Genomic DNA, 72,089 nt, shown 5'->3' on the forward strand with positions numbered 1-72,089 from the left:
TTGGTTTACTCAACGTTGAAGGATACACTGTTCCAAAATATTGTGCATCTAATCTTTGTTTCCATGGAAACCTGATCTGCAAATAAATAAAAAAAAAATCTTCTTGACAATAGTATGTCAGAAACTGAAGAAGAAAGGGAGACAGCTAGAATAGCAACTGAACTCCTAGCAGCTGACAATACTCTGCTGCAAAATGACCCGGATATAATACTCATCCCGGTCAACATAAGAAAATCTATAACCTTAAAACTTATAGAAAATGGACTGACATCAAGAGGTGGTACAGTCATATTCGTAATTGAGGCACACGAATATCGGCAGACAGAGGTATTCTATTCATGGATAAACTTTCCAGCAGCAAACGCTGTAACAAAGGACTTCCACTATTACAAAATAGAGGAACCTCCTAATGAGTACACTCCTTTCGAGGAGGTGGAAATACCACTCAAATTCCAAGAGCACCTGCTCTTGTTTAATGGCGCCCTAAAACATAATAATCACATCACCAGGCTCGGTCCACTAGGTAGACCAGGAGCAACGTGGCCGGTCCTAGCCGGATACACACCACATCCAGACATTGAAGAAATGCCTGCACCAGATCTTTTAGCACAGCTAAAACAATTAATAAAAATACATAGACAATTAGTCCAATATGTAATGCGGACTTCAACAGTCCAACCAGCAATTAAAATTCCACAGCTGACCACTCATCAGCGGAACACAAATAAAATTACACCTCAGAACATACAGTCCTGTCTAGGTAAAGTACCCGCAAAACGGGAACAAATTCCTTTCTGGCTAGCACAAAAAATCACTCAAATAGAGGCGGTGTTTCCAGATACCACCCCTGTTGAGAAACATAGGATTCTGACTATCTGTCTTCCAATGGGAATCGCACCACATGTGGAGGACTGTGAAACTTGGGGTACAGTCTTTGCTTCCATTTACACAAAAACACAGGTGTTCTATCCATGTCAGTAATACCAGATGTGCTAAAACAAATTCAAGATGAATACGGTCCAGAACCCGCTTTAACTCTCGGTATGAAACTACTGAAAGATTTTAAGCAGGTCTCGGCAATAGTATTAGCCAACATAAAGGGAGAAGCAGCAAATGTGGCGATTCGCCAGAGGTTAAAAGAGACAAATATAGCAGACCAACCATCTGAAATTGCCAGAATCATAGAAAAATCCTATGAAGAACTAAGAAGAGATAGTTTGGGTGGAATACCAGTGAAACCCCAACTAGTTGAAAGTCCTGAAAAGGTATTTATTAAAAATAATTTAAACACTCAAAAAAAGAGCTGGGATGGAAATAAACAATCCAATCCTAAGGAAAAAAGATTCCAGTCCAGAGGAAGGTCTCCTCGGCGGAGAGAAAGATCTCCTGATCAAGGATGCAAGTCTCCCCAAAGGGAGCCCTCTGTGAAAAAATACAACCTTAGAAATAGGGATAATATAAAAAAACCTGATAGATATCAAGATATTGATACACGTCCCTCTCAATCTTTTCAGACTTCCTCGCAGAAATCGGAAAGAAGAGGACGATCAGAACACAGGGAAGAGCACGTCAAGTCCAAAGACAAAGAACCTGCTCATCTGAATAAAAAATTACAATTTCCAAAAAAGAAGGTAGCCAGTATTAAAGTAATCAACAATGCCGAGAATACTGAGGACACAGCTGAAAAACGGAGAATGGGCTCAGACAATGCTAGACAGCGCAGCAGAAGTGAGCATAGCTCGCAAAGTCCTTATGAATCATCTGGAGACAGTGGACACGAATGAATACATTCAGGTGGAAACTGCAGATACCAGAGTTAGCAAACCTCATAAAATATATGAAATAACATTGCGTATAGAAGGGGATAAGACTAGAAAAATAAGGGGTCTATTTTGGGATAATCTCTCCAAGGGCTATGCCATCCTTCTAGCTGAACGAGACTGGCCTCCAGAGTTTGTCAGGGAGTGCCCACATGGCGAAGAAATAATTATGCCTACAGACACCTTAACTCATGTTGCAAAACATTTGCGGTACAAAACTCGCATAGTGCTGCACTAATGAATAACATAGTGCGCAAAAAAATACAAAACCATATTAGACATTTCTAATGGATTCTTTTGTCAAAATATAGCACCAGAGAGCAGATATTTGACGGCGTTCTCAATAAATGGCACGCAAAAAAATTTCTGTCGTTTGCCCCAGGGGTTCAAGAACAGCCCAGGATTATTCTCAGCGAAAGTAACAGAATTACTACAAACATATGATGACGAGGCGTTATCTTATGTCGACGACATCTATCTAACAGATGATGACTTGGATACTCATTTGAAGAGAGTGAACACCATAATACTTGGGTTCGCAGCAGAGGGTTACAAATTCAACTTTAAAAAGTCAAGAATTGCCCATCTAACAGTCCTGTTTTTAGGATATGAACTATCAAGTGAAGGCAAAAGCCTGGCTGACAATTTCCTAGAGAAATGTGCTGTAATCCAAGCACCTAGAACACTGAAAAACTGACAATCAATTCTAGGCTTCCTAAATTTCGGAAGAACTTACATTATAAATTATGCAGAGAGAATTAAACCTCTCTATGATCTAATAAAACCAGATTTTAAAAGAATCAATTGGACTCAAAAACACAATTTTAAAACAAAATTACAAACACGTGACAACACACGCAACCTTGTGATTCGAGTCATCCCAGGAAGATGCGGATTCACATACCTGACCTCTAATGAGGGAGAGAAGGTACCAATAGCATACAAATCACATTTGTACGCAAAAGCTGAAATGAAATTTAGCCCAACGGAAAAAATTCTGACCGCGGTACAGACTGCTGTAGCAAAGGAGCGGGTCCTAGCACAGGGTAAACTAATAATCATCGTGACACCTATACCAGCCCTAGAGGCGGTAACAAAGGCAAGCATTCCGAATGCTAAAGCACTCCACCCGAGGTGGATACAGTGGGCTAACTCTCTTGCTGCAACAGACGTGGTATACGAATTTGATCCCAATTTAAAAACACAAGAATTTCTCCAATATGAATTCGAATGTCCTCCGCCGACCGAAATTCTGCCTCTAGAACATTACGGCTGCATAATATATACAGACGGATCAGCACAACCCGCAGTGGGGGGTAAGCAAGCCTACAGTGCTGCGTGCGCGATTGTTAGAGGTCGCTGGCACGAAGGAAAATTTAAACCAGTGGTCACTAAAACGCAATCTCTGGGAGACTGTACAGCTCAAAGAGCAGAACTACTGGCATTCAAGATGGCGCTTGAAAATGCCGATCGAGAATTCCCCACACTTATTGTGTGCGATTCGTATTGCTGCGTCCAATCTTACAATGAATACTTGCAGATCTGGGTTCAGAATGGTTTTAAAGATGCAAAAGGTGGCACAATCAAACATAAAATGCTTTGGGAACAAGTAGTTCTTTTGCAAAAGGAACTACAAAAGACTCACGTGATACATACACTGAGTCATCAGCGTGATGGCGTTCACGTTGCAGGGAATTCATTGGCTGACGAAGCAGCGAAGGCAGCAGTGCAAACGGCTTCCGTAGCTGCTATCACCCGGTCAAAAACAAAAATAGACAGCGAAATATTACAGGCTGTCAGCGCTACAGTAAAAGATGCGATAGAAACACTCCCGAAAGGCTTTCCAGTAAAGTACTCATACATAACTGATGCAAATAATGTTCAGTTTGCTCGAATCCCTGGAGTGGGGGATAGGGCAATTCCAAACATGGAACATAGGTTAGGACTCATTATAGCGGCACACGAAGGACTCGCTTCTGTACATGCTGGCGTTTCAGCCACAGTGTCATTATTAAAACAGAGATACTGGTGGCCACAAATGAGAAGACAAACAAGGAACTATGTTCTAGAATGTGAAATATGTCAAAGAATGAAAGTATCAACAGTGAAACGACCAGCACAGACACACCTTCTAATCTCAGATAAACCATTAGCCTGTGTTTACCTGGACCACTGCGGTCCCTTACAAAGGGACGGCAACTATAAATATATCATGGTCGCAGTGGATTCATGCACGAGATTCATATGGATGTGGCCCCAGCGATCGGCTGACGCCAGAACTGTTATAAGAGATTTGCGAGTCTTTATCGGCACATACGCAATTGGCATGCTGCATTCCGATCAAGGTCCTGCTTTTAGCTCTCGAGCTTATAGGGAGGCCATGACCGGCATGGGCATTGCATTGCGGTATTCTTGTCCATTTCATCCTGAGGGAAACGGAATCGTAGAAAGAAAAAAACGTGACATAAAGCAATCTATAACAGCAAAGGTATTAGGTTCGGGAGCTGGGTGGGTCAAACATTTAATAAGTGTCCAACGTAGTCTAAATAACCTGCCAAGGAATTCTCTGAAAGGGTTCAGTCCGTACGAACTATTGTTCGGGACTAGAATGATGATCCAAGATCTTGATAGTCAGACTTCAGTGGTTAAAGACAAAAGCTTTGATATCAAAGATCGTTTGGCTATTTTGCAGGTCTTAAATGAAACAAGAAAAGACCTGAGCAACATAAAGTTGAAACAACAGCCAACAACCACTGAAGAGAAACCACCTGTCCCAGCAAGGCCTGTCTGGATTCCAAAAGTCGGGGATCTAGTCAGGGAGAAGATCGCGGTAAAGAAGGAATTTGGGCCTTCTTACAGAAAAGCAGTTCCTGTCTTGTCTATCAACGGGACAAGATCAGTAGTACTACCGCCCCTTGCTGGTAAAAAGGAGAACCGAGTCATATCCATCGACCTGGTAAAACTACAATCATGTGGCCGATAACAAACAGTAGGCCAAGTGGACTCCCAAGAAGTAGCAGAACACCAATGTTTGCTACGAATACAGAGGTTCAAACTGAAAGACTGATCACATTTGGAAAATCTACAGTGAAACAACAAGGACTATGCAACGAAGCAATGGAACTTGAACCTCTTAAAACCCAAATCAAAGCTTTTCATCAAGAAACAACAACCTATGATGATGTAACTACAGACTTTGCTACTGAAACAAAGCAAAATCCAAAAACAATTGGAACAATTGACAGAACAGCATCCGGCTACTTCATCAACTTCGATGATTCATCTGAAGATCTGAGTGAACCTAAGAAACAGCCATCAACAAAAACTTTTAAAGATAAAGCTAAGGAACTTTTTCAACAGCTGAAAGAAACCTATCTGATTTCTCCATGGATTGAATTTTGGGTGGCCTTAGGTGCATTTATCCTCATTCTTTGGCTCATCATGGTACTATGCTTGGGACATTTCATTGAAGGAAAATATGCTAAAATGGACACAGCAAGCCAGAAAATCAACTTGGTCCTTAAACCACACACATCTTCACACATCAAGAAAAGAGAACTTTCTTCAGTGAACTTCACAGCCAATCCTATACCAGGCGGTGTAGCATGGGACAAAACTGATTATGAAATCTATGGTCCAGTTGAAATCCTGAAGTATCCACACCAATTCAAGATCTCATTGAGTGACTTTGTAAAACCAAGCACATTTGCTGATGATTGGGACTTTGAAAGTATTAATGATATGATGTCTGATCTTGTGATGTCTGCTAAATTCACAGAACATGATTATTTGCAGGGTTCGTCTAATTATGATCAGATGTTCTGCTACAACCACTATGGTAACCATTATCTACATAAATCTGCACAACCTAGAAATGTTTTAAATTATAACCAATGGGAACATTGTGCTACTCCTCCAAAAGATAGCTCGAAAACATTTTATGATAAATATTCATACTTTTCAGGGTTTAACACAAGTAATGCAGAAACATTTTATTTCAAATTGTCAAATAAGACAGGTATGAAGACCATGCTTACAAACACAAAATTGATATATTCCGATTCATTTTTTGAGCAAATGAATACATTTGGGTTTGATTTCTGGAACAATAATATTGAAGCAAAAACTGTTTGGGGTACAAGAGATTGGCAAGTACAAGGTATAGAATCATTGTTTAGAGCCTGCATGATCCCAGAACAAATTATATTTTTGAACGACACTATTCAACAAACTACCTGTCTTGGCTTAGCCAAAATCAAAGATTTGAACAAACCGTCTATTCCAAAGCCAACAGTGAACAGTAATAGCTCTATAGATGTTGAGATAGACATAAACCATATATTAAACCAAAACAGAACACATCCTGAATGGAAAAAATGGTTGATCTGGCCCACAGATACAAATAACTGTCAAGACAGATTCCTGGACAAAGTACAGGGGTTCACATTGACTAGGCCAGACCCTAGATATTCCCAAAGACAACATCCAGGGATAGTAACCACCTACAGCGTGGGAAAACTCTGCCTTCAATGGCTACAAACGTCCACACTGGCTGAAATTAAGCAACACCTAACTTTACTTACAGAAGGTGCTGACTTGCGTGATTTCATTATGGGACCACGCAAACAGCGTCAAAAACGTTTCATAGCGGCCTCTATATATGCAGCTTATAACGAAGCCTGGAAAGTAACTCAAATTGAGACAGCAGAAAAAATATGGGAGATTGACCGTATTAATTTGGAAAAATCACTTTCTGTGGTAGACAATGGGTTAATGACTCTGTCCTCCAGAATATATTCTCTGGACAGCATTGTGTCTTCAGCAATCGATATCATATCGCAAGACTTACTGATGTTACAACACGGTCAGTCCCAATTGCGTTCTATTGTACAGCTTGGCTGGAAGTTGCAAAATCTGCGTTCTGGCTATGTGCCTTGGCGTTTAATCAACACAACGTCATTATTTAATATCTTTAACCTTACTGATAAACAAATCAGTTTGGCACAGAAGGGTGCTGACTACACAATTCTGAGCATTGAAAAACTTGAGAGATTACCATTGACAATGTCAGAACGACCTGTCATTGAATGGATAATACATGGAATAATAAATATTCCGATAACTACTTTCCAGTTTCAATTCTGCCAAAAATATATACAGGCAGGCCAGTATGAAAGGTTGGGTAAAGGGTACATTAAGTCAATATGGAACTTGCCCTATACACACGAATGTGTCAGTAATAAAGGCCAGAAAGTGTTTCTCAGTGGCAATAATTGTGCAAGATCACTAAGCGGTACACTTCTGTGTCAGGGTATTAGCTTGCATGGAGCCTGTGAAGGGACTTCAAATAACCTTTCATGTTACCAGCTAGGCACACCTGCAACACGAATAGAACCATTCTTTAGGAGACTCTCGAACGGGAGTTACATTCTAATAGTAGATCGCAGATGTTGTAGTTTGCTGCCCGGAAAACCTTATCTCATAACCGTGACTAGGAAGGTCATGTGCTGTGAACGAGTATTGTTCCCTAACGATTCTCCAGACAGGGAGGCAAGGTTATGGCCTGATTTGAAAATTGCTTCTATTCGATTTGATACTTTAAGCAGAATGAAGACTGTGCTCCTACAGACGCCGACCAGGCTAACGTCATCAAAAGAAACGTATGATCTCCAAGTTGCAAGGACAACGGCAGAGATTCATTCATTGTTATCAACTAATTCCCCCATACATTTCGCAGAAATACTGAACGAAATCTTAAATATTTCTGATACCAGTGGTGTCTTATGTGTATTTAAGACAGTGTTTTCAGGAGCTTTAACACCATTCAAAGCCATCCTGGGTATTTTTCCAGACTTTGTCCATTCAATTTTTGGCGGACTTCCTCTCCTTTTGGGACTAGTGGCAGGCTTCCTATTTTTGATCCTGTTATTTCGCTATGGCAAACCATGTCACAGACAAAACACCTGCGACAAGGGAAGAAATGATCCTAGCCATTGGCTACCGGGACCGCATAACTAACGTCCTTGGACTAGCACGGCTTCGGGACCTGAACATGACTTGGTTTCTTTCATTTAGACCAATGTGGCAAAGTTGTGTTATGCCTGTATTAAGGTGCTTGCTATGCGGCGAAGAATGCGTGTTGGACACCTGTCTGGCACTACAATCGGATGTGCCAATGGACGCAGATACCTTGTTGGGTCCGGTAACGGCTCATGCATTGTGCTGTCCCCAGCGGCTACCAATCCTGATGACGGCATTCGTGGAGACTTCACCACTACGATTGAGGGGTAGTGAAGTACAAGATGAAAGCAGCATCGGTCAGGTACGACCTTCAGTCAGCTATGCTGATCAAAACATCAATGGAGGCAATCATGCTCAGGCTCATGAATGCATGGTAACAACTTTTTCCGAGTTAGGGGAACTTACGCAAGAAGCTGTTGACAGTTTTTTCAACAGCCTAAATGATATGATGTTTTCACCAGAGCAGCAGGAATAACTTTGAGCAGACAAGCACTCGGAGTTCCCTACATCCTGAATTTGGCCTTCAACTTTTTAAAAAAAGCGATATGAAAACATTTTCTCATCAGTTTGTTCAGACTGCAAGAACCTTTTTCCCCAATTCCAAAATATTTACGATTTTTGGGGACACTTATCTTCTGCTTAAAGTAGACATTATTCTTAGAGAACTGAATTTCTATTTTAGGTAGTCACGAGACATTAGCTATCCTCTAGCGCTCTCATACAAAACTTTATGATTGTGATGAAATGGTCTCGCACTTTTTTTTCTGTATTAAGAGCCATTTCATGTGTGGTTTTTGCATTTATTCATGCTGAATTTAAAAATATGCGTTATATGTTTAGCATTATTAGACTGCTTGTGCATATAGTACACGTGATAGTACATGTGATTGTGTTTCGTATATTTCATAATTCCAATTTTCAGAATACAGATGAATGTATTTTGGGGTGGTACGGTATACACAAACTCTACTGATTTCACTATGCCTAGATTTGTAAATATGGACATAGTCTACGTGGAGTGGGTGTGATGTATTCCTATAGGTACTGTATCGATTCCCCTATTCCTGACCCTGGTTTGGTTAATAATTAACTAGCAGCCATCCAACGGTGCAAAAACCGTTATCTGATTAAGCCACACCACGGCACAGAAGCGCGTTAACTGATTAGGTCATAACGCATGCCATCTAATTAGACAAGCGATATTCCTCCAGCCCCTGATAAGGCATACGGAGTTCTCAAAACAAATCCAACCTACAGCGACCTGGGAAATTCCCATAACCATTGTTTTGATTTCACCGAGAACTTCAGTAAAGAATGTGCGAACGAACCAGTTCATATGACATCCTTATTGACGTATATATGTCCATCCTTACGTCAATCTCGGCACCTTTCAGGTATAAATATTACCGACATTGCCTTAAGCAAACACATGCGGTGGTGACGAGATTGGAGCAGCGAGACGTGCCGAGGAGCCCAGCAGAGAGCGAAGCCCACAGGCGCTGCCCCTCCTTCCTGACGCCCTGAGAACGAGACGCTGCCTTTCTCCTGCTGAGAAATCCAGCTCTGGCGCTTCCAAGCAGCCCTCGCAGGCAGCTGGAATATCAAGACCTGGGATAAGAGATACCAGCCCTCCACCATTCTAGATCTCAGGTACAGAACTGAATAACCCTTTGTAGAGAATTCTCGAGTCAGTCCCTTGGCAAAACAAACTTAACTTAAACTGCTACTTATCTACTCCCGCCCACGTATTAGGCTTAGGTCAGGTACACTGGGGTAGGCGTGGTTAGAAGCACCAGTTGAGTACGATTAGTCAAATGTATATATGTATGTATCTATTTTATCCATTTTAAAGTATCATATGGCTCAGAAACCATATCAATGCTTTTACAGTATTATTTTATAATTCTGTCTCTACTGTATGCACTTTACTTAACTATAAGTATTGCAATAATAGCGATTCATTTCTCTTGTATGAGAAAAGAGACTGATCAATAAACACCATTCTTTATTGAACACGCCCGTCTCTTCCTTTTCTCTACAATCTGGTGAAACTAAGAATGCACTGAACTGACTGAGTAAAATAAGTTGTCTTTTGTTTTCACACGACTCTAGAGATACACTCTTGATTAGAGGAGAGCAAAGTTGTCATGTTCTATGGTTGTCAGAAACTAAATCCCTTCTTGTATATCCGGGGAGGTTAAAATCCTCCTTGCCTATTTGAGAAAGTTTCTAGTGAACTCTGCGCTAGCTGGCAAACACAAAACTTTAAGTCTAATATCGTCGGTAGAAGACCTAGTTAACCTCTGCCCTAGGTCTATACTATTGAAGATATTATTCCAATGCGCAGAGCCTATTGGGATAATAGGAACTACACTACACATTTGTTTGTGTAGTTGTCTCTAATTCACTAAGTTTTTCTGAGATGATTTTTAATCGGTGAACTAGCGGTAGTATTAAAGATGTGACCAGGTGTTCGAATTTCTCAACCAACTCTTTTGTTGGGGCAGGCTGTATTATTGATTCAATAGCGATATTTGATTCACTAGGGATGGGCTTTTCTAGGGTGTTCTTAGAAAACCTACTTATATGGACCGCTCTCTTTCTTACTTTAGCCCTTCTATCTTGAAAGATTTCTGTCTCCCTCTTCCTTTTCCTGAGGTCAGGTCGATTTTTGGTATTTACAATTGTGGTAGTGATGTTTTGTGGTGTTTGCGATTGGAGTAATTGGAGCGAAGGCTCCTCGGGTAATACCTCATTGCCCACTAAATCTATGATAGAGATAGGTGAGGTAATTTTGTCACGTAGCTGTAATGGAATGCTAATGTCTGCCAGGGTTTCCCTTGCGACGGGAAAGTATTGAGGGGAGTGATATTCTTGAAAATTTCTACAGGATCCAAAAGATCGTTAATCAGGGAAGGGAAAAGGACCGTCGAGTGCAAGGAGGGAAGACCCGTAATATTAATTTCCTTTAGAGAAGCTTGTGATAGGAGTTCAGATGGAGGGATACGTGGTAGCGATACAAAAGATGGCAAAAGATAAGAATGCTGGGAAATATTAATAGTATCCAGTGAATTAATAGTGGAAGGGGGGGGTAATGACCCAGCAGGTAGCGATAAGCGTCTTTCCGTATGTTTGATCGCTGTTGTCACAGCTCCTATAGTCCTCTGTAGCATGCGATCAATGGCGGTAAGAGTTTGGAGATTATTTTTAGCCGGTTTAACTGCTTTAACGGGAGGCATGATGAATGGGGTAAGATGAAATATCCCAGATAGTCTTAGACAGCTCACCTCTCAGTTACACAGGACGGGTTGGCTGGTCTCGGTCCCTGGGTGCAAAATCCCGAGGCCAAGGGGGGTGGCCCAGCCCAGCCTCCTTCGGCCCCCGAACGGCCACAAAACGGCCACAAAACGGCCCGCCCTTAGCCCGGGCTTCGTCTGGCACTCTCGCGCAGCGAGCGACTAACGCTGTTATATTACGATTCCACGGCGACCAGGGGGCGGGGCTAACAGGGGGCGCCAACCAGGTGGAAGAGGTCAGGCAGGGACTCCTGGTAGAGCGAGTCCCTGCAGCGCAGCACACCTGTGATGACAACGAAGCCTCTCCGCCCCAGCACACTCCAGGACACAAGGCAGGTTCTCCCAGCGGCGTCTCAGACCGTGCAGCGGCACCCGCGGAGCGGGTGCGGCCAGTCATAGCAGCGGGACTCAAGTAGGTGCCAAACAAAGTCTTACAGTGGTCTCCTTGGGCAATTAGAAAGGCTCCCGCTTGCACCAGGGAGAAAAGTCGTTTTTAAAGGTGTGTGTGCCGTCCAGGGGGCGTGGCTAACAGGGGGCGCCAACCAGGTGGAAGAGGTCAAGCAGGGACTCCTGGTAGAGCGAGTCCCTGCAGCGCAGCACACCTGTGATGACAACGAAGCCTCTCCGCCCCAGCACACTCCAGGACACAAGGCAGGTTCTCCCAGCGGCGTCTCAGACCGCGCAGCGGCACCCGGGGAGCGGGTGCGGCCAGTCGTAGCAGCGGGACTCAAGTAGGTGCCAAACAAAGTCTTACAGTGGTCTCCTTGGGCAATTAGAAAGGCTCCCGCTTGCACCAGGGAGAAAAGTCGTTTTTAAAGGTGTGTGTGCCGTCCAGGGGGCGGGGCTAACAGGGGGCGCCAACCAGGTGGAAGAGGTCAGGCAGGGACTCCTGGTAGAGCGAGTCCCTGCAGTGCAGCACACCTGTGATGACAACGAAGCCTCGCCGCCCCAGCACACTCCCGGACACAAGGCAGGTTCTCCCAGCGGCGTCTCAGACCGCGCAGCGGCACCCGCGGAGCGGGTGCGGCCAGTCGTAACAGCGGGACTCAAGTAGGTGCCAAACAAAGTCTTACAGTGGTCTCCTTGGGCAATTAGAAAGGCTCCCGCTTGCACCAGGGAGAAAAGTCGTTTTTAAAGGTGTGTGTGCCGTCCAGGGGGCGGGGCTAACAGGGGGCGCCAACCAGGTGGAAGAGGTCAGGCAGGGACTCCTGGTAGAGCGAGTCCCTGCAGCGCAGCACACCTGTGATGACAACGAAGCCTCTCCGCCCCAGCACACTCCAGGACACAAGGCAGGTTCTCCCAGCGGCGTCTCAGACCGCGCAGCGGCACCCGCGCAGCGGGTGCGGCCAGTCGTAACAGCGGGACTCAAGTAGGTGCCAAACAAAGTCTTACAGTGGTCTCCTTGGGCAATTAGAAAGGCTCCCAGGCGCACAAATACAAATTCCTGACTGACTCTCTTGGAGTGAAAATTGCAAAAAACTCTGTCCATCACCACCCCCTTTTTGAAATTATGACTCTCTTGGAGGCACAAGCAACCTCCCTGGAATTCGGATTCCCAGACAAAACTCAAGAGAGACAACTTGCGAAAATCCGCGAAGAAATCAAGTAAATTGCATTGGCGCTCTTCCATCGCTTGAGTCTATGGATGGGGAGACAAGAATGGGGGGCTGCTGCACAGGCTGGCCTCCTAGCCCTTGGCTAATCGCATAGTCCCCGAGATCCACGACCCTACTGGAACTATCCAGTGTACGCCCCTTGCAATCGCACAAAGGTTTGCTGATTATTATGCTGGCCTGTACTCCTTCTCTAGGCCTGAGGCCTCCCTTTCAGATTTGCTCGGCCACAAGAGAGTCCGTCTTCTGTTTTTAACACAATCCGAGGTGGCTGACTTAGACCTCCCCTTTACCCCAGAAGAAGTACACGCTGGGATCTCATCACTGGCTGCCCACAGAAGACCGGGCCCTGATGGCCTTCCCCAGGAATATTACACTGTATACCGGGCTCTTCTGGTCCTCCACCTCTCTGCGCTATTTCAGCATGCCGTGGACACTGGATCCTTTCCCCTCGAAACAGTTATATCAACGATTGTGGTAATCCCCAAAACCCAGCCGCCCTCATCAACCTGTACAGAATAGTGTCTGATTTCCCTAATTAACACTGAGCTCAAGATATATGCCATGATTCTTGCTCAACGCCTACGCCTTCTCTTAAATAAACAGACCCACCTGGCTCAATGCAGCTTCATGCCGGCAACAAGTACCAGACACTGTTTGCATGGCCTACTTTTGGCCCTTGCAAACCGCCAAAGGCTTAACCCTTATCTTGCACTCCTCCTAGTCGACGTTGAAAAAGCCTTCAATACGGTCGACTGGCTTTACCTGCAAGATGTGCTCAGAATAATGGGTCTGGGTCAGCACTTCTGCGACGCAATCCGGGTTCTGTACTCCCACCCCAGAGCATAAGTACTCATCAACCGGCTCTCTCAGAGGCCTTTCCGATTTGAAGATGTACAAGACAATGCTGCCCCCTCTCAACTCTCCTTTTTGCTCTGGCGATGGAGCCCCCAGCGTGTCTCATTTGTGCAGACGGCCAGGTCCACGGATGGGAATGGGGAAGCCATCATATTGATAAGAATTTGTTGTACGTGGATGATGTCCTGCTCTTCTTGGTGGAGCCAGCCCACTCAGGTCCTAAATGTCTCCAGATCCTTCAAGCCTTTGAGATCTCATCCCTCCAGCTTAACCCAGAAAAGTCGACTCAGGACCCCCTCTACCTCTCCAGGGATTGCTTTGATTGGCAATCAACCATCCCTATTAGGCGACAATCATTTAAATATCTGGGAATATGGGTAGCGCTGCTCCCCAAGCTGGAATCGGCACAAAACATCAACCCCCTTGTTAAAAAAGCCAAAGATGATCTCTGTCGCTAGCAAAATCTACCACTTGACTCACTCGGGAAAGTCGCGCTGTTCAAGATGAAGATCCTACCCCGCTTCTTATATATCATCCAAAACACCCTCTTCCAATTCCCGCTGAGTTGGTTCAAAGAAATGGATAGCATGGCTACCAGGTCTCTATGGGGAGGTGGGAGACCATGCATAGCCCGATGTCCAATACCTGCTTTCGATGGGGGAATGGGTATGACCAACCTCTACCTGTATTACTTAGTCACTTGACTACTCGTCATCAATGACTGGTTCACAGTAGATTGGTCTGGTCCGGCTTATAAAACTGAGCTAGGAGACATGGACTTCTCCCGCATCCAAGCCATCCTATATGGCTGTCCAATACCAAAAACACTCCCGAAGGTGACCTGGGGGGTGCTGCTAGCCTGCCGATAGGCCCTTCGACACACAGTCTGGGACAAAAAACTGATGCACCAGACGCCTTTCTGGCAGGGTACATGGCTGGGTGGGATGGCAGCGCTGGAGAGCTACAGGGGTTGGGATCGCATTGGTATATCACAACTGGGTGACATTTGGATGAGTGACCACATCAGGACATTCTAAGACTTACAAGAGCGCTACGCTCTCTACACCTCGCAGTTCTATAAATATCTCCAGCTGCGACACGCCCTTTCCACCCACATTTCCACAGGCACCGCGCTCCCCGAGTTTATCCCACCAGAGGCGCAAATCATGATGGCAGACTTGGGTAAAGGTGGTGTATCACGGATATACCACACCCTAACTAACAATGGCCCCACATCACTCGACCCGCTCCGACACAAATGGGAGCAATGGCTGGGCCCCTTAGAGGATGAAGATTGGCGGGATGCACTTATAGCCCCCAAGACCATTACTACTTCCGCAAAACTCCAGCTAATTCAACTATATTACCTGCATACCGCCTATCTCACCCCTGAGCATCTCCATAAGGCAGGCCTGCACTTCTCTCAAGAGTGTACATGCTGTGGGAAAATACCAGCAGACTTATTTCACATGATTTGGTCCTGTCCCAGAATTACTGCATACTGGGGTAAAATAGAATCAGTACTCATAAATGTACTAGGGTGGTAAGTGCCCCACAACCCACTACACCTTATTTCGGGAGTCATGGAGGACCTAGATGGGGCCCGGGCAGACAAACTATTACTGGGAACGGGTACTATAGTGGCCAAACGCGACATCGCAGCGATTTGGTCTCAGCCCAATCCTCCGAGAATAGCCACATGGCGTTATGTTATGTTATGTTATATTTATTTTTGTATAGCGCAACGGCTACTCAAAAAGAGTGTCCCGGCGCTTTAGGTAAGGAGAACTAACATCACAATAACATAACACAATAAAATAAGGAGCAGAAAAAAAACACAAAGAGAAAAAAGCAACTGGACGGCCTACTGGATGAACAACCAGGTTTTGAGGCCTCTCCTAAAGGCAAGAAGACTGGTGGCTCCCCGAAGTGTGAGCGGAAGTGAGTTCCACATCTGTGGCGCCAGTAATCCGAAGGAGCGACCTCCCAGGCGAGCTCTCCTCACTCGCGGGACAGCCGCCAGGAATAGAGATTCTGACCTCAAAGAGCGAGCCGGATGGTAAAAGGCAAGTCTCTTTTGGAGGTACTTTGCTCCCACCGCATGGAGAGCCTTGTAGGCCAGAGTCATTGCCTTGAAGGTAATCCGTTTGCGGATGGGAAGCCAGTGCAGCGTCTGCAACAGACCCGCAGCGCTGGCTCGTCTATTTAGACCAAAAATGGCCCTAGCAGCAGCGTTCTGCGCAACTTGGAGCCGCTGTAGTAAATACTCCGGTAAGCCCAGGTAAAGAACGTTCGAGTAATCTAACCTAGAGCCGATCAGAGCCTGCACAGTCAGCCTCCTATGCTCCTCCGACAACAGGGGTAAAAACCTCCACAGCATCTTTAGGAGGCCGAAACATGTGCCAGTTACACCGAGGATCTGGGCTTTCAGCGTTAGCCCCTTGTCCATCTTAACCCCCAAGTTCTTAGCCATTTGGGAAGCGCAAGACGGGGGGAACATATCGATGGGCCACCAGGCCTGCCAGACTGGCTCCGTATCGCACCCAAAGAAGAGTACCTCGGACTTATCGGAATTGCACTTGAGGCTGTTCAGTTGGAACCATTTAAAAACAGCCCCAAGGCAATCCCGGATACTCTCCCCATCAAAATCTCCACCTCTCTTACAGGAGAAGAGGAGCTGGGTGTCGTCAGCATAGGATACGATCTGGGCCCCAAATGACTCCACCAACGCCGCCAGGGGGGTCATAAAGATGTTAAAAAGGGTCGGGCTCAATATAGAGCCCTGAGGAACCCCGACTCCCAAAGGCGGCATCACGGCTGAGTCTGGGAGGCCCAGACCGTTTGCCGGCGGCCAGCTAGAAAGGAAGAAAACCAGCTGAGCACCGTCCCTCGTAGGCCGATCTCATAGAGTCTTGCGAGAAGGCCATCATGGGGGACGGTGTCGAAAGCCGCCGACAAGTCCAACATCACCAGCATGGATTTGCCCCCGGTATCCAAAACCCCTTTAATGGTTTCAGAAACCTCAAGGAGCGCGGTCTCAGTGCTGAGATTTGGACGGAAGCCAGACTGGGTGGCATGCAGGATCTCGTGTGTCTCCAAAAAATTGGAGAGCACCGTCTGAACGTGCTTCTCCAAAATTTTTGCGAGAGCCGGCAGCAAAGAAATAGGCCTATAGTTGACTGGGGCCTTCGGATCGAGACCAGGCTTTTTAAGCAAAGGGATGACCATTGCCTGCTTCCAGGCCGGCGGAACCACTCCCTGGCTCAATGAGAGATTCAGGAGAGGGTTCGTCAATGGATTAATCACTTCCGCGATTTTCCCCAAAAATTTGGCCGGGCACGGGTCCACAGGTGACCCAGATTTAAGATTGCCCATAAGCACTAAGGAAGCAGGGGCTGACATAGATGGAAACACAGCCAACGTCGCCCCATGCAAGGCCAGAGGGAGCAAATCAACCTCAGGTGTGAACGGCCCCGCAGGTGCTCCTGATGGAAAGGAGTCCTGTATAAGTTTGATCTTGCTTGTAAAAAAACAAGCGAGATCCGAGGCCCAGGATTCAGAGGGCGTCTCTTCAGATGTAATAGACCGAGGGGAGATGAATTCTCTCACTATGGTGAAAATCTCCTTGCAGGAGTTAGAGGCAGCTTCTATCCTCCCTGCAAGATTGGCTTTTTTCCCAAGGCGAATGTCCCGGTGATAGGCCTTAACCGCCGTCTTGTAGGTCTGCCTATCCACAGCATCGTATTGTACCCGCCAGGCTCTTTCGGCTACCTTACACTGCTGCCGCATAGCCCACAGTGCTGCGGTAAACCAGGGGGCCGAGACCCGTTTCGATGTCGGGCGGGGGGTCAAAACCGGGGCAAGATCGTTAAGCCTGTCGAAAAGCCATGATTGCAAGGACTCCAAATCCCTCTCCAGATCGCCTGAGAGGGAGCAGGGATGATCCAGGGCGGCCTGAGCCAACATCGCAGGGGTCACTCGATGGTACGCTCTGAACACTCGACCCCGCTGCTGTGGCGCAGAGATGGACAATCTATCCATGGAAAACATCCTAAACCACGATGATTGAACCACGACTCACCTGAACAACGAGGAGAGAATAACGAAGACTGATGAACAACGTCGGCCAGAACAACGAAAGGCTGAACAACGAAGAATAACATGTCCTGAATAACGTCACTCCTCATAATTAAGGGAAGATTAGGGGGGGTGTGGGGGGTCTCCCCCCAAAAAAGGATAAATTAAAAATAAATAAATAATGGTATACGTTGTCAAAGCATAATAAGATAGAACATTTAGAACAGTTTGTTTTAAAAAATTGGTTCACGCAAGAAGTATTGCAAGCACAATAGTGCCATCTAATGGCCAAACACGAGATGTTAAATTTCGTGGTTTAGGAAGTCGTGCTTAAAAAGGTAGTGGTTAAAAATAGATCGTGGTTAGGCTTTCGTGGTTAAGGCAGTCGTGGTTTAGGCAGTAGTTGTTTAGACATACAACCCTATCCATGCCTCTGATCACAAATTTGCAGATGATCTGACCACAGCACCTCAAGAGTGGATGTGGAAAATACCTGGTCAAGAGTATGCCCCTTGTCATGCGTAGGCCCCTGCAGATAAGGGATAAGGCCCAGCGGGGCCATAGCCTCAAATAACTTAGTAGCGGCCGGGTCAGACAGATCGTCCATCCTAAAGTTAAAGTCCCCAGCTACTATACAGTGTTCTGCTTTCAGGGCTAGTCCCAACAAAACCGAGTCGAGGTCTTCAAAAAACGTTCCAGGTGGACCAGGTGGTCGATATACTAATAACCCCTTCACTGATTGGTGCGGAGATAGAGTGATCGAAAAAGCGAGGGATTCCGAGCCGCGGATGTCATCCACAGGCAGGATAGTACATACCGTGCCTTTCTTCACCACCAATGCCACCCCGCCGCCCCTTCCCTTAGCTCTATCCTTCCTGAAGATGTTATAATCAGGCGGAATTGCCATAGCGTTGAGGGTTGGACTGGTGTGTTGCTCAGGAGAAACCTTTGTTTACAGCCAGAGGTTGCCCAAAGAAGCATGAAAGGATATGGGGCAAATGGTTGCAACAACTAGATTGATAAAACCTCAATGTCTGTGCATTCTATGGGGTCGCATTAGACAAGTGAATGTTCGTAGTTTCCATGCATGTATATAAACTGACCACATGGTCAGGTTATTCGAAGTCAACTATAATGATGACCTGTGCTGCAATGTACATTTTCCCTTTTGTTTTGTGAATTTTCAAAAATCAATAAAATTGATTATCAAAAAAAAATAAAACATCTTTACTTACCTCTTACCTGGATGGGCTTGATTTCGCACTGTGAAGGCAATGTGATTCTTCGTTTGTTGTGTTCAGGCAGTGACGTCGCCAGCAAGCCCCGACCCATCTGGTTGGGCATCTACTTCATCAAACTTCATATGGATATGTATATATATATATATATATATATATATTTGCTTCCAAAAGACGCGGCACTCAGGGGAAGTTGTATTATTCAAATAATTTTATTGAATCAAGCTCAACCGACGCGTTTCAGCCTCCACGGCTTTGATCACGGAAGGTGAGTCCCTTCTTTGTTGCACATATTTATATGCCCACATGATCTTACAACATTGCATTGTGGGTGTTGTAGTGCACAAATTTAGAAGATGTTCTTATCAATTGGTTAAAAAAGGAAAATATATGATGTTTGTACACAGTGTGACATGTCAATTAAAGAACGTTTGGATATAGTATCCAATTAGATAATCCAAAATTGTTTCAGCATAAAGTAATGGTATCGTACACTACTTGATTACGCATTGGCATATTAATATTCTCTATAGTGTGTGAGGAAACATCAAAAAAAGTTCTAGCGAATCTGATGTTAGCGAAAATGAACAGAGTGGCAGAACTCCATCGGGACCAAAAGCCAATTTTTTAGAGGAGATGAAATGGATCTATGTAGATCAAACATTATCCAGAACAAGAGGCCGCGGAAAGAACGTGAACCCAGGCTGAGGAAGAGGAAAGAATGCCTCGCCAGCACCAGAAAAACCAGACGCGGTAAAAGAAAGAAGACAATATCCACTGCGCAACCGCAAATAGGTAAAAACAACCATATAGTGAATCTGTCCAGCTATATTCTGACACCGGAGGACGAAACACTCTTTAATAAGGGACTATCATTTTGTCCTGAAAGCCACGCGGATCGCACTCAGGTAAAAATAGACCTCTACAAATACATACGCAAACTAAAGCTTGCAAAAATCCATGCCAAAAACAATAAAATGAACACTAAACCAGAAGAATTGTTCGAAGAAATACATGATGAATTGGAACCCACAATCAGTATCGAACAAGTACATGACTTAAAAACAATCTTTGACCTCTTATATGATCAAGAAGACAGTGACATGACAGAAGGAGAAATATTAACTGAACTTGCCATCGAAACGGATGCAACAGTAAAAAGTGGGCTAAAAAAGAAGTCACGTTATTGCCCAGTCCTACATCCAGGCAACCGTTTCGACCAATTTAGCGAAGCAGTTCTTGAGGAGCTGGAGAAGCTACCGAATTGTAGACAGGCCAACAAAAGGGAAAATTTGAGTAAAAAAGAACGTGAAGCCATTCAGAACTTGAAAGAAAATAACAAAATAATAATCAAACCCGCAGACAAGGGTGGCAACACAGTAATAATGGACACCCAAGACTATTTTGCTGAGGCCTACAGACAATTAAATGAGACCACCAATTATAGCAGATTAACTAACAATCCAATTTACAAAATGATGTTGGATTTACAAACCAAGTTAACTCAATGGCGAAATGAAAATCTCATTAATGATGATGAACTAAAATTTCTTACCAATGATTTCCCAGTTATCCCAACTATTTATTTTCTACCAAAGATTCACAAAACCTTATTCCATTCCCCTGGTAGACCTATTGTTTCTTCCTGCAACTCCTTATATGAGAACCTGTCAGAATCTGTGGATTCATTCCTTGCCCCCATTGCCAAAAGCCTAAGCTCCTACATCAGGGATACTGGTAATTTTTTACGGGTCCTGGGTGGCGTGGTGTGTAACAAACAATACTTGATGATAACGATAGATGCGGTTTTGCTCTACACCTCAATACGTCATGAGATAGGCTTGAAAGCTTGCCAGTACTTCCTCAACCAAAGGAAGGTATCAGAGATGAAACATACGCAGATGCTACTAACTATGATCAAGATGTGCCTGACTAACAACATTTTCTATTTTAATAAAGAACTGTTCAAACAACTATGTGGCACAGCCATGGGCATCTCATTCTCAGTTAATTATGCGAACATCACCATGGGGTGGTGGGAAAAGACTGTGGCCTGGGATGCAGAAAATTTTGAAGACCTGGAAAGAATTATTTTATGGGTTCGTTTTATAGACGACTTGTTCATAATATGGAATGGAAGTGGAAAACAATTTCAAGAGTATTACACCAAGCTAGCAAACCACCAACTTGGATTATCTTTCACATATGAATCAAGTCGTACGAAACTTCCTTTCCTTGACACACTAGTGTATATAGAGGATGACATGATACACTCTACACTCTATAGGAAGAAAACATCGACAAACAGCATCCTACACGGGACCAGTTTCCACCCTAAGCCCCTGTTGAACAGCATTCCTTTTGGAGAACTCATGCGTATGAAACGAAACTGCTCCCAACCGGAAGATGCAGAAAAGAAAATGCAAGAAACCATTCAAAGATTTAAGGAAAGAGGATACCAAGACCATACATTATTGAAAAATAAGAAAAAAATTGATTGCATACCTAGGATTGAAACTTTGATTCCTAAAACGAAAGTGGAAAAATAGAAGGCCCAATCATTTCCAAGATTTGTAACAACATACAACAAAGAGAGTGGTGCTATCATGAGCAAAATGCGGAAACACTGGCATCTGATTTCCAAAGACCCAGATATAGGAGAATTAATTGGGTCTAAACCTACAACAACATACAGGAAAACAAGATCAATGAGAGACATACTGGTCTGGTAAGCAGCCATTTTGAGGTAAACGAACAGGCTAACTGGCTAGAGGAACAACGAAAGGGCTTCACTAAGTGTAACTCCTGCAAGGCTTGTAAAATTGGTAAAAATACGAAATCAATTTTGGAACCCAATGGCAATACAATACAAGTGAAGCAGAAGATAACATGTACAACACAGTATGTTGTGTATGTTATAGAATGTAAATGTGGCCAGAAATACATTGGCAGTACAATCTGCCCCCTAAAGAAACGCATTCTAGAGCATATTCGAGCAGTAAAAAATAAAGACATTGCCTATGCTACTGCCAAACATATGATTGCATGCCAGAATGGTGATTGGCGGGCCATGCAATACTATGGGATCGATACCATCTTGCCCAAAGAACGTGGTGGAAACCGGAAAGGGAGCTACGCCAATTAGAATCCCAATATATAATTCGTTTAAAAACAAAGATGCCGAAAGGGATGAACTTTGATGAGGAACTTGCCGTTTACCTTGAATAGATAATGAACTTACCCTCTTTAAAAAATGGAAAAAAATGGATCCTAATCATCTAAAATGAGAAGTTTGTTCTGTTCCGATAAAGCCATAACAAATGTTTACAATCCCCCTCTTTCTCTTTCTTCTTCTTCTTCTTCTTTTTCTTCTTCTTCTTCTTCTTTTTCTTTTTCTTTTTTTCTTTTTCTCTTACTTTTCTTTCCTTTTGTTTCTCTCTCCCTTCTTGTTCCTAGTCTCATTCTGATCTTTCTGCTGCTTGACTCGCCTCTATATCTTGATACCTTTGGATTTTTTGATGTTTCCTCACACACTATAGAGAATATTAATATGCCAATGAGTAATCAAGTCGTGTACGATACCATTACTTTATGCTGAAACTATTTTAGATTATCTAATTGGATACTATATCCAAACGTTCTTTAATTGACATGTCACACTGTGTACAAACATCATATATTTTCCTTTTTTAACCAATTGATAAGAATATCTTCTAAATTTGTGCACTACAACACCCACAATGCAATGTTGTAAGATCATGTGGGCATATAAATATGTGCAACAAAGAAGGGACTCACCTACCGTGATCAAAGCCGTGGAGGCTGAAACACGTCGGTTGAGCTTGATTCAATAAAATTATTTGAATAATAGAACTTCCCCTGAGTGCCGCGTCTTTTGGAAGCAAGTAAATGAAATACGGGTCTGGGTTCGACCCTTGCGCAGAGCACCCGCTGGCAGTGTGCGTCTTTACTCTTGGACCCCTTCGTGGATGAAAATATATATATATATATTACAATTGGTATTGAAGCCATCTGATAAGGGCGGTAATATCGTCTTAGTATCGAGAGAACAGTACTGCAAGGAATCCCTCCGCCAATTACAAAATCCTGAGAACTATATCATGACTGATGTGAGGGAATATGAAAGCAGTATAAAGGCATATCATGATCTCCTAACGAAATGGCGGAATAAGTTGATGCTGGACATGGATGAGTTTCTATTCCTGCGTAATCCTGAACCAATAACCCCCACGTTTTACCAACTCCCAAAAGTACACAAGGACATAATCAATCCTCCGGGACGACCAATCGTCTCATCTAAAGGTGGACTCACGGAGAATCTATCTATATACATTGACCACTTCTTAGCGGAATTTGTGGTGAATCTGAAATCATATGTGAGAGATACGAAACATTTCATAGAACAGATTGAACACATCACTTGGGACAAATCTTTCTTGCTCATTACTCTTGATATCACGAGCCTTTACACCTGCATAAGGCATGATTTGGGGGTGAAGGCCGTCAAGCATTTTCTTGAGAAGAGACCCGGGAAATACAGGGAGCATGGTGTAATGCTAATCGAAATGTTGGAATTTTGTCAGCAAAATAATATATTTTTATTTCAGGACACCCTGTTTAAACAAGTCTCGGGTACTGCTATGGGAACCTGCTTCGCCCCCAGCTACGCGAATCTTTTCGTGGGCTGGTGGGAGGAGCAGGTGGCCACTGCGGGTGAAAACGGTAAATGGGCGGACAACATTGTGGTGTGGCGTCGTTACATTGACGACCTGTTTGTGGTGTGGAGGGGCTCCTCCACAGAAGCAAATAATTTTATCAGGGATCTGAACAACAATGATCTACATTTGATATTTACTGCCGATGTGAGTAGTGAGGAAGTTCACTACCTAGACCTTAAAGTTTTTGTAGAGGCAGAGAAGTTACAAACCACCCTCTACAGAAAGCCTACGGCAGGAAACAGTATCCTCCACGCTAAGAGTAGTCATCCACCTAGCCTAGTAAAAAGTATCCCTTATGGTGAGCTACTAAGGCTGAGACGTAACTGTTCCCGAGAAGAGGACTTCACAATAGCTGCAAAAGAGTGCACACGGAGATTTCGCTTGAGAGGATATGATCCGGAATTGCTAGACTCAATCTTGAACAAAGTGTCTAGGATCCCCAGGCAACAGCTCTTAACCTGTGATTCCAAAAGAAAGGGAGATAGCGAACAGATCAATAAATTCAGAATGATCACTACCTTCTCAGAGGGAGCAAATGCCCTCAGAGGGATTCTCAACAAGAGTTGGCATATATTGCGAACTGATCCTGTGATTGGGAGTGATGTGCCGGAGAGACCATTGATCACTTTCCGGAAATCACGCTCCATCAAGGACATGGTGGTACAGAGTCATCTAATACCGATGAAAATTGCTGGACAGGGTACACTTCGAGACATGGCTGGATTTTTTCCTTGCGGGAAATGTCGCGCATGCGAAAATAGCCGGAGAATTCTCTCCTATTGTGTCCCAGGCCTGAAACAACCTAAAAAGATCAAGCATTTCATAACCTGTACAACACCATATGTGGTGTACTGCCTTTTATGTCCCTGTGGGCATAAATACATAGGGAGTACGATAAATGGGGTTAAGACGCGTGTCTTAGAACATCAACGGGCCATTATGAACAAGGACACAACATACCCTGTGGCGAGACACTTCGCCCAATCGCACCAGAGCAATCGAGAACTTCTCCGATATTTTGGAATAGACCATGTCCCCCTGAACCCAAGAGGTGGGGACAGACTCACACGTCTGCGCAGACTAGAATCCCGTCATATAATTGACATGCAGACGAAACAGCCTGGGGGCCTAAATATTGGAGAGGAATTAGGTGTCCACCTGGGCAAATAGTCCAAGACCCTAAACACTCTATTTTCTGAAACATGGCGTAGCTAGTGTTTGCACACAGGAGTTCCAGGATGAAATGTGAACTTTGGAAACTGTAGTCACATTGGCTAATTCATACTCGCTATGTGTTATCTTTCATATACATGTATGTCACATGTGTTGTTTGCAGCTTTAGTCAGAGTATTTCTGCCTATTTTGTATTTCCTCTATCCTTGACAACCTTTAAAATTGATTAATTCTCAATTTCTCTCCTTCTGTTTTCTCTTCCCCCACTTGCCTAGAACTAATGAATTTTCTCCACCCACCGTTAGTATATCCTCCTCCTCCATACTTTCCTCCAGTTTCCTTTAATGGTACATTAAAATGTAATATACACGATGACCTTAAGGTATGAACTCGGATGTATTGTATATATTGTACATAATGCTAATTTTGGCTTGATCAAGATTATTTTTGCTTTGCCATAGTCGGTGACATGCCGATACACGGCGAGATCTTTTGGATTTGTGACCGACTTGGGTTTGCTACTGTATGAAATGCTGATAATAATGATTTACAAGCAACCCATGGCGCAATGGGACTATTATTATAAATCTGATTTGAGATTTTGTAATTTTTGTAAATACTTTGTACATAGGACTCGCTGGATTCCGTGATTTGCCGATCCACGGCGAGATTGTAGTATTCACTGCTATTAAGTGAATCAGGAATCAGTATAAATGAAGGGTAAATTTGCATGGTGCTAATATAACTATGCATGTGACGTACCCACTTAGAAATGGCCGCTCCATTTACACAGTATGTAATGGTGTCTGTTTGTTCCCTTCACATGTGACAGGAAGTGATGTTTGTATATAACATGCTGGGTAACAATGTACGCATTGACACTGACGAAGGACTTACAGTCCGAAACGCGTCTGTTTGTTGGAAAGCCGATAATAAACTAACTGAGCATTAATACCCCCGTGAGTGCGTGATCGTTTTCTTTGGACTAAGGAACAGTTGGAGCTGGAATATATATATATATATATATATATATATATATATATATATATATATATATATATATATATATATATATATATATATATATATATATATATATATTCACTGAAAAAACATAGGTTTTACAGACGTTATAGTTAGTAATTAGTATTTAAAAAACCTTAGAAATTCACTGAAAAAACCATAGGTTTCAGGGACGTTATAGTTAGTTGGACATTTGACTCATAAAAGCAGAGAAATTTGCATGTTATAGTTAGTTGAGCTAACTATAACTTGCGCACCCGCAATGCACTGCTGATGATGTCACATGTTACATCACTCATGACATGGTCAGTGACATGACTGATGACATCACTGGGGGCATCTTAAATGACATCACTGATGACATCACTGATGACATCATCCAGTAAATGTTTATTTCTGTAAAGTTTAAATATTGTGTATGTATATCTATACCTAGGTGTATTGAAGAATGAGTGGATTTACAAGTACCTGAAGGGATTATTTAGTAGGTGCGTGACTGACTGTATAAGTGAGTGATTGAACGTGTCTTACTGAATGTATCGTTTAGTGACTAAACTGTGTGAAAGTCTGTATTAGTCTCTCAGTTGGTACATAAGCGGCTGCAGGGTTTGATGAGTAGCTACATAGGTCTCTATATGGGTTATTGATTTCTTGTCTGAGGATCTGTAGGAGTGTCTATGTGTTTATGTGGGTGGGTGTGGGAGTGTGTCACTCTATGCATAGATGTCGGAGTGGTTGATTCACTAGTTGTAAGGATTGAAAAGTGCATCTGTAAAGGGCTGTATGGATGACTTAGTGTGTGTATGGGTGTGTTGGTGAGTGAAAGAATATCTCAGTGGTTCTGCTCGGTGAGTGCAACCATTCGGTCTCTTCATTGGCTGCCAGAGGATTCATTTTAAAACTCTGTGTCTCTCCTTTAAGATTCTCAAGCTGTCTTCCCCTCAGATTCTTGAGAATCTTCTCATTCCTTATGCCCCCTCGCGCATCTTGAGATCTGCTGGTCAAAATCTGGTGGTAGTGCCTCGGTTCAAGCTGTGTAGAGCCGGAGGCCGGTCCTTCCGGGTTATGGCTGCTAAACTTTGGAACTCACTTCCGCCTCATATCCTCATATATGATTTGCTCGCATTCAGGAGGGCCATAAATATTCACTTGTTCCCAAAGGTCCTCTAAATTCTGACTCTGGCCTGTAGTTTGTGTGATGTTATGCATGTTTATCTGCCTGTCCAAAAGCGCCGGGACGCCCCTTTGCTGGGGCAGCTGCGCGCTATAAAAATCCGTATAACATATATGTATGTAACTACATATGTTTTAAGGCAGTATATGTCAGTGTTGGAGTATATAAATGAGTATACATGAGAGCAAGCTATTTGAAGAGTGGGTGTATAAATTACTGTCTGCTTGTATCAGTGATTGTATAAGACAATAAGTATGTCTTAGTAGCTTCATAAATAAGTGATGTGGTGTGTGCATAAATAACTAAGTTGGTGTATATAACTGTATACATGAGTAAATGAGTATGTAATTCATTCTTTGCATGACTGACTAGGTGTGTAACGAACTCTATGGATGAGTGGTAGAGTGTGACTGTATGTATAGGTGTACCAGTACATAATATAATACTGTATTGATGAGTAACTGCATGTGTAAGACACTGGATGTGTGTATAGACCTAGGAAATAGTAGGTGCTATGTAGATTCTGGCATTCTTGTGTGTATGGTTTCAAAAATAGTAGTTGTATAGTGCGTGTATCATAGTTTATATTAGGGCATCAGTATGTGCATCAGATTATCATGTGAATGATATCATCAGTGATGCCAGTTGAGATGTAATCAGTGATGTCACTGACCATGTCATGAGTGATGTAATATGTGACATCATCAGCAGTGCATTGTGGGGGCGCGAGTTATAGTTAACTGAACTAACTATAACTGGCGAATTTCTCTTGTTTGATTTGAGTCAAATGTCCAACTAACTATAACGTCCCTGAAATCTATGTTTTTTTCAGTGAATTTCAAATGTTTTTCAAATGCTAATTCCTAACTATAACGTCTTTTTACTCCTATGGTTTTTTCAGTGAATTTCAAAGGTTTTTTAAATGTTAATTTCATATTTTAATATTTATAAAACCTATATTTTTTTTCTATTTTTTTTAATATTTTGCAACTCTATTATCATTTTTTTATTAAAAAAAATATGTAATGTTTTATATCTCCCCCCAAAAATATGTGTATTATTTTTTTATTTTTTTTAGAAGACTACAGTCCCGTACCGTAGTCTACCAAGCTCAATCAGCACGCGAATCCTATCCACCTCATTTAAATGATGCGCATTTCGTATCCGACGGGTTTGTGACACCGCGTCCCGTGTTACAACACGTACGTATGACGTTGCACCAGCTGCTACTGTGGGATGCAACCAGTACTCACTACCAAGGAGCGTGTTACGTCATGTACGTATGGGGTGGCACCAGCTGCGCATTCCAAAAGGCGACGAATGCACACTGCCACGACCTGTGTTACATCACAGACGTACAATATCACTCCGCATATGCCATTCCATCATTTAGTTTGTCTCAAAACTATATCTAAATAACTTTAAAGTGTATATGAGAGCAAACGATAATTTAAAATATTTTAAACAGTTATATATTTCTAACTGTAATAAACTTATATTAACGTAAATATATTTTCTCAAAATCACATCGGTGCGATCTCATTGCGCACTAGCTGCGCGATTGCAATGTGACCATTAGTTCATAACATTTACCATTGTAACAGTTCGAAAACGCCACACATTGTAGTCAATACCTGTACTGCATTTCATGAAACACACCTCTTCTGCTTAGAGAGCGTTGTTCTAAACTTTTTGCAATATACACATATCTTACACTACACACAACATGCAACTATCATTTTCATCAATATTCATGCTCTGTAAAGTAGCCTTCCACCTGTGACATCCATACACCTAAAAGTTACATTACCGAAATGTTCTCCAATACCAGAGGTAACATGGTTGCATACACTGTCCACAGCACAACGTAATTTAGTACGGCCCAGAGATAGTATCATGCATAGATAATTAACAGATGTGCACAGATAGATAGTGCAAGTGGGTACGGGCACATGCGCTCAACTCCTTTTTATTACCAGGGTCACATATCTAGTGACGTCTGTGCTGGATGCGTGTGGGGTGAGTGTAAACCAGCCCTCAGGGAATAGTTGCTGCTAGCATCAACTACAACATTAATCATTGCATCACACACAGCGATTCAATATTAAAAGAATCAATATTTTGTGCTGCAGTAAGTTAGAGACAGTACATGTGAAATAAGTCTATCGTAAAAGAACCACAACTTGTGGTATACTAACACACAATTAATAGATCTGAAATAATACATACAAAGGTTATATCATAAACACTCCATCAGTTCTAGTGCACTCACATAGCCACATCAAAAGCATTCAGCATGTGCACAGCCAGCAACAATGCGTGCTGTATACAGGCCTTACTAGGAGCAATATCTATTGCCATCAACACTGCATCATCTGCAATAGCAACTCAATCTGAATTGTGAATACTGCTGTCTGCAGTGTTGGCCTCAGAGAGTGGTCAGCAATGACCCACACCTACAAAAGGTGGCTTGAGCTGCCCAGTGTGTTGTAAGCGAAGCAACAAAAGAGCGTGTGCGGAGCCTGCAATGATACATATGCATGGTACAGACAGTACGCACTAGAGCAATGCTTTTCCTACAGGACTACCTCATCTACAATAGTGACTCGATCTCAATTGCGAACACTGCTGTCTGCAATGTAGGCCAGAGTGAGCGATCAACAAGGGCCACAGCCACGTGGCATTGACTTGAGCTCTACAGTTTGCAATACGCATAGCAAAAAAACGTGGGCAGAGCCTGCAATGATGCATATGAGTGGTGCACACAGAGCGCATTGGAGCAATGTATTTTCCTACAGGACAGCATCATCTACAACACTGACGCAATGTCAAATGTAAACACTAAAGTCTGCAGTATAGGCCAGAAAGAGCGTTCAGCAAGGGCCCACAGCCACGTGGTATTGACTTGAGCTCTACAGTTTGCAATACGCAAAGCAAAAAAAAAGTCTGCAGAGCTGCAATGATACATATAAGTGGTGCAGACAGTACGCACTAGAGCAATGTCTTTTCCTACATGACTACCTCATCTACAATATCAACTCAATCTCAATTGTAAACAGTGGTAGTTGCGGTGTAGGCCCGAGAGAACAGTCAGCAACAGCCCACAGCCACATGGCATTGACTTGAGCTCCACAGTTTGCAATACGCGAAGGAAAAAAAAACTAATGCAGAGTCTGCAATGATGCATATGAATGGTGCAGACAGAGCGCACTGGAGCAATGTCTTTTCCTACAGGACTGCATCATCTACAATACCAGCTCAATGTCAAATGTGAAAACTGAAGTCTGCAGTACAGGCCAGAGAGAGCATTCAGCGAGGGCCCACAGCCACGTGGCATTGACTTGAGCTCTATAGTTTGTCATACGCAAACCAAAAGTAAATTTGCAGAACCTGCAATGATACGTATGAGTGGTGCAGATAGTACGCACTGCAGCAATGTATTTTCCTACAGGACTACCTCATCTACAATAGCAACTCGATCTTAATTATGAACACTGCTATCTGCAGTGTGGGCAAGAGAGAGCAGTCAGCAAGGCCCCACAGCCACATGTCATTGACTTGAGCTCTAGTTTCCAATACATGAAGCAAAAAAAAGTGTGCAGAACCTGCAATGATACGTATGAGTGGTGCAGACAGTATGCACCGCAGCAATGTCTTTTCCTACAGGACTACCTCATCTACAGTAACGACTCCATCTCAATTGTGAACACTGCTGTCTGCAGTGTAGGCAACAGAGAGCAGTCAGCAAAGGCCCACAGCCACACGGCATTGACTTGAGCTCTACAGTTTGCAATACGCAAAGCAAAGAAAACGTGTGCAAAGCCTGCAATGATGCGCATGAGGGGTGCAGACAGAGCACACTAGAGCAATATATTTTCCTACAGGACTGCATCATCTACAATACCAACTCAACTGCAAATGTGAATACTGAATTCTGCAGTACAGGCCAGAGAGAGCGTTCAGCAAGGGCCCATAGCATTGTGGCATTGACTTGAGTTCTACAGTTTGTAATACACAGAGCAAACAAAATGTGTGCGGAGCCTGCAATGATGCTTATAAGTGGTGCAGGCAGAGCAAACTACAGCAATCTCTTCTCTTACAGGACTGCATCTTCTACAATAGTGACTCAATCTGAATTGTGAACACTACTGTCTGCATTGTTAATTGAAGGCAGTACTCACACACACAATCATCAATACTTTTTCTCACTCACAAAATACAACAACATAAATTACATAAACCTCTACAATAAATAAATAAAAACAATTCGAATTGGGATTTCATCTGTCCACAGTCTACTCTATTCACTGTTCCTTTCGAATTGCAAGATGAATTTGGTCATTGTACTAAACCTATTAACTCATCTGAAAAAATCTTCTTCAACCAAGTATACTATACCCTTATAGCCCGCTGTAGCAGGCAATACCGGCTATTAAAGGCCCTCTCCAGCATTAAAGGCCCAAGCTGAAGGTGAGGGCCTTTAACAAGGCAGAGAAACTTTAATAGCCACTCTAGCCCAGCTACAAAGAGCTATAAGGCTATTTGAACATTCTGCCACTAGAGGATACAATCTTCTAACAAATAAAGCAAAGCCTTAAGAGAGCGCAAGAGGATTGGAATCCCTTCAGCCTCCCTGAAGCATTTGTTAACAGCCAGATTTGTGAACAGAAAAACTTTGCAATGTTGCAGCTCCAGGCTTATACAAGACATAATAAGACCAGAGCTACTCCATTGTTTTCAATGGAGCTCCCAACATTCCAATGTTCTAATAAAACAATATTGTGTATGTTTCAATAGACGTTCTAATTACTTAACTACTGGATTCTGTAATTAAACAATCACCACTCAATATAAATTGTGAAACCCTGCGTATTGCAGTCTAGAACAGATGCAGTGGTCATTAACACCTCACAGCCACATACCGTTCAATTCAAAATCAGGGAGTTGGTTGCACCTGATCACAGAGGGTACACAGAAATCTTCACAAACTTTAACTTAAGACATCCTCAATCATACAATCAAGACCCCATTTCACTGTTAGCACCTGCTGTATCACAGTATACTCCACTGACTACTGTCATTTAAGCTCAATAATCATGTTTAGCAGTTAGCTATGGAAGCACAGAGAGTGATACACGTCATCACACAAACTTCTGAGAAAAGCAAGCAGTAGGTAATATTCGACATTGTCCATTGTGGGATCAAGACACCGTTCAATTGTTGGGACCTAGAGTTGATTGCAGCTGATCGAACGGACTACCTTCATCTCCACTCTCGGATGCAGTTCTAACATCATTCATTGTGAGATCAAGACACCGTTCAATTGTTGGGACCTAGAGTTGGTTGCAGTTGGTCGAATGGACTACCTTAATCTCCACTCTCAGATGCAGTTCAAACTTCGTCCATTGTGGGATCGAGACACCATTCCACTGTTGGGACCTAGAGTTGGTTGCAGCTGGTCAAAGGGAGTACCTCCATCTCCACTCTCAGATACAGTTCTAACGTTGTCCATTGTGGGATCAAGACACTGTTCCACTGAAGGGACCTAGAGTTGCTTGCACCTCATCGGAGGGGGTACACAGAAATCATCACAAACGTTAACTTCTGACAGCCTCAATCATAGAATCTAGACCTAGTTTCACTGTTTGGACCTGCTGTACCGCTGTGTATTCCAGCAATAGCAGTCAACTAAGCCCAATAACCATGTGCAGCAGTTAACTACTGAAGCACAGAGTCTGATGCACCTCAACAGAGGGGATTCTGTGAAAAAACAGCAACAGGTAATATCAGACATCGTCCATTGTGTCTTCAACACACTTTCCACTGTTGGGACTTAGAGTTTCTTACACCTAGTCGAAGGGAATACCTTCATCTCCAGTCTCAGATGCAGTTCTAACATCATCCATTGTGGGATAAAGACACTGTTTCACTGTTGGGACCTACAGCTGGTTGCACCTGGTCGAAGGGACTACCTCCATCTACACTCTCAGATACAGTTCTAACATCGTCCATTATGGGATCAAGACTAAGCATGGGCGTAAAATCCGCTCCGCTCGCGGATTTTTCGGATTTTCGGCAAATTCGCAATCCGCGAACGCTCGCGAATTTGTCGAAAATCCGTGAATCCGCTCGCGGCGGATTTTTTGCTTGGTTGCGGCGCGCGGCGTGGTGCACGGCGTTCACTTTCCGTCATTTTAGCGTTTGCGGAGTTGTTTTTCTTTGCGAGTGACGCGCCATTTTAGATCTTGCTGCGTGTTCCCGCGGGAGTTTGTCGCCCGCGAATACGTACTCGCAGCTTGCCACCTTGCACAGCACACCTCGCGAGAGTTCGCAATTGCGAACACGTAGTTGCGGCGGAAAGGAACAATCTCGCACTTGCGAAATAGAGATTTTGCAATTTCGCACAAGAAAATTACCAGCAAACAGGATAAACCTTCAGAAAATTATGATTTTTATCAGAATCACTCCTCAGGTTGACATTTGCATGGCCTTTTTTTTGCAAGGAGTCCATTTTGGGGGGGGGGAGGAAGGAAGTGCCCCACAGTCTCCAACTTCCTGTTCCTGTCCAGCAGGCTCCTCCCAGTGCTTTGTCCATCTCCTGGTCACTTTCATTTGGATCTGGAGCTGGAAGGATTACTTTTTGTGGGTGCTGCTGGATATTTGGATTTGAGGCCTTTTTGACTGTCTTTGGATCACTTTTGGATTAGAAATCAACTTTCACAAGTAAGTTTGTTTGGGGCATTACAGTTGCTGCAAGTACAATTTTTGAACTTTTTCAGAAAATTAAATAAATTATATTGTGGGTAGCCACAGTATCCAGTAGGACCAGGGTTGGTTATGGGTGCATGATACAACTGTTTTGTTGAATTTAAACACCATTGAGGCCATGGATGGGCTGGGATTGTGCAGATTTTATTGTTTTTTGTCGTTTTTTTGGGCCTGCTGGTGTGGCCCTTTGCCCAGGGGTGGTGAGTGTTGCATGGGCCTAGTCTTTCTGTGGGGTGTCTTCTTGAATTTAAACATAATTGAGGCCATGGATGGGCTGGGATTGTGCTTATTTTATTGTTTTTTGTCGTTTTTGGGGGGCTGCTGGTGTGGCCTTTTGCTTGCCCAGGGGTGGTGGTGGTGCATGGACTGAGTGTGCCTGTGGTGTGGTCTCACTCTCTTTGATGTAAACATCATGGATGGCATTGGATTGTGGTGATTTCTGGCTGTTTTTCTGTTTTTTGTGGGTGTACTGTTGATGTGGACTGGCCATGTGGGTGGTGGTGGTGGCCATCTTGAGTGCTGGCTGGTACAGGCAACGTGTGCTTGGGGTGTAAGGGGGCCATTTTGAGGAGAGGCAGTGTCTGAGGCCTGCACTTATTTTGCCTACTTTTCATCCCTTATGCCCAGGGGTAGTGAGTGTTGCATGGGCCTAGTGTTTCTGAGGGGTGTCTTCTTGAATTTAAACACCATTGAGGCCATGGATGGGCTGGGATTGTGCCGATTTTATTGTTTTTTGTCGTTTTTTTGGGCCTGCTGGTGTGGCCCTTTGCCCAGGGGTGGTGAGTGAGTGTTGCATGGGCCTAGTCTTTCTGTGGGGTGTCTTCTTGAATTTAAACATAATTGAGGCCATGGATGGGCTGGGATTGTGCTTATTTTATTGTTTTTTGTCGTTTTTGGGGGGCTGCTGGTGTGGCCTTTTGCTTGCCCAGTGGTGGTGGTGGTGCATGGACTGAGTGTGCCTGTGGTGTGGTCTCACTCTCTTTGATGTAAACATCATGGATGGCATTGGATTGTGGTGATTTCTGGCTGTTTTTCTGTTTTTTGGGGGTGTACTGTTGATGTGGACTGGCCATGTGGGTGGTGGTGGTGGCCATCTTGAGTGCTGGCTTGTACAGGCAACATGTGCTTGGGGTGTAAGGGGGCCATTTTGAGGAGAGGCAGTGTCTGAGGCCTGCACTTATTTTGCCTACTTTTCATCCCTTATGCCCAGGGGTAGTGAGTGTTGCATGGGCCTAGTGTTTCTGAGGGGTGTCTTCTTGAATTTAAACACCATTGAGGCCATGGATGGGCTGGGATTGTGCCGATTTATTGTTTTTTGTCGTTTTTTTGGGCCTGCTGGTGTGGCCCTTTGCCCAGGGGTGGTGAGTGAGTGTTGCATGGGCCTAGTCTTTCTGTGGGGTGTCTTCTTGAATTTAAACATAATTGAGGCCATGGATGGGCTGGGATTGTGCTTATTTTATTGTTTTTTGTCGTTTTTGGGGGGCTGCTGGTGTGGCCTTTTGCTTTCCCAGGGGTGGTGGTGGTGCATGGACTGAGTGTGCCTGTGGTGTGGTCTCACTCTCTTTGATGTAAACATCATGGATGGCATTGGATTGTGGTGATTTCTGGCTGTTTTTCTGTTTTTTGTGGGTGTACTACTGTTGATGTGGACTGGCCATGTGGGTGGTGGTGGTGGCCATCTTGAGTGCTGGCTGGTACAGGCAACATGTGCTTGGGGTGTAAGGGGGCCATTTTGAGGAGAGGCAGTGTCTGAGGCCTGCACTTATTTTGCCTACTTTTCATCCCTTATGCCCAGGGGTAGTGAGTGTTGCATGGGCCTAGTGTTTCTGAGGGGTGTCTTCTGGAATTTAAACACCATTGAGGCCATGGATGGGCTGGGATTGTGCAGATTTTATTGTTTTTTGTCGTTTTTTTGGGCCTGCTGGTGTGGCCCTTTGCCCAGGGGTGGTGAGTGAGTGTTGCATGGGCCTAGTCTTTCTGTGGGGTGTCTTCTTGAATTTAAACATAATTGAGGCCATGGATGGGCTGGGATTGTGCTTATTTTATTGTTTTTTGTCGTTTTTGGGGGGCTGCTGGTGTGGCCTTTTGCTTGCCCAGGGGTGGTGGTGGTGCATGGACTGAGTGTGCCTGTGGTGTGGTCTCACTCTCTTTGATGTAAACATCATGGATGGCATTGGATTGTGGTGATTTCTGGCTGTTTTTCTGTTTTTTGTGGGTGTACTACTGTTGATGTGGACTGGCCATGTGGGTGGTGGTGGTGGCCATCTTGAGTGCTGGCTGGTACAGGCAACATGTGCTTGGGGTGTAAGGGGGCCATTTTGAGGAGAGGCAGTGTCTGAGGCCTGCACTTATTTTGCCTACTTTTCATCCCTTACGCCCAGGGGTAGTGAGTGTTGCATACTAGCATGTCCCTAGTCTTTCTGTGGGGTGTCTTCAATGTAAACATCATGGATGGCATGGGATTGTGCTCATTTTTCTGTGTTTTGTCGATTTTTTGGGGTGTATAACTGAACTGATGTTCCTCTGTCTTCCATTGCTTTTAGGTGCACAAGAAGACTCAATAGAACCACCAGTGCCAGGAAGAAGTCCTGCAGCGGTGTGTGCAGCATAACGTCACGCGACGTCACGTCTGGACACAGAACCCTCTGCAACTCGTGCAACTGCTGCCTGCTGACCTGCTCTGAAGAAGATGGCCCCAAAAAAAGTAACCCGTAGCTCCTCTAGCAAGAAAGGTGCCAGTAAGGAGCAGAAGAAGCAAGTTACCAAGGACACTGGTGTGCCGCCCGCCCCTTTTTTTGGGAGTAAAAAGAAAAGTATGCCTGCAGCAGCTGCAGCGGGATCTGCTGGGGACCAAGCTGGCAGCAGCACCCCCGCTCCATTGGGCTCAGTGCCACCACCACCACCACGCCAACTTAAGTCCAAGCCCTTGAGTGCTGCAGAGGCAGCCAGTATACTTCTTCAATCACCATCGACCAGTGATGTTGGCTCATCGCAAGAAAGCAGCAGCAATGTCCCTCAATCAACACAGGTTGTTGTAGCTCATCTGACGAGTGTTGAACAACCACAGCCGCAACAACAATCACATGTGCAAGTACAAGCCCAAGTACATGTGGAAGGAGAGGCAGCGCAAGGAGATGCGCAAGCAGAGGTGCATGGGGGGTCACAACAAGTGCCCACAATAGTTGTTCCTCCCGAAGTAGGGGCACATCAGGAAATCGACAATCAAGGCGAGGTATCATTTGAGGAAGCCACTCCTCCTGATGATCCTTCATTGTCTTCCACACTCCTAGCAAGGAAGAGATCAAGGGTGGTGTCTACATCCTCTTCAAGCACACCTCCTTCTGATGATACGGATCAAACTTGGGAACAAACAAAGGTAGTTAAGCGTAAAAGGAAGCTCGTCCAAAGTCTCAGAGTTATGGAGTGTGATGAGTCTCAACAAGAAGTGGCGGATACTGCTGCTGATGAAGACTCTGCCAACGACGACCCAGTCATCATAAAGGTCACTGCAGCCCCAGCGGGCATGCAGCAAACAGACATTTTGACCCTAGCCCGAAGAGCTGCTGAGCGTGATGATGATGTTGTCGATGAGGAGGCAGTGGAAACACCACAATCATTGGAGTTAAGTAGTACACCAACTCGTCCCGCTTCCATATTTCTTTCGGGCAAGAAGAGACCTCCGTCAACCTCGACCTTAATTAGTGGCGGTGAAAGTGCAAAACGTACAAAAGTTGGGCAATCCACATCCTCCACTTCATCTGGCATTAGCTTCATGACCACCACCACCAGTATCGCCGCCTCCTCCATGTCCCACAGACACTTCAAGTCCCCAGTTTGGGACTTCTTTACTGTTTGTCCAAAAAATCCAAAGTTTGCCATTTGTACCATTTGTAAGCAAGCAGTTAGTCGTGGTAAGCCAGGTACCAACTATGGTACCGGAGGCCAGAGAGGTCATCTTAGGAGACAGCACACTGTCAAATGGTTTGCGCACCTAGATGCGATCAAGAAAGGCCAAATTCAAGGAAACGTTGATGTTTCATCTGATGATGACGAGCAGGAAGAAGACGTGTCAAACACTTCCCTTACACCCAGTACCCCTGTCAGCAGCACACCCAATGTGAGGCACACTAAGAGTGTTGGAGCGAGTGAGACACCAACGCACAAAAGTTCACCAGCGAGCAAAATTGGGTCAACGAAGTCATTATCAGCCCGTAAATGCTTGGTCCAGGGCAACATTAGAACAATGCTTACTTCAGACGTGCCATATGAACGCAACCACCCACTGACGCGTCTGTATAACACTAAGCTGGCTAAAATGCTAGCTGTGGACCTTCTACCTTTTTCTTTTGTAGAAGCGGTAGGTTTTCTTGAATTAGTGGCAACGCTCTGCCCTAAATGGAAGGTTCCGAGCCGGTTCTATTTTGCCAGAGTTGCGGTTCCAGCACTACATGAAGATGTGCTGCAGGCGATTGGGGCAGCTTTGCAGAAGAGTGCTGTTCACACAATACATCTGACAACAGACATGTGGACCAGTGGCGCAGGCGCTGATTACATGTGCATCACTGGACACTGGGTCTCTTTTTCAGGTGTTTTAGCAAAGCTAAACGCAGGTGTTGACCCGGACAAAGTTTTCAAAGCTGCTCGGAAGCATGCAACACTAGCCATGTTTGGCTTGGAGAAAAGTCACACAGCAGAAAACCTTTTGGAAGAGTTTAACAAAAAGGTCTTGAAAATGCTATCCCCCCTAAAACTCAAGATTGGTTATGTTTCCACGGATAATGGCGCCAATGTAGTTAAGGCCATGCAGATAGGTGACCATGTTAGAGTGCCGTGTTTGGCGCACTGTATCAACCTGGTAGTTCAAAAATTCTTGAGTGATAAAGACAGTACAGCGTTCGAGGTAATGGCCACCTGCCGCAAAATGTGCAACCATTTCAGCCATTCTTTTAAGGCCCGGAAGCATCTGCGGAGACTGCTATTTATACGTGGAATGCCAGTGAAAGCACTCATCCAGGAGGTGGCAACACGTTGGAACTCAACATTCTACATGCTTGAGCGTCTGTATGAGCAGTATACGGTACTCGATCACTATTTCTTCACAGAGGGTACATCTCAGAAGGAGGACCTGCGGATGAGTGCGGCGCAATGGGACATAGTTAAAAGCCTGACAGACATGCTTCGTCCTTTTGAGTTCTTCACGCGTGCAGTCAGCCAGGAGGACTGTAATTTGGGAAAAGCTATCCCATTGTTGTGCATGCTGGAGCACCAACTGATGGCGGTGTCTTCTGAGTTTGAAAAAGATGAAAAAAAAAAGACCATTTCATTTTGTCTGAGAAATTATTAGAGCGCCTACGTGGTGATGAACGTCTTCAAAAGATCAAGTCAGATCAGCAGTACATTTGTGCTACTATTCTGGATCCACGCTACAAAAAGGCGCTGGCAGGCGAAGCATTCTTTCCTTTTGCTGATGCAGATGTTCAAAAGTACAAACATTGGTTAGCCTGGTCAGCCAAGAGGTTTGAAAAAGAACGGCAGGTTATTGAAGGAGAAGCCAGTACATCAGCATCAGCAGGCCATCCCCAGTCACAAGAATCCACTTCTGCACCTGTGGCTGGGGCACAAGTGACCTCTCAGCCTTTAAAGACACCGGCAACTGGATCATCTGCACCACACACAACAAAAACAGTGGCTGTTGTAGAGGATTGGCTAAGTTTGCTTGGGTATGGTTCTCGAAAAAATGTCACAGCCACAGCAAAAAGTAAGCAAAGTGGAGGAACCGTTGCTGACCTTGAGTCGATGGTGCAGGACTATCTGAATGACTCAACAGTGGTCTTTCTTAATGATGAGCCATTGCAGTATTGGCATGGCAAAAAACAATTGTGGCCACAGCTCTTCAACCTGGCTATAAACTATTTGTCTTGCCCACTCGCAAGTGTGTCTTCTGAACGTGTTTTCAGTGCTGCTGGTGGCATTGTAACTCCCAAACGGAGCCGCCTCTCGCCCAAAAATGTGGAGCGGCTGACAATGATCAAGATGAATCAGCACCTCATACCACCAGATTACAAAGTACGAGAAAGCACGCCGCATGAAGACGAGGAGGACGGCAACGTAGATGAGGGGATTTGTTCTCTGTTCGGTGTCACTGACCTCATCCAGCCTGAATTCGCAGAGTATGATGACGAAATCTTGTTCTTATTCCCTGACACCGAGCCCTGAAAATGAGACAATCAATCAAGAACTTTCTTTTTCGTCCTTATTCACTTTTTTTCCTGTGTGCTTTGTGTCTCTCTTTCTTTGTTTTGCACAGTTAATTTAATTCAAACTTTAATCACCTAATCCCAAAAACAAGACCATCATCAGAACTGTCTTCACTTGTTTGCTTATTGATTTGAAGGTGCCGCAGTCTACATTCCTCAGGTTCACAAGTTCTGAAGAACATGCTCCTCTATCCTCCTCCTCCAGACTGCGATTTCCCTCCAAGCAGAGTGCTGGATTACGCCCAATGAAGAAAGACTCAGCACTTGTGGGGGTGTTGTACTTCTTTGCGGGTGAGTTGACGGATTTGGGCCCATTGCTGTGAAGCTCTAATAATGGACAAAAGTGTTTTGGACCAAATATGAGGTGGAAATTTCTTGCCGTTTTTGCTGACTTGCTTGCCTTTGAGGTGCTCTTTGGCGGGGTTCCGGGTGTTTGTGGGTAATTTTTGGTGTCTGTCGAAGCACTGATGCGACATTCTAATCTTGATTGCATTTGCTTTTCAGGAAATCCGTGGTGGAAAACAGGAGTTATGATGATTGATGATGATGACCTAGCTGAACAGCGCCGCATTTGGACCGAAGGCCGAGAGATATTGTAAGTATGAGATTTAGCTTTTTCGCTGTTTGGGGGTGTTGTCGGGTGCTTTTTTGCGGGTGGATTGGCGGGTCTTGCCTGGGGCATTCCTGGGAAGGTCTAATACCGGATAGAAGTGTTTTGGACAAAATCCATAAGGAACAGCCTTTTTTTTGCTATTTCTTCTGACATCTTGCTCAATGTAGCGTTTTGGGGGGCTTCCTGCTGTTCGTGGGTGGGTTGCGGCCGGGGTCTCTGTCTTGTCGAAGCACTGCTGCGACAGTCTAATCTTGATTGCATTTGCTTTTCAGGAAATCCGTGGTGGAAAACAGGAGTTATGATGATTGATGATGATGATGACCTAGCTGCACAGCGCCGCGTTTCGACCGAAGGCCGAGAGACATTGTAAGTATGAGATTTAGCTTTTTCGCTGTTTGGGGGTGTTGTCGGGTGTTTTTTTGCGGGTGGGTTGGCGGGTCTTGCCTGGGGCATTCCTGGGAAGGTCTAATACCGGATAGAAGTGTTTTGGACAAAATCCATAAGGAACAGCCTTTTTTTTGCTATTTCTTCTGACATCTTGCTCAATGTAGCGTTTTGGGGGGCTTCCTGCTGTTCGTGGGTGGGTTGCGGCCGGGGTCTCTGTCGAAGCACTGCTGCGACAGTCTAATCTTGATTGCATTTGCTTTTCAGGAAATCCGTGGTGGAAAACAGGAGTTATGATGATTGATGATGATGATGACCTAGCTGCACAGCGCCGCGTTTGGACCGAAGGCCGAGAGACATTGTAAGTATGAGATTTAGCTTTTTCGCTGTTTGGGGGTGTTGTGTCGGGTGTTTTTTTGCGGGTGGGTTGGCGGGTCTTGCCTGGGCCATTCCTGGGAAGGTCTAATACCGGCTAGAAGTTTGTTGGACAAAATCCATAAGGAAACACCAGTTTTGGCAAGTTTTGTAAGTTAGGGTTCGTTAGGGTTAGCCCTAGCAGCAGGATTGCATGTGTTTCGGGGGGTTCTATTGCAACGCAGTTCTTTTGTTGTAGAGCACTGTTGGAGCGATGCTGGCTATGGATACTTTTGCTTGCTTGCAAGTGGTTTGAATACAATCCACGGTCTGTATTTGGGCCTACTGTTACTTTCAAAGTACGTTTTGTAACCATTTTTCTGCTAGGCATCGTTTTTGGAGATATGATTGGGGTTCTTCTACATTTTTGCGACTGGCTTTAGTAAGGGTCTTGGTGGGAGCATTGCTGGGAAGGTCAAATTTTGTTCTAAAACACAGTAGTACACCTACCTTGAGGGGAAAGATCCGCTATAATATTTTGGCCATACTTATTGATCCTTAAAAAGGTGACTCAGACAGAGCACGCAATTTCAAAAATATTGTACTGTCTATTAGGGAAATCAAAGTGTCACTTTTTGAACCACACAGCGTACATACCTTTTATTTATTTATCAGTGGTATTGTAATAGCACTTCCTGTTTTCCGTTCAATAATTACAGGCCGGGTTTCAGTCAACATCCGCCAGGCAGGCAGTGGACAGGGTGTCTTCTGTCAGTGGTCACCACATTGATGGACGAAGCGTCAGCTGGAATGGAGGAGTGCCGCCAATAAGAGGAATTGTTTGCTGCATGCAACTTACTTACCAAATTCAACAGGACAACTCCAACAACATACGCAATACAGATACAGTATCCATTGTTGTCTTTTATTCTATGAGTGTGACTGCATGTGCTTACCTTTAGTTTGTAACCAAAGATTGTCTGTATCTTCAATTATTGTTTGTCCATGCTCTGCTTTTTTTTTCTTCTCTCAACAAAACCTACCCAAAAAGAAACCCCCATTCCCATCCATTTTACAAACCCTAACCCTCTTCCCCCGGGCTGTGTTGTTTTGCTTGATGTCTGACTAAAATGACATCAATAATTCCACACACTTGCTGGGGAGGATAAGGTCATAGCAACAGGCTGGTGAAGGAATACGAGGATATCTTCTAGACTTACTCAGCTTCAGTACTATATCTTCTAGTAGTAGTAGCCAATGTCAAATAAATTCAACGCAAGTACTAGTTATACTTGCAAGCAAATACTTTACCATTTGTTAGGCTACATTATGGCACTGTTCTAGTGTACTGTTACCTGCTATTTTCTCGATCGTACCGTAACCGTTGTAATGCTACAGTAAGGAGGACAAACAAGGTTTCGTTTTCTTTTTTTCCATAGGCATGCAACTGCCACTGTGTCACACCACTAGTACCCCCGCAATGAGGAAATGTCACCCGCCCAGGATTGACAACGTTAATCCCCATTTCACCTGGAGCCAGCCCTGGGCCTAGCCCTAATTTCTAACACAAATTACAGGTAAGATAAGCGTTTGGTGGGAGGTAGTATAATGGAGTATTATTTCGGAGTAGACAAGAGATTGACGGTTGTACTACTAAAGTCCTACGACTGTTCAGGAAAACAAAGTTACTGTTACACCCCCGCCCCCCACCCACCAGACTGAAAAGCAGTAAAAAACAGGTATGGTCAGATAAAGTTTAAAAATATATTTATTTAGCCCTAACAAAATAATCTCCCTCACCCACCCTAACCCCAACGATTGTCTTTGAAACGTCCCAAAACGATCCCAACTCCCAAATCCCACCCCCCAAAAGTCTATAAAAAAAGGGCAAGGGACACTCCACTACTGGAGGGTGCTGGTGCTGGTGCATGATGCGGCATGGGCATCATACTCCTTGCGGAGGGTGGCAAGCTCGGAGCGGAGGCCCTTAACCAAGTTCTTATACCTCAGGACCTCCTGCTCCAGGTTGGACATGCGGACTCGTAGGCGGCGTTGGCGGTCCTTGCAGCTCCTGTGGGGGGCAGCTGGTATTTCGGTTGCTTGGCGGTGGCGGTCGTCTTTCTTAGCCCGGCTCGGTCCCGCTGGCTTAGTCACGGAGGAGGATGCAGTGGTCACAGTCGAGGATGTCGTTGTTGCCCCGCTCGACTGCGTGTCCTCCTCCTCCTCCAGGGCCACCAGCCGCCGATATTCGGCGACAGTGGCCTCCAGCCTCCGTTGCCGGGCCAATCTAGCCTGCTCCCTCCTTGTTGTTGATTTGGAAGGAGCAACTATATGAAGAAAGAAAGACATAGTCTGTAACCAATGCTCCTTATTAATAACACAAAGTGATTGAGCCGAAAGTTGGGTCACAGAGTACAAGTAGCAAATTGAAAGCACAGTACATAACTATTGAGGACAGTATCTATGTAACCTCCCACTTCTGCATCCTTGCTCTAACATTAGTGGTAGTTTAATGAACAAATTCTACGACCACTATGGACTTCCATTACAGTCGACTATGACAGTACACCAGTCTTATTCTTCTTCTTCTCTCTTGTTTAGGGAAATTGGTACGTTATCTTATGCAAGCCGGCAGAATGACATGGACAGCACAGTGAACTTGCACCCGAGAAAAAAAGTTGCACACCATGATGAGTGAGACAGACTTGCGTTACTGTACCGGTCCAGTACATGCAGGTGGTGAAGCTATTACTTTTCTATTACGGGTGGCACTGAGAATACTCTGTTACAAGGGCTACTGCTTAATTAATTTACCTTTCACCCTACAGTGCAAATGAGTACTAGAAAAGGAAAATGAAGAAGCTAACTAATTTGATTATCTATCACTTCACATGGGACGTATTTAATGACAGATGAGATGACTTTAGGTGCTTTGCTTAATATTGAGTGAACAGTGATACACCCACACATGAATGACGTACTACAAGTAAACTAAAGTTATTAAGAGAGGTACGGAGTGTCCACCGTAATAACCAGATATATGCTGTGATTGCAAACGCAATACAAAGTACTGCTACTATTCATGGTAGTATTGGACACATTTACAATTTCTTTTCCTTGCCTTCCCTGCACTGGAACGGACGTGCGGGTGCGGTGGTACATGCTCTTCAAGGTAACACTTACTTCACCTGGCGACCATCTACTCTCTCTAGATACACATGTGCTATCTAAGAGTCAGAGAATACCATGCTCCAGGCATCCATTCAGTCAAAGTATACGCACACATACAGTTTCTGTTTCACCCACCCAGGCTGCTGTCCTTCCACCCATCCTTGCTTCATCATTGACCCAGCCATGCACCATACCATATTCTTTCCTTCCCAGCCACCTCGGGGGCCAAGCAAACACATATCGTTCTTCTTTGCCAGCCATCATACAAGTTCGCGTCCCACTTACTTACACCCTTCTTTCGCTTTTCGTTCATCCCATCCATCACGTTCGTCTAAGAACTTATTGGGATTCTTCTCACCAAAAACTTCACAGCTAAGTCGGAGTACATTTCGAGGAGGCTACTACCTGGTTGATTTGTAATACACCCGTGCAGAAAGCACACTATGCAGTCTTCAATCTCAATAAGTAAGGAATATATAGCTTACCTGTTTCCGCCACCACCGTTTGATCCCCCACAGGACCGTCCGCCGGCTCTTGCACCGCCTCCTCCCCAGAGGCCTCCGAGTCCTCGCCCAACACAGCCACCTCCGCGCTGGCCCCGTCACCAGATGTTACACCTACAAAGTACATTTAAGAATGTTAGAATACACCACTCACTACTATATAATATTTGGTCTAGGAGAAATGTTAAAAAAACAGAATACAATGTAATAATTTGTGACTGTCTACTCCATAGTAAAAATGTCCCATTTTCCAGGGAAGGCTGTTGTCTTGCTGCACTTTTATGCACAACTGATGAATGCTTGCTTTTGATTTTTAACACGCACCACTTTTTCTCCTAACAGACAGAAGCTTGACTCCTAAGAACACGACCAGGATCAAGTTCAAACAAGGTGAGAGCTCGGCTCGACCACAAGAAATGTGTCCAATTAATCGTCAGCACTAACCACTTTTCCGTTTTCAGTTAAATAGTTTTATGACAAAGTAGATTTTAATAAATGTGTTTACTTTTAATAAAGCTTTTAAACTTAAATAGACTCTGTGGTTTTTGTTCCTCTAGACTAGAGTGGATGAGCTAAAGGTTTTGGAATTTTTGCAAGCATGAGTGCCTCTGACACTTCTTGACTGTGCTGTGACTCCGTACTACTCTCTTGTCCTGCGTACGATAATCTAGAGATCATTGGGGATCTATAATCGGTGACTTCGGGAGCTGAATGACTCTGCCACACTATCTAGTCAGTAAGGAGACAGTGCATAGAGGTATTGCTGAATATAATGGGAGTCCAATGGAATTGCCAAATGTCCAATCTTAGTTAGCTACACAGACAGACTAATAAGAATAGTCTAGTAATACCACAGGGAGTCATATTCGAGGCAGGATAAGAATTTATATCCAGTCTACAAGAAGATCAAAGACGATTTAGAAAAAATCGAATGAGGAACGCTAGGAAAAAATAGGTACTGTTTATTAAAATGTAAACTTACTGGGGCCAGCAAAGGAGCCCTCGCCTGCCCGATCCTGGCCTGCATCCTCAGCACCCTCCTCCTGTGTCCTCTTGCCCTTGGGGGGAGCTGATGTACAACATGAAAGAAAGAAAAACCAGAAAACATGGATGAGATTTTTCAACCAAATCAAACATTTCAAAAGAACAATAACAAAATATTTTGGAAAAATAGCAAATAGATAGACCACTATTCCACGGGATCTATCTCATGTGGTATACTACGTTATTCGTATTGCCTGATTTGCGGAACGTTGACTTAGAAAGTTCCTATGTAACTCAATAAACAGACTACTAAAGAGGTTTGCCTAGGCCTGGCACTGCAGGCAGCAGTGCACAGCACGCGAAGTGACAGACAAAGTCCATCCTGCTTGCAGATCAGTGAATACTCAATCAATCCACCCGCCACCACCGCCACTATTTCTTCTTATAGCCATGTGTCTAAAGGAAGGACTGGACTTCAGTCTGTTGGGGCTGATTTAGAAGTCCCTTGCGGAAGTTGCGGCTCATTTTCCTCCATTGTTGCGTGCCTTTTGTGACGCAGCAGAAGGGATAACGTAGCAGCGTTTGCACTCGGTAAACTAATTCAGCTGATTGTAACTAGTTGTTATAGATGTAATAACTTAACAGTGGCGTGCAGCAGTCTAAGGGATTCTGCTAGGGCCCTAAATTAATTAATGTCAATGAAGTTCCTGGAATCAGTCCAGGCCACTGTTGCACTGCTATAATCACTCAAAACGAGTGTAAATCCAAAATTTCAAAAAAGTATACAAACTATTTCATATTAATTCATTACTTGTACACATTGTAATCATGCATAAGTTCACAATTTAACTCATTTTCATTTTATTCAATTGATAGTTTCATGTATATATTCACAAGAAAGCGCAATATGTGACGTTGTTGCAAATTCACAAGCATCTACATATAAACAACAATATGATTATGCGCATCCCAATGCATTTCGGGCAGATAACAGTGCCCTTCTTCAGGGGAATCTGTGAAATGATATAACATAATATGAGTATCTGTTGGCGGCAGTATATACAAGGAGACATTCTAGAGGTTATCAGGATTTATCAGACTCAACTATCTGTACCAAAGTGACTGAACCAGTGTTTGCAAACATGAACAAACAAAACAAAATGTGGCTTGACCCATTCACGACGTGGATGGTGATTACTTAAGCGCAAGAGCTTAGTGACTGTGATCACACCAAATGTGGTGTGCTGTATCCTATCTTAGTGTGCTTAATAAAAATGTGAGCCAATGCAATTTCATGCTTCAAGTGACTCAGGTTCTGTGACATGCAAATCTTGACTTTGATAAAAACGGTGTCAAGCAATTGTGGTGACCCGAGGTGAGCATGCAAAAAGTGTAACTTAGGCGCTTATGTAAAGCCTTACTTCAGTGCGCTAATTCGGGCTCCGGATATCGGTAGATACCCTTCTGCGATTCCAGCTCTATTGAGGATAAAAATAACCCAACGTATATTAACTAGTGGCCTAGAGATGTGCTCCCGTATTGTAAAACAAACAAACAGACGCGATTACCGTTTAGGCGAATGTACACGATCCTCTGTGGACAAAACGAACAAAACGGATCAATTAGTTATCGTGTGCTACTGAGGCGGTGCTCGACATATGCCATATGCCATTGTGGGGCTTACCGTGAGTATTAACCGCGGGTGCTCATCAACATAGACGCCGGTGCCGGTATGGTGAAAAATGCTGACAGGAAGTGACTATTTGTGTGGTGAATAATAGATATGAATGACGGACCATGGTGGCGCCATGTTGGGAGAGTGAATAAAGCTGCAATCTTGGTCTAACGTGTAAACTATTCAAGATGTGAAGACCCAATTGTGCACACTGTGTTAATCAATATCCACTTCATTGCGAAAAGCCCTATGAAAATGTCTGCCACTAAACGTGTGGACAATCTACATCACTAAGTCGGATACTTAGCTCTCTGTCATACAAAGGTAAACACTAATGACAGACTGTTAAAAGATGAATGAGTGAATAGAAACATTTTGCCTTTAGGAACATTGTGATACTATGGAAAAAAATTGGTCAGCCACTTATTTAGTGCAGAGTCTTAAGTGATAAATTAAGTAAAATGTAAGAAGTCACAGCAGAAAACACGAAATTACTAGTATGACACTGAGCAGTATTGGTGTGTCAACACGAGACTACAAAATTTGTCAATTCATATCAGTTACATTAAAACCACTTACAAGTTCAATGTGGAAGAAACTGCCACTGTTGGTGTGCACAGTCTAAATGTTTGAATGGAATAGCATATACATGTAGTTACATGAAACACGACAGTTCAAACTTGTCATTGAGCCCTGTCGGTGTCAATGTTTGTAAAAACCATATCCAGTGTGTCTCACGTTGCGACAATAGTTTCGCTCGGTCATGCTCTGGACTGGATTCAATAGTTTGAAGAACCCCGAATCTAAGTTGGGATATGTTGTGTTTGGCAGTGACCCAATGCATAGCCAAAGGAGAAGTGGTGTTCTGCGTGCGTATGCGGCTTTTGTGCTCCGTGATTCTTATGCGCACACTTCGTTCTGTTTTGCCAACATAATATAAGTCGCACGGACATTTGATGTAGTAAACTACGAAATCACTATTACAGTTTGTGGTATGTGCAAACGTAATGGTTTTGCCCGATCTTGGGTGGTTCATAGACTTGCCAGTCACTGCGTTATTACAATTAGAGCAATTGTAACATTTATTGAACCCTCTGTGAGTGGCCTTAGATTGGGGTTGTTTTTTATTCAAGATCTCCTTCAGATTGCTTGCCCTTTTGTATGCAAATAATGGGGGAGTGTTGAATAATCCAGCAAAATCAGGTTCCGATTGCATCAGACTCCATCGATTAAGAATAATCGATTTTACTTGTCGTGATTGGGTTGAGTATGTTGATACAAAAACTTCTCTAGGTGAAGTCTTTATCATTTGTTTCTTCTCAAGAAGTGACTCACGGGTCACTATTGCTATTCTGTCAGTGGCTTGATCTAAAACAGGGTCAGGGTAACCTCTCTGCCTGTATTTACTTTTGGCGACTTCAACCATCTGCAAGCCCTCACTGTCTTCTGAGTGGATCCTTTTGATTCGGAGAAACTGGGAGTACGGCAGATGTTTTTTCAAAGGCCAGGGGTGAAAGCTATGGTACTGTAAAGCGTTATTCCTGTCAGTAGGTTTGGTATAAACGGAGGTGGTTACCTTAGAGTCTGATAGTTTAACCAATACATCTAGGAATGCTATTTGCTCATTGGAAATGTGGTGGGTGAACTGGATACGAGGGTTGATGCTGTTGAGTTGCAGAATATTTTGTTCCAACTCATTTTTGGTGCCCTGCCACATGATGAAGATGTCATCGATGTAGCGCTTATAGATAAGCAAGTTGGTGTTCCACTGTGGTCAGAACATCCTCTCCAGACCACAGTGGAACACCAACTTGCTTATCTATAAGCGCTACATCGATGACATCTTCATCATGTGGCAGGGCACCAAAAATGAGTTGGAACAAAATATTCTGCAACTCAACAGCATCAACCCTCGTATCCAGTTCACCCACCACATTTCCAATGAGCAAATAGCATTCCTAGATGTATTGGTTAAACTATCAGACTCTAAGGTAACCACCTCCGTTTATACCAAACCTACTGACAGGAATAACGCTTTACAGTACCATAGCTTTCACCCCTGGCCTTTGAAAAAACATCTGCCGTACTCCCAGTTTCTCCGAATCAAAAGGATCCACTCAGAAGACAGTGAGGGCTTGCAGATGGTTGAAGTCGCCAAAAGTAAATACAGGCAGAGAGGTTACCCTGACCCTGTTTTAGATCAAGCCACTGACAGAATAGAAATAGTGACCCGTGAGTCACTTCTTGAGAAGAAACAAATGATAAAGACTTCACCTAGAGAAGTTTTTGTATCAACATACTCAACCCAATCACGACAAGTAAAATCGATTATTCTTAATCGATGGAGTCTGATGCAATCGGAACCTGATTTTGCTGGATTATTCAACACTCCCCCATTATTTGCATACAAAAGGGCAAGCAATCTGAAGGAGATCTTGAATAAAAAACAACCCCAATCTAAGGCCACTCACAGAGGGTTCAATAAATGTTACAATTGCTCTAATTGTAATAACGCAGTGACTGGCAAGTCTATGAACCACCCAAGATCGGGCAAAACCATTACGTTTGCACATACCACAAACTGTAATAGTGATTTCGTAGTTTACTACATCAAATGTCCGTGCGACTTATATTATGTTGGCAAAACAGAACGAAGTGTGCGCATAAGAATCACGGAGCACAAAAGCCGCATACGCACGCAGAACACCACTTCTCCTTTGGCTATGCATTGGGTCACTGCCAAACACAACATATCCCAACTTAGATTCGGGGTTCTTCAAACTATTGAATCCAGTCCAGAGCATGACCGAGCGAAACTATTGTCGCAACGTGAGACACACTGGATATGGTTTTTACAAACATTGACACCGACAGGGCTCAATGACAAGTTTGAACTGTCGTGTTTCATGTAACTACATGTATATGCTATTCCATTCAAACATTTAGACTGTGCACACCAACAGTGGCAGTTTCTTCCACATTGAACTTGTAAGTGGTTTTAATGTAACTGATATGAATTGACAAATTTTGTAGTCTCGTGTTGACACACCAATACTGCTCAGTGTCATACTAGTAATTTCGTGTTTTCTGCTGTGACTTCTTACATTTTACTTAATTTATCACTTAAGACTCTGCACTAAATAAGTGGCTGACCAATTTTTTTCCATAGTATCACAATGTTCCTAAAGGCAAAATGTTTCTATTCACTCATTCATCTTTTAACAGTCTGTCATTAGTGTTTACCTTTGTATGACAGAGAGCTAAGTATCCGACTTAGTGATGTAGATTGTCCACACGTTTAGTGGCAGACATTTTCATAGGGCTTTTCGCAATGAAGTGGATATTGATTAACACAGTGTGCACAATTGGGTCTTCACATCTTGAATAGTTTACACGTTAGACCAAGATTGCAGCTTTATTCACTCTCCCAACATGGCGCCACCATGGTCCGTCATTCATATCTATTATTCACCACACAAATAGTCACTTCCTGTCAGCATTTTTCACCATACCGGCACCGGCGTCTATGTTGAAGAGCACCCGCGGTTAATACTCACGGTAAGCCCCACAATGGCATATGGCATATGTCGAGCACCGCCTCAGTAGCACACGATAACTAATTGATCCGTTTTGTTCGTTTTGTCCACAGAGGATCGTGTACATTCGCCTAAACGGTAATCGCGTCTGTTTGTTTGTTTTACAATACGGGAGCACATCTCTAGGCCACTAGTTAATATACGTTGGGTTATTTTTATCCTCAATAGAGCTGGAATCGCAGAAGGGTATCCACCGATATCCGGAACCCGAATTAGCGCACTGAAGTAAGGCTTTACATAAGCGCCTAAGTTACACTTTTTGCATGCTCACCTCGGGTCACCACAATTGCTTGACACCGTTTTTATCAAAGTCAAGATTTGCATGTCACAGAACCTGAGTCACTTGAAGCATGAAATTGCATTGGCTCACATTTTTACTAAGCACACTAAGATAGGATACAGCACACCACATTTGGTGTGATCACAGTCACTAAGCTCTTGCGCTTAAGTAATCACCATCCACGTAGTGAATGTGTCAAGCCACATTTTGTTTTGTTTGTTCATGTTTGCAAACACTGGTTCAGTCACTTTGGTACAGATAGTTGAGTCTGATAAATCCTGATAACCTCTAGAATGTCTCCTTGTATATACTGCCGCCAACAGATACTCATATTATGTTATATCATTTCACAGATTCCCCTGAAGAAGGGCACTGTTATCTGCCCGAAATGCATTGGGATGCGCATAATCATATTGTTGTTTATATGTAGATGCTTGTGAATTTGCAACAACGTCACATATTGCGCTTTCTTGTGAATATATACATGAAACTATCAATTGAATAAAATGAAAATGAGTTAAATTGTGAACTTATGCATGATTACAATGTGTACAAGTAATGAATTAATATGAAATAGTTTGTATACTTTTTTGAAATTTTGGATTTACACTCGTTTTGAGTGATTATAGCAGTGCAACAGTGGCCTGGACTGATTCCAGGAACTTCATTGACATTTTGTGACGCAGCGGCAGAACAAAAGACTCGCCATGGTGTTGGTGCGGCGTATATATTAAAAAAAAACACATATGGGCATATGGGCGATGCATCACGTTGTAAAGCCCTGTGCCATCAGGGGGCGTTCCGGCGCAAGGGAGGGCGTACCTGCGCAGGAACGAATCCTAAAAGTGGCTGAGGGAAATCTACAAGATGTCAATCAGTCACTTTTAGGACAATGATGCATGACTCAAACCCTGCGCGCTTGAAGCCGACGTACGGCTTGATGCAGCATTGGGGAGATAGGGTACCCCAGAGCATTGCTGGAGCTGCGCCATCGTTGGCACGCAACTCCAGCAATGCGCTGCCTTTACGGCACAGATGCGTAAGGCTTCTGTGACGTTTTGGGCCAATGGGTGGTGGTGGCATGGCACACAATTACTGCCGCATCCCTGCTACTTTGCAGGGATGCGCCGGTAATTGAAAATATGACCCTTACTGTCTAGCATTACGCAGTTCTTTTCTTTACACTACACTCATACATAATTTCTCAGGCCAATGAAATGCTTCTGAACACAACATACAAAACAAAGAAGCATAGTAGCAAGCAAGGCTACTGAGAAGGAGAGCAGTGCACCTGAAATGCATAGAAGATTTTGAAATATAATTTACCTCAATGTAATCGGCAGCATTATTGCTCTTGGTAAAGAACAAAGATTTGCAAATAACAGAGCAGGATAAAACAGAGTAGTAAATGTACTACTACTACTACTCACCAAGCCCGGGGACCTCTACGCCGAGCGCGTCCAGCAAGTCCCGCTCCCGGTCCATGACATCGGTCCAGCGGTGGGTGGCCTGGTTATATGTGCGCCGGACCCCAGAGATCTTGTACATGGCCCGGCACACCTTCTCCCACCGCTTGCGACGCTCCCGGATGCCATAGCCAGTCGCGATCTTGCCGCCTCCCAGGATCGTCTTGGGGAGGCGGCGCTGGACGTGGAAGATCAGTGCCGCCACTTCCTCCGCGCTGAAGATCTCCCTCGGGACCACTTGCTCCCCCCTTAAACGCCCGCACGGGAGCCGGGCACGGGGTGTGGGACCCTTCCCCTTCTCAGGGTGCTTCCCGGCTCCCTTTACCATGGTCTGGGCAGAAATAGAGTTAAATGATAAACAAGAAATAGAATAGTGAAGAAGAAAAGAAAAGAGTTTAAAAAAGTAGTTTAAAAGTAACTAAAAGCTGCAGAAAACACAAAAATATAGAGCTAGAAAAATAGAGGGATAGATAATAAGTAAAATTAGATCAAAAAAACTTCAAACAAGCAAAGGATGGCAGAGATTGAGAGAGGATAGAGAAAGCATGCCCAGAACCATAGCAATGAATGAGAAACAAGATGGCCGCGCCCGTTCACGACCGCGTGGGTAAGTTCGCGCGAGATTTTCCTTGCGAGTACGCGCGAAATTGTACTAGCGAGCAGCACACTTTGCGAGATTACACATAGCGGGCGGAAACGGAATTACGTCACGCCAACAAGATGGCCGCGCCCGTGTACGACCGATAGGGTAACTTGGCAAACGTATAGCTAGAAGCGCCTCGCGAACACGCGCAAGATCACGCGAACATACACGTCGCAAAAAAAACAATTTTGTATTCGCACGTATTCGCGGCTTCCGAAATCGATCTCGCACGGATTCGCGCCCCAAAAAACGCGCGAAATTGCAGAAAAAAACGATTTTAGCTAAACTGAAAGCAATGAGCAGGTGCAAAAGTTCAAACTTAACATTAGTAACATTCAAGGTAGTGCTTCCTGATGGGCCCCTCCAGAGTTTGCAACTATTCTATGACCCTGCTATGACCCAAACAGCAGGCTCATAGAATAGCTACAAGTACACCATAAAGGTCCTGTGAAAAAAAAATTTCACTGCAACAAAAAGCAAATTACAGATAAGGAAGGAAGCAGGTGCCAGCCAGACTGGAACTTTCAAAATTACTGACACATTAATGAAACACAAATTAATTGATGGCAGTTGAAGAAGGGCAGGTGTGCTTGCTTTTTTCAACCACCATAATCTACAGTGATAAATAAACCTAATGGGTGGCAGTGAGGATGTACCAGAGGGTGGCATGGGTGTCCCAGAGGGTGGCAGTGGTGAAACAGAGGGTGCTGTGAACCTGTGATGATAAACCAGACGTAGAAACAACATAGTCGTGGCCGTTGCGAGCCGAAAAGTAAGTTCGCAATTGCGAACTTGTCCCAAAATCGGCACGAACGCGCGCCAACACAAAAAACGGGAAAATCCGCAAATCCGCTAGAGTTCGCGGATCTTCGCGGATTGCGAATCCGTAAATCCGCAAGTTCGCGTACGCGAGATCCGCTAGATCCGCCCATGCTTAATCAAGACACCGTTCCACTGTTGCGATCTGGAGTTGATTGCAGCTGGTCGAAGGGACTACCTTCAACTCGACTCTCAGATACAGTTCTAACATCGTCCATTATGGGATCAAGACTTCGTTACACTGTTGGGACCTAGACTTTCTTACACCTATTGAAGGGAGTACCTTCATCACCAGTCTCAGATGCAGTTCTAACTTAATCCATTGTGGGATCAAGACACCGTTCCACTGTTTGAAGCGACTACCTCCATCTCCACTCTCAGATACAGTTCTAACATCGTCCATTATGGGATCAAGAAACTGTTCGACTGTTGGGACCTAGAGTTGGTTGCAGCTGGTCGAAGGGAGTACCTCCATCTCCGCTCTCACATACAGTTCTAACATCGTCCATTATGGGATCAGGACACCGTTACACTGTTGGGACCTAGACTTTCTTACACCTATTGAAGGGAGAACCTTCATCTCCAGTCTCAGATGCAGTTCTAACATCATCCATTGTGGGATCAAGACACCGTTCCACTGTTGGGACCTACAGCTGGTTGCACCTGCTCTAAGGGACTACCTCCATCTCTCCTCTCAGATACAGTTCTAACATCGTCCATTATGGGATCAAGACACTGTTCGACTGTTGGGACCTAGAGTTGGTTGCAGCTGGTCGAAGGGAGTACCTCCATCTCCACTCTCAGATACAGTTCTAACATCGTCCGTTATGGGATCAAGACACTGTTACACTGTTGGGACCTAGACTTTCTTACACCTATTGAAGGGAGTACCGTCATCTCCAGTCTCAGATGCAGTTCTAACATCATCCATTGTGGGATCAAGACACCGTTCCACTGTTGAGACCTACAGCTGGTTGCACCTGCTCTAAGGGACTACCTCCATCTCCCCTCTGAGATACAGTTGTAACATCGTCCATTATGGGATCAAGACACTGTTCGACTGTTGGGACCTAGAGTTGGTTGCAGCTGGTCGAAGGGAGTACCTCCATCTCCACTCTCAGATACAGTTCTAACATCGTCCTTTATGGGATCAAGACACCGTTACACTGTTGGGACCTAGACTTTCTTACACCTATTGAAGGGAGTACCTTCATCTCCAGTCTCAGATGCAGTTCTAACATCATCCATTGTGGGATCAAGACACCGTTCCACTGTTGGGACCTACAGCTGGTTGCACCTGCTCTAAGGGACTACCTCCATCTCCCCTCTGAGATACAGTTCTAACATCGTCCATTATGGGATCAAGACACCATTCCAATGTTGGAACCTAGAGAGGGTTGCAGCTAGTCAGAGGGAGTACCTCCATCTCCACTCTCAGATACAGTTCTAATATCGTCCATTGTGGGTTCTGAAGAACCGGGTTTTAGAACCCAGCGGCGCCAGGGACACGCCCAAAGTCTTCGGGATCTCCTGTCTTGGCAAACAGAGACACGGAATACTTCTAGGTGGCGTCAGCGATCAAATTTATTTGCTGCAGCTAGTAACAGTAATCCCAGCAATACAACACAGTGTACAACTCAAGAAACTGTTCAATTTTCATAGAGCAAAACATCAGTATTTATACACAATATTCTCATTATAAATGCACAACCACTGCGCAAAATTCTGACCAATAGGACACATTGTCTAACTGAGTATCACATTAACAAAAACCCAATTTACAATAACCCAACTCAAAAGTTAATTATTAGGAATGTCCCAAATTCAATTTCCACAAGCCGGACAAACCCATAATTGAAAGCACTACCCATGTAATGAAAAGTCGTAAGGAAAGAAACAATTCAGATGCTGATTAGGATAAGATATGTGCAAGGAAACTAAAAGTTAACGAGGTCCTGAACATTGATTGGCAATCTCAGACAAGAATCAAACCAAGGGAAATTGGCCTCGTGAAGGGTCAGTTTCAGGTGAAGAGGTCAGTGTCCTACAGTTGACTCACAAGTCAGAAAGGGCAAGTTAATATGTACATGGACAACGAAGCTTATGCAACTTTGTTCGTTCGTTTACTTCCAAGGCCTACGTGAGAGCAACATAAAATGGCGTTATGAACAACGCAAAAAAAATGGAGTCTGGTCCCAAAAACCAAGGAACCTCACACCCTCCTTTTGCCATTACGTAGGCAATGACCTAAACTCACGTCAATCTGAATCCAGGTCTATATCTATTCTCATCAGGTCATCAAGGCGTTGCTGTAACATCATCCTATTATCCTTTGCTTCTCTCTGGACTGGTCTTCTCACACAGATTGTAGCACAAAGACTACAAATGGCAGGACCACACTGGATGCATAAGCAACACGAGAAAAGGATCGCTAAAGCCATACCAAGGAACATCAGAATCTTCCATCCCCATTTGGACAGCAGTTCCCAAAAACATCCCATCAATGACCAGTTCCCTTCGTCTACATGTATAGACTCAACGGACTTATGTAACCTCAAGATGGCTTGGTACACTGTCGGGGCGTTATCTGGAATAAAAACACAGCAACTAGACCTGATCAATTTACATACTCCACCTCTATCTGCAAGTAGGGGGCCCGATTCACAGAACCAACTTAAGACAAAATCCTAAACTTACTACCATTTTGGTATTCACAGAAGGCACTTACTCATTTTGGTATTCACAGAAGGCACTTACTCATTTCGGTATTCACAGAAGTTAGGAGTCTTAACTTTAGGACTCCTAAATGCCTTCTGTGAATACCGAAAGTCTTAAAGTTAGGATTTTTCTCAATTTAGTAGTAGTTAAGTTAGGACTCCTAACTTTAGGAATCCTAAATGCCTTCTGTGAATACCGAAAGTCTTAAAAATAGGATTTTTCTCAATTTAGTAGTAGTAAAGTTAGGACTCCTAACTTTCGGACTCTTAAATGCCTTCTGTGAATACCGAAAGTCTTAAAAATAGGATTTTTCTCAATTTAGTAGTAGTAAAGTTAGGACTCCTAACTTTCGGACTCTTAAATGCCTTCTGTGAATACCGAAAGTCTTAACATTAGGATTTTTCTCAATTTAGTAGTAGTAAAGTTAGGACTCCTAACTTTAGAACTCCTAAATGCCTTCTGTGAATACCGAAAGTCTTAAAAATAGGATTTTTCTCAATTTAGTAGTAGTAAAGTTAGGACTCCTAACTTTCAGACTCCTAAATGCCTTCTGTGAATACCGAAAGTCTTAAAATTAAGATTTATCTCAACTTTACTACTACTAAACTGAGAAAAATCCTAATTTTAAGACTTTCGGTATTCACAGAAGGCATTTAGGAGTCTGAAAGTTAGGAGTCCTAACTTTACTACTACTAAATTGAGAAAAATCCTAATTTTAAGACTTTCGGTATTCACAGAAGGCATTTAGGATTCCTAAAGTTAGGAGTCCTAACTTTACTACTACTAAATTGAGAAAAATCCTAACTTTAAGACTTTCGGTATTCACAGAAGGCATTTAGGAGTCCTAAAGTTAGGACTCCTAACTTCTGTGAATACCAAAATGAGTAAGTGCCTTCTGTGAATACCAAAATGAGTAAGTGTCTTCTGTGAATACCAAAATGGTAGTAAGTTTAGGATTTTGTCTTAAGTTGGTTCTGTGAATCGGGCCCATAATGTCTAAAGGAAAGCGGTTCTGTAATGTCATAAGTCGATCCGCTTGAAGCTCGGCTGTAATATTGCTAAGGGCACCTGCAGTCTCATTTATAGTGGCATCGGCCACTCTCGTAAGCTGACGAATTGTCCTACCATTAGCCATTGGACCCCAAAAGGGCGGGAAACCCTTAAAGAAGTCTCCAACTTCTTGTCCTGCAGTGTCTTTCGCATCGATAACACCTCTACCATATCTTGTCTTATGGTAGTTGAAAGCAGCTGTGTATGTAGGGGGAAGCAAAAATGCCACATAACATGTGCCTGAAAAGTCAGAAGGCAACCATGTATATGCTCTATCATAACAAACATAATATGTGCCTTTAGCTGGCACGAACGGTGGAGATTTCTGGGACGTATAGACATAGGTGTGAATACACACACTCTTACCAAGCTGAGCTCTCGGATTCTGACCATTACCTTGCAGACAAAAATAACCTCGGTGGGGTACAATCCAAATCGGGGGAGACCTTTTCTGTCTCTCTTTCTCTGTCAGACTAATGCTATATCTCATCTTGTTCCAACCAACATATGCTCGTACCTCATCTTTAGGGATAGCATTATATGCATCAATATCTCTGACCATATCTACTATTCCCTGTATCAAGGCAATATTATTCGCATTATCTTTGACAGAACGTACAGGAGATGCTTCATTCGCATAGATAAACATTGACTGGAGTGCCCATACTGACCCATTAAGCGACAAAGGCAAATCCAAATATGGCATTCCCTTATCAGTCGTATGTGGCATAAGACCACACACTCAGCAATTTGTGGTATTTACGACTAGCTGATGCTGATGTAACATCTGTATAAACGAATTGTTCACAAATTCTAATCTTCGTGTCTGTTCATGTTCAGGCAACGTATGAAACTCATGTGGGGAAACAGTAGAAAAAGAAAGAGTAGGTTGGGAGGTAGATGCAAGCATCTGTTGTGATGCATAGAAAATCCAACCCACACAAACCAACGTAATGTTCAAAAGCATAAGAAAACACATTATTTTTTTTTTTTCACAAAAATTTTTTATTGAGAGAGATGAGTAAGCATTACAGGCGTGAGCAGAAATCATGCATGGTTCCGGTATCAACAAGAGCAAGTATGCAAGTGTAACGGGAACAAAGGAGGGGTAAATTAAATTAACATAAGGAACGAAAAACAATAATCAATTTAAACACAAATAGTAATGTAAAGCACAGGCATTGCATCAGTACATTTACAAAGGTTACAGTCATAGGTGGAGCAAGGTAGTCATATAAGTCAATGAGGTTAGTCGCTTGGGCAGGTAGGCAGCCCGAACTATGGGTAGGGTGTATATGTGCATAATCATGGTGGTTTAAATAGGTCGAAGTGAGCGTCCAGCGAGGACCATAGGTTCCTATAGGGGGGGCGCCAAGGTGTAGCTGCCAGCGCAATATTGTCGGCTCCTCTGAGGTTCGAGACCCAGTTGAGCCAGTGGGGGAAAGAAGCTTTGCCAGTGTCCTTCCAGTTGTTCAGTATGAGTTTGACCGCTGCTGTCAAAAGTAAGTCAAGTAGGGCTTTATCATTTTCATTGAGGTTAACAGCTTTGGTGAAACCCATGACTAAGGTTGCAAATTCCCTCGGGAGCGAGACATGCAGCACTTTGGTGATAAATTCGAAAATTCTATCCCAGTATTCGGACACACAGGGGCATTTGAATATTAGATGTTCAAGGTCCCCACCCTCTGCCATGCAGTTCCAGCAGGAGTCATCTTCCTTGATGTTGTGCAGGAAGAGTCTCCTAGGAGTCCAAAAAGCTTTGTGGAGAAGCCAGAATTTAGATTGGGATAATGTAGGGCTGATTTTGTGTCGAGAGGCAGATTCCCATATTCTGGCCCACTCTGCTTCCGAGGTTGGTGTGGAAGAGTATGAGTCCCAGAAGGACTGTGTGGATGTTGTCAGCTTTGTGGACTGTGGGCGGATCAGTTTGTATATTCTGGACACCTGGTGACCCAGTCTATTAATCGTGTGTAGGTAGTCAGGGAGGGAGGGGGTGATGTTGGATAAGTCTATTTTGGAGAGGGCCACTTTGATGTGTAAGAAGTAATAGAAGTCTATGTTCTGGAGTTGAAACTTGTTTTGTAGGTCGTTGAAAGTGAGTGGCAACGGACCATCAAACAGCTGATGAGGGAAGTGTATACCCTTCTCTATCCAAGTAGGATTATTCATTGGTTTCCCTTTGTATAGCAGTCTGGTGTTGTTCCACAGTGATTCCCATCTTGATTTACAAAATTGGTGCGGTAAAAATTTGCTTAAGTGGAGAAGGGCAGCCTTCGTGTTTCTGAAGATGGTACCTGAGGATACAGTGGGTTGTGGTTTGGTAGTGAGGAGGGTGGAAGAGGGAAGGCCACGCAGAATGGATTTTTCCACCATCAGCCAGACTGGGGTGTAGTCTGGGTGGGGAATGAGCCAAAAAGCCCCTTGTCTAGCTAAGAACGCGGTTAGATAGAGCCTAAAGTCGGCTAGATTGACGCCTCCTAGGGATTTATCCAGCCTTAGTTTTTTTATGCTAATTCTGGCTTTTTTCCCTTGCCAAAGGAAGGAGGAAATTAATTTATCAAGTTTGGAAAGGAAATCCTTTGAGAATGTGAGGGGCAGCATAGTGCTCAGGTAGTTGATTAGCGGTGATATCATCATTTTTATAGCTTCAATCCTTCCCCACCAAGTGATAAATCGAGGGGACCAGCCGTCAAGGATTCTTTTAACTTTTGTCAATGTCAACGTTTCGTTGTGTGTGAAGGTGCTCATTAATTTGTCGGTAAACTCTATTCCTAGATATTTTATAGCTCCTGTCTGCCAAGCTAGACCTGAGGTACCAAGAACTTCTTTGGTGGTGAAGATGTTTAGTGGTTTAACTTCGGACTTATCTTTGTTTAACTTGTATCCCGACAGGTACGAGTACTTGCTGATTGAGGTCATGAGACCCTCGATCGATTTGGCCGGGTTTTCTGTGGCAATTAATATATCATCAGCATACGCTGCCAATTTTATCTGAGTATCTCCAAAGGAGACTCCCTGAATATCTTCATTCTTTTTGATGTCAGTTAGAAGGGGTTCAAGGGCCAAAAGGAAGAGTGCAGGAGAGAGCGGACAGCCCTGTCTGGTACCTTGGTAGAGGCGAAATGGGTCAGAGAGGGTGCCATTAATTGCTATCCGAGCCGAGGGGGAGGCGTACAGGGCCATCACCATTGTGATGAACGATTGTCCGAGATTGAATGAGCGCATACAGTATTGAAGAAAAGACCACGAAACCTTATCGAAGGCCTTTTCAGCGTCCAGGGTGATCGCAACCATCGGGGATTGGGAGTTGTTAGCTTTCTCTAAAATGTGGCACAGAAGTCTGGTGTTGTCATTTGACATCCTATGTTTCAGAAAGCCAACTTGCGACGGGCTTATTAATTTGGGAAGAACAGCGTTTAATCGGTTCGCTAGGATTTTGGCATATATCTTGCAATCAAGATTTATCAAAGAGATGGGGCGGTAGTTTTTGGTGTGGAGCGGGTCTTTTCCCTCTTTAGGGATCACGACTATGTTGGCTTCGCTCATAGAGGGTGAGATACATCCACTGGACGCCGTAGAGTTGAGAACAGTGTGGGGGTAAGTTGGTTTTCAAAGGCTTTATAAAAAGAAGCAGTGAAGCCATCTGGGCCGGGGGCTTTGTTATTTTTTAGAGATTTGATGGCCTCTGCGATCTCTGTTTTACTGATGGTGGAACCTAATCGTGTTTTGTCAGATTCTGAGAGTTTAGGAAGGTCTAGAGATTCAAGGTATTCGGTGCAAGCTGCTATGTCCAGTGATTTGTCATTCTTGTAAAGCTCTTCGTAGAAGGATTTGAATGTATCAAGGATTTTAGTTTGATTTGTGTGGGTAGTGTTTGTGGCGTCTTTTATTGATGAAATGGTAGACAGCTTTTGCTTATGTTTGAGATACGAAGCCAGCAGTTTACCTGCTTTATTTCCTTCGCAAAGCTTTAGGGCTTTGAAGCGGTTAATCCAAACGCCCGCTCTTTTACTAGTTATGGCATTGTACTCATACTTCTTTTTAGTGAGAAGGTCGAGGGGATTGAGGTCTTGAGGGTTGGCCTTGTGCCGGTCTTCTAGGATTGTGATATCTCGTTCCAATTGTTCTAGGTCTTTGTTTAATTTTTTATTGGTTTTAGCTCTAATATTTATGATGACTCCACGGATTGTGGCCTTAAGGGCGTCCCATAGAGTGTTAGGATTTGTATCAGCGGTATCGTTTAGGAGTAAGTATTCCTCGATGGCATCCGCTATCTTGAGTTTGTCCTCTATGTTGGTAAGGATTTCGTCGTTAAAACGCCACCTTCTAGGCGGGCGAATCGAGCGGGAGCCTGCAAGTTTGGTGTGAATACATGCATGATCAGATACCAGTTTGGGGCAATACCAGTTTCTTCAATCAGGTGTGCGAATGAGGTGGATAATAGGATGAAATCAATACGTGAATAGGAGTTATGTGGGGCAGAGTAGAAGGTGTAGTCTCTCCCATCGGGGTTCTGTAGTCGCCAAGAATCTTTGAGACAGTAGCGCTCACAGAGACGGAGAAGGGCCCCATGTGACCGTGAGGGGTGGAATGCGCACTTGGATTGTCGGTCTAGTAAGGGGTCTAGGGGTAGGTTAAAGTCGCCCCCCACTATTAGTAGTTCATCTTGGGAGATATGTTCAATGGACCGAGAGACTGAATCCCAGAATGTGGGATCGTCGGAATTAGGGCCATATATATTCACTACATGTATGGGATCGTCCTCTCTGCGTAGATGAGTCACTAGTAACCTACCATCTGTATCGTGAGTGTGTGATAGCAGTGTCAGGTTGGCATTCTTAGACAACAGTGTGATTACACCACCTTTCTTTTTTAGCGCAGGAGAGGACAGGACGTGGGATGACCAGTGTATGTTAAGGAATCGCAAGTCCTCCTCAGAAAGTTTTGTTTCCTGTAGAAGAACGATATCTCCTTTAGTTTTTGCTAGATAGTCGAACACTTTCCGCCTTTTCACCGGGTGGTTAAGTCCTTTGACATTTAGTGAAATCACTTTAAGATCGTCTTTAATTGAGTTGGAGTTAGCCATCGGTGAAATGTTTCATCGCTCGTTGGGAAGCTGGCGGGGTGTTGTGACGAGTTCGGGTGCCGTAATCTGACAAAATCGGATAACTTTCAGTACAACCTTTTTTGACAATATGCATAAATACAAGTGTTGTGATGCGTACCTGCAGCCTGGGTTGTGGAAACAATAAGGGATAAAGTGGATTTGGTGTGGCGAGTTGTGTGTGGCAACTCTGTGAAACATAAGTATTAGCATAAAAAAACAGGATGTGATACAAAATGAGAGGGAACCTACTGAGACTCTGCCAAGTGATTGCTCCTACATCCTCTCTCTTTTCCCCTCTCTCTAAATGATCCCTCCCTCTCCCCCCTCCCTCCCTCCCCCCCAAATACGTACGTAGGGAGTACGACGACAGTACCATGCTACGCAAAAACAGGAGTAACAATAACAATAATGAGTGCATATTATCAATCCCAGATGAATGTAGACGGTTAGTATAACCAACAGTATAAACAACAGGAAAGTGGCCTAGTGGAGATTGTTGGCAAAATACGAATACGAGTAACAGGCCATAACAAGTTTGACCTAATATGGACTAAATAGGTAAAGGGCAGTTTAGAGATTATGAGAGTATCTAATAGATGCGACCATGGTATACTCGTTGGGCTGCGCTACTCCCATCACGTGTTAAGTATGTGGAATGTCAAGATCCAGAGTGGAGGCGCTACTTGAGATGAGCAAAATGTACAAGAGTACCCATTGGTCTAAATGCAATAACTTGCGTGAGTCATAAGCATTCACAAATCGTAACTAGTCACATGCTATATGAAGCCATTATGCTGGCCATAGGTTGCCACGCTTACAAACTCACGGTACTGTATCTTCGATGAGCCAGGCATGCAGAGTTTAGGAGTCCGTGTCACGAATTGAGTAAAGTTCTACGGAGGAGGATTCCGTCGAGGCAACCGATGCCGGTCCACTGGATGAAAGAAGAGTGACATGGAACTAACTGGCTCCATCTTGTTGAGTCGAGCACGTGGTCTTCCTTTTGTTGGAGAAGCCGGTCGATTGATCCATTTCTTGCGTTGGACATTCTTCGAGAAGATGCGCCAGGACTTTCGGGTCGGTGAAGAATCTCGGGTGGCCATTTATCATAATTCTGAACTTGGTTGGTCCTGCGAAAGAGAAGGGGATGTTCTTGGATCTAAGTTTAGGGCGGAGGTCCAGGAAGCCCTTACGTACATCCACTGTGTCTTTGGAGAAGTCCTGCGTGAAGATGATCCTGTGTCCTTCCCATGTAATGGAGTGATTTTTCCTCGCATATTGGAGAATCAGATCAGCGTGCTGATATCTGAGCGGCTTGCATATCATTGGCCTGGGGCCTTTAGCATTCCTGCTCGTGAAGGTAGGGATCCTATGCGCCCTGTCAAGTTCGAGGCCATGTGGGAACTCAGTCTTGGTAATCATGGGGATCCATGATTCTAGGAAGGCCACGCAAGAATCAGCATCATTTTCCGCGTTTTCTGGTATGCCGAAAATTCTAACGTTCCCCCGTCTGTTGCGGTCCTCTAACTCCGCATTATGGCGTCTGAGGGCGTCGGTGGTGTCTTCCAGGCGTTGGATCCTGGATGTTGATTGTCGCGATAGATCCTCAACATCGCTAATCCGTTGTTCTGCGGCTCCCAGGCCCGAGGTTAAAGCGCTCATGTTGGCCCTAATTGCGGTCATTTCAAGTTGCATTGAGTCCGTATTGGCTTTGGTTGATTTGGAGATATCCGTAAGGTCTGACAGTTTCTTCAAGATCATCTCCATTGTGGCCGCCATGTCTGCTCTGTTTTTGATGGGTGAGTCGGAAATCAGAGGTTCTGGTTTTACCTTTTTTGGGTTGTTCCTGTCTTCTCGGTTTGCCATTGTTCTAGGGACGTTTGGCACTATTAATCTTGCTGATCTTGTGTAGGAGGAGCTTGGTTCACGAGGGTCACGAGGGTCAAGATGGCGGTGTGATAAGGTAGTGGTCAGTGTCCAGAGCGTGGGCAAGAGTTGGTGGGCAGGAGCCTGAGGCCACACGGCTCCAAGGGTGGTATGTGGTAGACACCAGAAGCACAGGAAACGTGGGCAGATTATCGTCTTCGCAAGCGCCGGGTTGAGATGGTTCGAGATCTCATGAGGAAGAGCTAGTGGGGCTCACTTACAGAGGGCTCCCTCCACGTGGTAGCAATGGTATTAGCAACTCCCCAGCATTCATTTCATGTTCTTAATGGTAAAAGAAACTTGTTGGTCTGAGGGCTAATGTTGGGTAGGGAAAACAGGGTCATTGAGGTGCTCTTCCTGTTCTTTCTGTATTTAGCTGTGTGTGATTCCTCTGATGTTTGGAAAAACAGTGTGGCAGTGTGCTAGCCGAAATTTGGCTATGCGCTGGATATCCACCTCATGTGGAAACATAGAGTGCTCATATATTGTCAGGGAGGCTGAGCACTTCTCCTTCGTTTTCTTCGTCTGTTTGCCCCCTAGACGCTCGTTTAAGGCGCTCGCGTTACTGAAGAGCCGCCATCTTAAGGTCAGGCAGGACGCGCTGATCAACTAAGAGATGCGGGCGGATAGGTGACAGTTCTCACCTTACAAGAGGAGATCTGCGGGGCTTTGGAGCGGCTCATGTCCCCTCGGGTGCTGGTGTCTTGGTGTGAGATGGTAGGGCGCGAAGACACTACCTTCCGTCAGGCAACGCCGCCTTGACATCGCGGCGCCATTTTAGTCCGCAGTCCGCTGTCGGCGCGTGGCGGGATGAAGAAATCCTTTTTCGTTCGCCAGTAAGGGTCTGCAACTCCCGTTCAAGGCTCCGGTGGGTGTCCCATGGTTTGAGACATTAGTGTCCGTGACATCCGTTGCAGTGCGACGCGGTATCGGTGATAGAGGGATTGAAGTCGCTCTCCTGAAGTGCGGAGCTCCGGTTTAGGCGGCCATTCCCACTGCCGTCCAAGCCACGCCCCCCAAGAAAACACATTATTAAAAAACATTTGCTACGAACCAATATACACATTTGCACTCTGAAATCGACTCTTTTAACATCCTTGTCGGACTCCAAAAACTCCATCCTCTAACGTGCTGCTCACGGCAATTTTTCTTCTTCACTTAAGTGTGCGTCAAGATCGTACTAACGACCCTAAACCACAGACCTTGTGTCAATACGCGGCTCACCCCTTAAGAACTTATACCGTGACCCTGCAGCTGAGTCCGGATGGTGACTCGAAAAAGAAAAAGTCAAAAAGTCTCTTGATCTGACAAGGTGTAATTCACTACATAAAAAATGTTTGATTTATTTGTCCATTTCAAACGTCCTTTTTCGATCTCAGATTGTAGCGCTCTTTGCCGGGCACAGTCTGATCCTTAAAGAAGAGTTCCGGATTTGATGTGTCAAGTCTCAGAGACGGAGGCACAGCAACTTGCAGAACATCATCATCCTCGCGCTCTGATCATGTCCATGTCAAATGAGCATCACTAAAAGGCATGAATCTAGGGACTTTCTCACAATGTGTGTCAGCTATACCATCCCTTACCCACTGATCATACGGTAAAGGCAAAGGAACTTTCTTAGTATGGGTGGCATGCACCCAATTCTTTTTACCAGCTAATCTAACAGCAGTTCTAGTGACCAGCAATACCAAATAGGGACCAGTCCATCTCGGCTCCAAATTCTTGGACCGCTGAAAATTCTTGATGAGAACTGAATCGCCAGGTCGGATCGCGTTTCCTGGATCTGTAGTAGCTGTCGGCAAACTGTCATAGACCTGTTGGTGGAGAACACGTAATTTAGTAGTCAAGTCATGTAAGTAATCCACCAACATAGGGTACTCAAGGTCACTGTATTTTTTAGGACGAGGCACACCCCAAACATTCGCTGGACGACCAAAAACTATTTCGTATGGGCTAAGTCCCACACGAGAATGCACTGTCGTCCTTGTTGACAAAAGAGCCAACGGCAAGGCATCTGACCATGTAAGACCAGTGCTCGCTTGAATCTTAGCCAGTTTCAATTTCAGTGTGCCGTTATAACATTCAACAAGTCCAGCTGACTGGGGGTGATTCGCTGCATGGAACTTTTGCCTTATCCCTATTCCAGCACACACTTTCTTCATAACTTGACCCACAAATTCACTTCCATTGTCCGACCATACAATTCTCGGCAAACCATACCTAGGGAAATACTCTTTAAGCAAAACCTTAGTTGTAGACAAGGCAGTATTATCCTTTAGGGGGTAGGCCTCTATCCATCTAGAAAAGGCGCAAACAACCACAAGGACATTCTTCAGATTATTGCATCTCTCCATGTGAATGTAATCTAGCTGTATCACTTCAAACGGATACGTCGGAGGAGCAAAATGACCAGCTGGAGCTGGAGTTCCCTTGCCAGGATTATACTTCAGACAAATCATACAATGCTTCACAACATTCTCAGCACATTTCGGAATTCCAGCATTCTGCCATACTGGAGCCAACAACTTACATATCCCTTTCGAACTGATGTGAGCCATTCCATGAGCCATAGTAACCACTGGAAGCACATACGCATTTGGCAACAACCATCGCTGGTGTTCTGACAACTCAACCCAACAACCTGTTGAATCCAACATACCCGTACTCTCTCTCCATGTACTCACTTCTTTTTCCGTAGCTTCAGCCTGAATCATCTTCACACTTTCTATTGTGTCTTCACACATTCCACTTTCCACAACCCATCTTGCAGGACCTGCCACATACATACGGCTCATCATGTCTCTCGCCGTTTCCTTCGCAACTTCATCCGCAAACGCATTCCCTCGACCTACATCATCCACAACTTTCTTATGCGCACTACACTTCACAATTGCAATCTGCTTTGGGAGAGCAAGGGATTCCAAAAGTTCATTCACTAACTGCCCATGCTGAATTTTTGTGCCATGGGAAGTAAGGAATCCACTTTCTCTCCACAAACGTCCAAAACTATGGGCAACACCAAACGCATACTGGCTATCAGTATAAACATTCACTCGCTTTCCCTCTGACAATACACACGCTCGTGTCAATGCAATCAACTCTGCTGCTTGCGCAGAATTCTGTGCTATGCGTGCTGTCTCAACAACTTTATGTAAAGTTGTGACGGCATATGCTGCAGTCGTTTCACCATTCGGAAGCTTAAAACACGAACCATCTACCCATAGGGTACCATCAACATTCTCAAGAGGAGTATCCTTCAGATCAACTCTAGCTTTCGTTTCTTCCTCTGTACGAAAAAAACAATCATGCTGTTCTTGAGCATCCGTCTCTGTAGAGATCGGCAACAACGTAGCTGGATTCAACACATTACATCTTTTAATGTGAACATGGCTAGCCAAAAGAGTCAACTCATAACCTGACAGATGTGCACTAGTAAGGTGCTGAGTCTTGGTCCTGTTCAATAAGGTATCCACTGCATGTGGGACCATCACAATCAACGTATTATTCAATACCAAACCAGCAGACTGTCAGATAGAAACAGCCGCTGCCGCTGTAGCTCTCAAACAACTCGGTAACGCCTTAGCAACTGTGTCTAACGTAGCTGAAAAATACGCACATGGACGTTGCTTGTCTCCGAACTGTTGAGTCAACACTGACAATGCACAACCTTCTCTCTTGTGAACATACAACATGAAAGGTTTACTGTAGTCCGGAGTACCCAATACCAGAGCCGAACACAATGCATCACGTAATTCAGAAAAACTTTTCTGACAATCATCAGACCAAGGGAGAGGATGTGGAGTATCTTTAAGAGTCAGCGCCAACAGAGGTTTCGCTAGCAGGGAAAAATTAGGGATACATTGTCTACAATACGAGGTGATACCTAAGAAAGCGCGCACTTCTCTCTGTGTGGATGGCACACTCATTTGCGCAATCGTTTGAATTTGTTCTGGGCTCAACCTTCTTCCCTCTTTCGAAAAGATCTTGGCGACAATATTGCAACTTTGAAGGTGACACTTTATGATGAAGGTCAGACAAATACCGCAACAGAGAAAGAGTAGCCTCTTTACAAATCTTTTCGTCATCAGCAGAAATCAACAAATCATCAACGTACTGGATAAGAGTAGCACCAGTAGGCAACACAAAACTATCAAGCTGAGTTTTCAACGCCTGACTATAGATGGAGGGACTTTCACAATAACCTTGGGGAGCTCTCTTAAACCGGAAGCTTCGTCCTCCTAATGAGAAGCCAAAAATATCTCTACTCTCCTCAGCAACCGGAATGCTAAAGAAAGCATTCTTCAGGTCAATAACAGAAAACCAGGCTGCCGAAGCAGGAATCAGAGTCAACAAAGCAGTGATATCAGGGACAACAGGAAACTGTGGTACCACAATCTTGTTGACCTCTCGAAGGTCGATCACAAACCGGTACACAGGTGGCTGAGAAGCATCAGTACGCTTAAGGACAGGCAAAACAGGACTGTTACACACGTTACCTCTTGTTTCTTCAACTACACCCTTCTCAACCAGATCATAGACAATCGCTAATAGAGCTCTCTCGCCATCACTAGATATTTTATACTGTGGAATACGAGGTAGCCTAGCATTCGATTTGAGGGTGACAACATAAGGTGGAATCTGCAAAAGACCAACATCATTAGGACCTGTAGCCCAAAGTGTATCAGGAAGCAAACGTAATTCCAGTGGAAGACAATCTTTAGGCACATACATCGGAGAAATCACTTTCTTACCTAGGGTAAGATGTACTCCCGAAGGAGAACAATGTAATGTCGCATACAATCTTTTCAGCAAGTCCAAACCCAACAGATTCTCATTACAACCAGTCGTCAAAATAAGAGGAGCTTCCAATTCACAAGGGCCAATAGAAAGGGGCAAAGAATTAGAAATCGGGTTACAAACTGAGGCGCCTGAAAATCCTACAGAAACATTGGTCAAGCCAGACAAAGGTGCGCCAGGAAGTTTAGAGTGCATAATAGAACTCTTTGTCGCACCAGTATCCAAAAGAAAAGGTTGTACCACACCTGATGTAGTCACTTCAACATAAGGTCCACTCTGGTCTACTGGAACTGACACTACTCCCTCTCTTTGCCCATGGCTGCCCTAACTATCATTATAACCAGCACTCTCATTCTCTACATAATAATCATCAACATAGTACTGTGCAGACTGACCACTCGGAACATTCTGTCTGTCAAAATATTTCGCAGAGTTCTGAAGGGAAGAGGAACGCTCATTCTGGGGTAACACACCACGTCCCCTACCCCTAGGAGCTTGCTGGAAACCACCACGACCTCTCCGACCAGATATGCCATTCGCACGCTGTAACAAAGCCGGGCAACTATTCTTAAAATGACCTTCCTCAGGCGGGATTTCGGCCAAGGCACTCAACCGAGTCAGTGGTGATGTCAGTATCAGACATCCTCAGAGAGGGTATGGACTCCGGTAGACCTCAGGCGCTGGTCCTTCTTGACTTGTCCGCCGCCTTTGACACGGTGGACCATTCCATCTTGCTTTCCCGTGTCAAGGCGGCGGGCATAGGAGGATCAGCCCTCATCTGGCTCTCGTCCTTTCTGAGGGACCGGACCCAGGCGGTTCATCTTGGGGAGTTCTCAGCTACCCCCTGTCAGGTCCAGTGCGGTGTCCCCCAGGGTTCTTCTCTTTCTCCTTTACTCTTTAATCTTTACATTGCTCCACTCATCTTTTTCTACAGCACCTGGAGGTCTCGGTATTTAATTATGCCGATGACCTCCAGCTCATTTTTAATCTCTCTTCTGATTCTGACTCTATTTCTAACTTCCAATCTACTCTATCTTTCATCAGGGACTGGATGAACTTCAACCACCTGAAACTCAACCCCGATAAAACGGAACTGGTGGTGACGGGTGGTTGCTCCAGTCCCTGGAACTCACTTTTCTGGTCCCCCTCCTACTCCGGTTTCCTCTGTTAAGACTCTTGGCATCAAGCTCAATAATCAACTTACCATGCACTCCCAGATTGGTTCGGTGGTTTCTTCTTGTTTCCTTACTCTCCGCACTATTCGTTCTGTTTCCCGTTTCTTCTCTTTCCCTGCACTTAAGTTAATTATGTCCGCACTGGTCCTGTCCCGCCTGGACTACGGGAACATCCTGTATAATGGCATCCCGCAGTACAGCCTCCGTAACTTGCAATTAGTGCAAAACCAGGCTGCTCGTCTTGCCTTTGGTCTCCCTAAATTCCACCACTCCACCCCTCTCCTGAAAACCCTTCACTGGCTCCCGGTGCGGGAACGTGCCTTGTTCAAACTTGGCTGCGTGGTGTTCCAGGCCAGGACTGGCCTGGCCCCCCTATTCATATCTTCGGCCATCAAGGCCTATGTCCCTGGCCGAGACCTTCGATCCTCAGCCCAACTCCTCCTAGCTGTGCCCCGCTTCCGGAAAAAGAAACAGGGTGGCTCGAAATTTTCGTTTCTTGCCCCTTTGTTTTGGAACTCTCTCCCTCTTCACCTTAGGTCCCTCACTGATTATTCCGCCTTTCGCAAAGCCTTGAAGACCTTTTTATTCCCTCAGGCTTTTCCCCAGGTTTCTGTTTAGCTTCCAGCCACTGGTTCAGTGACTGTTCCCGCTTAGTGGGCTGTCTTCGACTTTAGCGCCAAGAAACCGTCTAGGTGTATGCTGCGCTCAACAAATATTTTAAACTTAAACTTAAACTTAAACTTCCTCTCTGCAATAAGCACACTGATTAGG

The sequence above is a fragment of the Lissotriton helveticus genome, chromosome 2_1, assembly GCF_964261635.1.
Source record: "Lissotriton helveticus chromosome 2_1, aLisHel1.1, whole genome shotgun sequence".
Taxonomy (NCBI): Eukaryota; Metazoa; Chordata; class Amphibia; order Caudata; family Salamandridae; genus Lissotriton; species Lissotriton helveticus.